This window comes from Trichosurus vulpecula, chromosome 1, assembly GCF_011100635.1.
Source record: "Trichosurus vulpecula isolate mTriVul1 chromosome 1, mTriVul1.pri, whole genome shotgun sequence".
Lineage (NCBI taxonomy): Eukaryota > Metazoa > Chordata > Mammalia > Diprotodontia > Phalangeridae > Trichosurus > Trichosurus vulpecula.
In genome coordinates this window covers 525,812,806-525,877,636 of record NC_050573.1, presented here as the reverse complement: position 1 = coordinate 525,877,636, position 64,831 = coordinate 525,812,806, and the positions used below count along the sequence as shown (strand labels likewise).

Here is a 64,831-nt window from a genome sequence, read left to right as displayed (position 1 = left end):
CTGTGGAAGGGACCAGTACCTAGATGTGAGGGTCAATTACAGGATCTATCAAGCAAGGGGGAAATGCAGAAGCAAACAGCAACGATGTGCCTCAGGCCCCAGGAAAAGTTTGTTCTCAGCTCTAGCTTTTAGACCAATCCGAAGTTCTTCAATTCATCAGCAGCCTATTGTTGCTTAGACTTTATACAGGTCAAGAACCTGCAGAGCTCAGACCTCAATAGAGCAGGAGAGGAGGGAGCAACTGATCAGACTTTGCCCTGCATAAGACCACTTAGAGTATTCAAAGTTGGTAAGTGCCCAGCATGAGACTGCCTTTGGAGACGGAAATAACAAAAAAAAAGACAATAACCCAAGAAAGCTGCAACAGAAACAACTCTGACGTTACCTTCTGAAATGTGCAGAACATGGACCTAACATAAAGTCTAAAGTCAGGAAGTTGAAAAAATGGACAAACAAATGAAAAGAATCCCATAATAAAAAGCTATTATGGTGACAGAGACATTCAAAAAACAAATCCAGAAGAGAATAATTCCCAAAATTTACAAGCAAAGTTTCAAAGGAAAACACAACTTGGACACAAATTTAAATACAACTTCTAGAAGACAGAAAGGAAAAGCTAAAGAAGAAAGTTTAAAATATTTTTATAAATATAAAATTTTTAGAGAATTTTTTTTAATTTTAAAGGCTAAATTGAATGAGGAATAGGAAGCCAGACTACAGAGAATTCAGAACAGAAAAAGATAAAGAAAAAGGAATAAAAGTAGAGTCATTAGTTGTAAATGGTTTTCTCAAAGGATTTAGCCTCAAAGGAGAAGACCCAATCATGTTGTCCTTTATACTTGCTTTATCAATTAAAAAGTCAAGAAGATAACTTTACAAGCAGGTATTTCAGTTTCTAGGAAAGGATATCAGGAGAGATACTTAGATAAGAAGGATCTTCTGGTGTTTCTTAGGCTCCTGCAGCTATTGCCATCATAGTTATTCTTTCAAAGTTACAGAATTGCTTTTCTTTGCTTCCTTCTGAATATTCTTCACTAAGACATCCCCGTATTAGTTTATGATGGGAAACATCTAAATGCCAAATGATGATAGGTGCATGTGGAAAACCCAGTTCAAGAATATACCAGATTTCCCAAATGAGAAGCTTGATGATATTTCATGAATTCATTTCTGTCTTTTAGAATATAAAGATTTATAGATCAAGAGAAGTAACAGACCTCAAGGCCATCTAGTCAAACTACATCATTTTGAAGATGAGGAAAGTACAGTCAGGGTGGTTAAGTGAATTTCCAATGGTCACTCCAGCAATAGGCATCGGAGGTGAGATTGAAGATCAGGTTCTCTAACTCCAGAGACAGGGCTCTCTCCATTGTAGGAAACAAAACATTTTCTTATAGGAAGCTAAAAGTTATGGGCCTATTGATTAGGCTTTAACTGGAAAATCAATGGAGGTTTTCTTTTGTTCTCCACTAGACTCAGTCTTCTAAAATCTGACCAATGTGCATTGTTTTACCTCCTTGAGTTTCCCCTTGCAAATGTTGATAACAACACTGTTCAAATTCTCTTCCGTTACTCATCCTCAGCAATTGAGACAGCACTCTCCAAAATTCCTCCTGGACCAAAATTCTAGGAGAAAAAGGTTACAAGGCAAGACCATTCACGTATTAAGCATTTGATCCAGAACTGGAGGTCCATTACACTTTCCAGGATATTGAACTAATTCTTTCTACATATCTATAGTTTGTTATCTGACACTTTTTAGCCCATGCACCTTCTTGGCAAGAATTTGTTTTTCTGGGTTCTTAAAAGCAGTGACTGCTGTCACTGAATGAGTAGTTTCCAAACTGAATCACTACAGAAGTTGCTTCCCAAAATAATGACTAAGCTAGAAGCAATGCCAGATGATAAGTTGTGGAAAAATTCAGGTGGGACTAGCAGTTGCCTCAGATGGGAGTTTTTATGCCAATGAAGTCACAGGTCTAGTCACTATTCACTAGAGCACTAAGGGAACAGAGCTCAAAAGGAAATTCCCCTTGAATCAATGGCTAAATCTGCCAGACAGAGTTAATAACACCGACAACCACTCAGGCAGAATCGAGTACAAAAGAGTTAATACAACTACCCACTGCACTACAACACTCAAGGACATGTGCACTATGATTTATCTTTGCTAAATCTGAGGACTTACAAAGAATCAGAAAGTCCTAGAGCTGAAGCTGATAGTCCAAGACTGACATGTTATAGATGAGGAAACTGAAGGCTGAAAAGAATGATTGATTTGCCCAATGTCACATAGAAAATAAGCATCAGAGCTAGCATTTGCACTCCAGTCTCCTAAGTCAAGAGCAAATGCTCTTTCCACTGTCCAAAATGAGTAAAGAGCTCATTAAAAATCACTTTGTGTTAAGAAAGAACAGTTCTACAGAAAGGAAGAGGTCCTGGCCCCAGAATTATCAGGTCCTTAAGGAGCTTGTGTGTCCAGGTCCCATATCTGTAAAGTGAGGAAAAACTAGAAAAGCATTAGAGTCAAGGCAAAGACCAAAGATATAAATAGTTCAGTCCACTTGTCAGTATTGAGAAGGGGAAGACCTATAAAGTTAAGGTAAGACTTGGTTTATTCAGAGCCAGATGCCAAAGGAGCACTTCCATATATACTTTATGACTCCCCAAAACATTGTGAAATATTACACGACCCAGTTCAAATTCCTTGAAATCCAAACCAAGAGTCAGTAAGGCCTGAGACAACACACTAGGTGTACCGAAGTTTGGCAAGCCTCGAGTAAACCATCTTCAATATTGCTGCTGAAATATACTCCCCTCCTCTGCCTGGACTCATCCCATTATTACTACAGCTTAACTCTGTTCTGTTCTGACTGAAGATGGCCCAGGATGCAATGGTCACTGGATCCCAATGGCTCTGGAGGAGAATGTGAGGCTGGTGACCTTGCACAGCCCACCCTCAAATAAGGCTTTTGAAATAGATCAGTGTAAAAACAAATGAATCTCCTTCTCAATTCCTAGAAAGAATGAGGAGATATTCAGGATCCTGTTGAAGAGGTTAGATCAAAATGATGGTTGTTGGTGAACCATTGGTTTCTGGGGGTGCTCGAGACCCCAGGGTGCCTACACACTGGGTCCTGCTGAAGGAGTTTGACTCGGGCCTTCTCAGCCAGGGGAGGGGACAGAGTTTGTTGGGGGTTTGCCATGATGGGTTGTCTTGGGAGGTCCCACCCTTTGTGGCACCCGTTTTCACAGGGGGGCCAGATTCAATCTGAGCCTGAGCGCCTTCATGGAGGCAGGATGGAGAATTATATGCACAGAGATTGTGGGGGGAATTGGGGGGTGGTCTGGGGTGGCTAGAGGAGGGCTTTGGGGGGAGTCTTGGGGAGGAGTCTGAGGGGGACAAGTAAGGTCAGACTCCGGCAACCAAGGGAATGGAGTTGGGGGTGGGAAATAGTTGAAGGAATGGATATTGACGGTATCAAGGGTGGGAAGTAGCTGGACAATAGAGGGCAAGCCTGGGTAGAGATTTGGGCCTAGTGATAGTGTGCGGCTTGTGGCCTTGGAGGAAGGCCAGATCTGGTTGGAAGATTCGGGGATGGTTCAGGGGGGCTCCCAGAGACTGTATTCTGGATTGGAGAGGGTTCCCAGAGACTGTGCCCTCATCACTGTGGCCCAAGGGATGGTAAAGGTAAATTTTGTCACTAGGGCATGGCCAAATATAAATAAGAAATTGCAAAAATTAGAGAGATGGAGTGAGAGACCCATAGATGAATTATTGAGAGAGGATCTCAGAAAGTGTACGTGAGGCGGGAGGATGAAAGACAGAAACAGAAAGCTCGGGTCATGGCCAATACTATGAGGGAAGTTATGAGGAAGCAAGAAGGAAGAGGAGATCATAAACAATCCTTAAGGGAGAATCTCAAAGGGCACAGGGCTTCAGGATATAGGAGCGATATGGGTGAATGGGCAGGTAGGACAACCTGTTACTATTGTAATAAAGGACATTTTAAGAGAGTGTCCTGAGTTAAGAAAGGAAGAATAGGTAGCTCCCCTCCTCACTTTTGAGGAAGAAGACTATTGGGGTCCAGACCCAGCTGAGAACCCCTAGTAAACCTAAAGTTTGGGGATCATAAAGAAGACATAATATTCTTGGTAGACAGAGGGACAGAGAGATCTTCCCTTTGTACACTACTCATTGGGGTAAAAATTGGGAGAAAAATCCTAAAGGTTATGAGAGTTAAGGGTGAGGATGGACTGCTATCTATTGGAAGGATCAACAGGTTTTCACTCAATTTTTATATATACCAGAAGTAATAGGATCAACAATTCCTATATGTGGTAATCTGGAAATGCAATTGATGTCATCTGAAATTTATTGTTTCTGTATTTCTAAAATTCTCTTAGATTGTGAAATTTAAGAAGACCATTATGTGATTTTAATCTGAGCTTGATACATGTGAATTGGGTGCCTTTAATGGATGTGATGAAAATTTGATAATTCTAAACTGTCATATTTGGTTTAGAAATGTGACTACTTATACAAAGGCCTTGTTGGATCCTCTTGTAATCTCTGTCAATTCAGGGTACATTGTGAACTGTTAAAATGTGGTTTCATAAACAGTTATCTTTTCTTTTACAATGCTAAGAGTATTGGGCCTTAGAAATTAAAATGTTACCACTAGTGATTAAAATAATTTCTCTTGTAATCTAGATGTTGTTAGGTTAAGAATTGTACTTTCTTAATTAGAAATTGAGGTTGTTAACTGAACCAAGGGCTTTTGGATACTTGATCATGTGTAAAGTTTTCGGGGTGGAGGAAACCACGTTTCTCACAATTTGGAGGCTCGTCCGGGATTCTGAAGACCCCAGGAAGGGTGAGTAAGATAGGGCAGAGGTAAGAGCGCTCCAGCTCACTGTTAGAGCGGTCCCACTGTCTAAGTTGAAAACCCCCTGGAGGCTCTGAGGGACCTGAGACCTTGTTTGAGCAAGAAGAGTGTGCAGATGAACACAAAAGGGAATGGCCAGAGACTGTGCAAGTCAGGTCACCTGAGCAAGGTAGGAACAAACGAGTAGTGCTGCCTTGTCAAGTCTGGGGGTTCTAGGTTGAGAAGTAAGGTTTACCTAGAAAGGGAAATAAGAGCTCTAAGAAAAAGGTACCTGGGGAGGATGGAAGGGATCCTCCTAACATTCCTCCACCCATTAGGAAGAATGTTGGCTAGCTGGGAAGACAATAAGTCGACCCAGGGAAAGTGCACCTAGGTGGGGAGAATGGATTTCTCCTCGTGCTTGGAAAAAAAGCACTCATGGGTCGACCCAGGGAAAGTGATTTGGTTTAATGTTGGAAGTGAGTCAAATTCTAAATTGTTCATGTGAAATGTCTGTCTAACTAATGTTTTGTCTGTTTTTTTTTTGTTGTTGTTGTTGTTCTATGTTCTGGTAAAAATGTTTGACTCTAGGAGACTGAAATGGGCTCCTTTGGTATGAAAATAATTAGATAAGGAATCAGCTGAAGCTGCCAGCTGGGAGGACTGGGGGCTCTAAATTAAGGGTTGGTTAGATTCTAAAAGAAAAAAAAATCTGTATTTTGTATTGAGTCAGTCTATCTAACATCAAGCAAAATGCTTTAAAAACTGTGGAAGTAAAAGGGGTCTGTATGAAAAATTGGATGACCACTTTAAAGAGCTTCAGTGGTCCGCTTAGAATGTGATTAAAAATTGTTGGTCATTTTTAAGTTTTAAGGTAAAGCGAAAGCAGCTGGGAAAAGGGAAGCTGGGTGAGTATGTAATTTATTATTTATTTGAAATATTTGAGGTAATTTGGGTCAAGATTAGGGAAAGAAAGATCAAAATTGGAAATATGGAGAGTAAAAAGTTTCAGTAAAGATTGGGAAAGAAAGGGAGATAGAAAGGGAATTTAGGTGAGGTTTGTAGAATGGCAGCTTGCGACCACCTGGAATTCAGTTCATGTGCTGCTCTTAGCTGCCATGTGCTCTTGGTCACCCCCCCCCCCACTCCACCTTAGAAGACTGGGTGTGTCAATTAGGAGCTGAAGCTAAAGAAACTTGTAACCTGATTGGAAAATAGGGCTGATTAGTTAGTGCTTAGAAAGGTAGGCTCCTTTGCTCTCAAGGGGCTGCCAGGACCCACCTAGGGAGGAGCTCTTAGAAAACTGAAAGGGATTTTTCCCTTTATCAGAGGCAGCAGGCTGAAGGGGAAACTGAGAAAAATATTTTATCTTGGTATAAAGAATGAGTGGGGGAGTTGCAAACTCATGTGCTCTTAAAGACCACTCCCTCTTATCTTTCTTAGAGTCAAAAAGGTGTTTTTTTTTTAAGAGAAGTGCCCACACCCCTTCCCCCTCAAATCCCTAGAATCCTTAGGCATTTTGTTAATTGCCAGTATGCATAAGATGAAGCTTGGAGAAAGCGGGGTGCAAAATTCAGATCTGGATGGTTCTTAAAGCAAATAATGATATGAATAAAGTTTTCTTTTTTTTATAAGTTTGGCCAGGCAAATATTCCTAATACCTAGGCAGAATTAATGTTCATACTCAACCTCCTGTTTATGGGAGAAGAAAAGGGTCTGATTAGAAAGGCAGCCATGGAAGGATGGGAAAGGAGACACCCTCCAGGACCAGGAGTGGTAGCTGTGGATAGAAAATTCCCAAATGAAGATCCAAGCTGGGATAACAATATTAAAGAACATTATAGGAATATGCAGGATCTTAGACACTTGGTAATAGAAGGGAAGCCATGCCAAAATCACAGAATATAAATAAGCCTTTTGAAATAGATCAGTGTAAAAAAAATGAATCTCTTTCTCAATTCCTAGAAAGAATGAGGAGACATTCAGGATCCTGTTGAAGAGGTTAGATCAAAATGATGGTTGTTGGTGAACTACTGGTTTCTGGGGGTGCTCGAGACCCCGGGGTGCCTACACACCGGGTCCTGCTGAAGGAGTTCAACTTGGGCCTTCTCAGCCAGGGGAGGGGATGGAGTTTGTTAGGGGTTCGCCATGATGGGTTGTCTTAGGAGGTCCCACCCTTTGTGGCGCCTGTTTTCACGGGCAGGCCAGATTCAATCTGGACTGAGCTGGACTGAGCCTGAGCACCTTCGTGGAGGCAGGATGGAGAATTATATGCATAGAGATTGTGGGGGGGAATTCGGGGGTGGTCTGGGGTGGCTAGAGGAGGGCTTTGGGGAGAGTCTTGGGGAGGAGTCTGAGGGGGACAAAGTGAGGTCAGACTCCGGCAACCAAGGGAATGGAGTTGGGGGTGGGAAGTAGTTGAAGGAATGGATATTGACGGTATCAAGGGTGGGAAGTAGCTGGACAATAGAGGGCAAGCCTGGGTAGAGATTTGGGCCTAGTGATAGTGTGGGGCTTGTGGCCTTGGAGGAAGGCCAGATCTGGTTGGAAGATTCGGGGATAGTTCAGGGGGGCTCCCAGAGACTGTATTCTGGATTGGAGGGGGTTCCCAGAGACTGTGCCCTCATCACTGTGGCCCAAGGGATGGTAAAGGTAAATTTTGTCACTAGGGCATGGCCAAATATAAATAAGAAATTGCAAAAATTAGAGAGATGGAGTGAGAGACCAATAAACGAATTATTGAGAGAGGATCTCAGAAAGTGTACGTGAGGCGGGAGGATGAAAGACAGAAACAGAAAGCTCGGGTCATGGCCAATACTATGAGGGAAGTTATGAGGAAGCAAGAAGGAAGAGGAGATCATAAACAATCCTTAAGGGAGAATCTCAAAGGGCACAGGGCTTCAGGATATAGGAGCGATATGGGTGAATGGGCAGGTAGGACAACCTGTTACTATTGTAATAAAGGACATTTTAAGAGAGTGTCCTGAGTTAAGAAAGGAAGAATAGGTAGCTCCCCTCCTCACTTTTGAGGAAGAAGACTATTGGGGTCCAGACCCAGCTGAGAACCCCTAGTAAACCTAAAGTTTGGGGATCATAAAGAAGACATAATATTCTTGGTAGACAGAGGGACAGAGAGATCTTCCCTTTGTACACTACCCATTGGGGTAAAAATTGGGAGAAAAATCCTAAAGGTTATGAGAGTTAAGGGTGAGGATGGACTGCTATCTATTGGAAGGATCAACAGGTTTTCACTCAATTTTTATATATACCAGAAGTAATAGGATCAACAATTCCTATATGTGGTAATTTGGAAATGCAATTGATGTCATCTGAAATTTATTGTTTCTGTATTTCTAAAATTCTCTTAGATTGTGAAATTTAAGAAGACCATTATGTGATTTTAATCTGAGCTTGATACATGTGAATTGGGTGCCTTTAATGGATGTGATGAAAATTTGATAATTCTAAACTGTCATATTTGGTTTAGAAATGTGACTATTTGTACAAAGACCTTGTTGGATCCTCTTGTAATCTCTGTCAATTCAGGGTAAATTGTGAACTGTTAAAATGTGGTTTTATAAACAGTTATCTTTTCTTTTACAGTGTTAAGAGTATTGGGCCTTAGAAATTAAAATATTACCACTAGTGATTAAAATAATTTCTCTTGTAATCTAGATGTTGTTAGGTTAAGAATTGTACTTTCTTAATTAGAAATTGAGGTTGTTAACTGAACCAAGGGCTTTTGGATACTCGATCATGTGTAAAGTTTTCGGGATGGAGGAATTCCTATGGACAAAGCTTTTAAAGTCCTGGTAGACTTTGTTATTGTGATAAAGCTAATTTAATTGGGTATGTAATGTATAGAAACTAAGTGTTCTCCCCATTACAACACCTTTTTGACTAAAGAATTTTGTGATATCTGGAAATTCTGTAATAACAAAGAATTGAGTTGTTATAATACTTTGAAGAATATAGGGGTGTTGTTTTCAAGCCTATATTATCTAAAGATATATTTATGTATGTTAATCTAGAGATTTATGGACTAATTGGTGATGGCACTTTGGAAATTTGAATTAATCCCAATGTTTGAAGGTTATTTTGCTTTAAGAAGGAGATACATCTCACTTTAGAGCTATCCAAATAATTTTTCTTCATGAAAGTTTAGTGACAATCCCTGTTTATATCAGGATCACTTTTAAACTGTTTTAAAGAAGGGAAAATACTTTTGAAAAATGTTCTGTAAAATCTTTTTGTATAATTTTTAGAAGGCCTGCTGAATTTCCACCTGTAAGCTAATTGGTTGCAGTTCAAACCTATTGTGAGTTTTTGGAGTTTCTGGGTGAGAACTTTATTAGAATTAATGCTTATATATAGAAGCCTTGGAGGAGGGTAGTTAAAGGCCCATTACAGTAGGGGTCAGAAGCCTCCAAACCTGGCTTCTTAAAGTCAGCAGAACTGATAAGTTTAGATTTGAGATGGGGTTTGGTTTGGTAGTTTTCATTAGTGAAACTTGCCATCTGATGGAAAAGAACCCACTCTCGGGGTGAGATGATATGATGCTTTTTTTATGGCAGATCTCTGTAATCAGAAATAAGCCGGTAGTGACAAAAGGGAAGGTATCTGCCAGAATCTCTTACCATTGTGAAAGAAGTTGGTTTTATGGGGGGGAAATGGAAAATTGGATAAATGCAAATATGTGAAATCTTGTTGTTTTTAATCAAATGACTGGTTATATTGGTACTCTTGTATAGCCAAATGAAAGATATTATGGCTTCTAAAGTATTAGTGGGAATAATTTGGGAAAAGGGAAAAGAAGTTTTATGAGATAATATTGTTTACAAATGTAAGGTTGAATCATTATCCCGTAGACTAAGGCTGGGATTTAAAGTTACATTGTATCTATGTGGGATAGGGTCCTTAGATGTTTTAAAGTGATATGAGAGCAATTAGGTATTAATACAAATAGTGTAATTAATCACTGGAACTAAATCAGAGACATCTTCAGTTTAGGGAAAGGAATTTCAATGTAAGTCTCTTAGGAGAGAAGTTGTAGAATTGTATTGATGGAAAAAGTCAAATGTGGATTTGAATTCATTCCATCGTCTAAAACATAAAGATAAAAGTTATATGGTTCAATTCTTTCAGATCAGGTATAATTAGAGAAGAATAGAAAAATAGAGGAGAAACAGATGCAAATGTGCTAGAGCAGTAACTTATGATCTTAATGGGAAGATTTTATGAACAAGGGAGGAAATGCATGCAAGCTATTTAGAGTTAGCTTTAAGGATGTTTCTTAGGCAATAGTCACTGATCATTGGAACTTGCCACTCAAAGACTTAATGGGACTGTTAACTGACTGTTTTTCTGAGTCTAACTCTAGGTGTGAGTATCAAGGAAGGCTAACCCAAGATGGCAGCAGCCCTGTTGGAAGGCAGGCATGAACTGCAGGTATGATTTCCTGGCAAAGTTGAGGGGGCAACTGTTCAGCATATGCTGAGGTGGGACCCTCTTGATTTAACTGAAACCTGGCAGACTAAGCCTGGCTCAATGCAGCTTGCAGTTTGACATAGCCTCTGCCTGGAGTTGACAGGAAGCTGGGGAAAATATAGTCCCCTTACTCTTAAGTCCTTACTCTCTTGGTGGCAAATTTCTATAATCAGAAGGTTTAGTAAATCTATTAAAATAATTGATTATGGAACATCTTAGACTACTATAGGACTGGGACTAGTGTTAAGTTAGGTTTTTTTCTTGGCAATGGTGTGGAGACAATTAGGTCAAGGGCTTGTGAGAATATTTTGTTATTTGGTTAATATCATGCTTGTCTAAAGCTTTGTTACAATTAGTAATGTTAAAAGAAGAATGGCTTGTGGTTTATTTTGTAAATGCCATCAAAGAAACATGACATGACTAAAAGTTTAGGATGTTATATGTACTGTGTTAAGAATTGGTTACCTAACGTATTTATGTATGTGCTGGAGTCTGCTGTTAATTCCTTAGTGAAATATCATCCTCCTGGTGAGGAAATGTTAAGGTAAAGTATATTAAGTAAAGTCTGTAAAGAATTAACGTAAAGTATGAGGAACTGGGTTCTGATGTAAATTTCTTAAACATGGCAATTGTCCAAAGTTCCAATTTTGAATTTGTAAAAATGATCAGGGTATAAGGATTAGAAAATTGTGCCAAGGTAACTTTTGTAGGAGAATGGAAAGAAAGCTGATTCCTACAAGAAGGCAAGAAGAAGATGCTGGAGATGGCTGGAACAAATACCAAGGACCAGAAGACTTCACTAATGTTGTTCTCTGCCAGACAGCCTTATGGGAAGAGACATTTGGATCTTAAAGGAACAATTGCATTATCGTTTTCTTTTGGGTCTCTGTATCTGTATTTACAAAGGTGACTACCCCCTTTGATTTGTCAATGCGTTGATCAATCCCTCCCATATTTAAAGGGGTGATGATTAAGGAGAAAAATTCAGATGAGAAAGAGAGTAAGGGAATATTAAAAATGTGGAAACAAAAATTTGAATAAAAGAAGAGGGGAAAATTGTAAGAAATGGGAGGAGGAGTTTTGTTTCCACAGAACTAAAGGTGTACTTCCCTCCCCTCCCCCACCCCAGCTTTAGCAGAAACCAGGCCTCAAGGTCAGTCAGGTGAGAGGTCAGAGGCTTGTACACATGTGTATGCTTTTTGAGAAGGCAGTCAGTGGAATTAGGGAGGCCAAACCCACTTGAACCAGTTCAAGCTTATCTAGGGTCTGGTCTTGGTCAAGAATCCAGGCCTACTGATTTGCATAATTTGCATATGTTAAAGAGGGAAAGTAGGGGAACTAAAAGAATATAGTTTAATCCTAAACTAAGACAATGAAAATTTAATTAACTTTACTTTTGCTTCTGTATCCTTATTATCCTACCTGTATAAACTGCATAACCTAAGAAAACCATGTAAAAAATAAGGATTGTAAAGTAACCATAACTCTAGCAGGAGTGGAGGGAATGGTTACCCCTGCTCCTGTAGCTGTATCAGTGTGAGTGTTCCAGTGAGCACTTACACCCGCTCTCTCGAGGAGCGTAATAAAATGCCTTCCTCTGAAAAAAAAAAAAAATTCTTACTTCTAAGTGTATATCATTTCCTTTGAGGAACATCATATGCTACACTCTCTGCTCCCCTTTAATGAAAGCTGCTAAATCTCACAAGGTCCTGTCTGGAGCTACTCCATCATTAAATTCTTTCTTTCTTAATATTTACTATACTTTGGAACCTTTGGATGCTGGTTCTGGTATTGCCAGGAGCTTTCATTGAGATATTTCTTTTCATAACTGTCCTCTGAATTCTTGCAACTTTTATTTTGCCCTCTACTAACTAGAATCTAGTTCAAGAGTGGAGAACTTCTGGCCTCAAGACCACATGTGGCCATCTGTGTCCTCAAAAGTGGTCCTTTGACTAAATCCAAACTTCACAGAACAAGCCCCCTTAATAAAAGGATTTGTTCTGTAAAACTTGGACTCAGTCAAAAGGCCACACCCAAGGACCTAGAAGGCCACATGGACCTCAAGGCCAAAGGTTCCCCACCCCTGGCCTAGTTGAATGAGATGTGGGAAATTTTATCTCCTGATTTCCTGAAATATGATTCCTGCACTCTTTTTTTCTGGTAATGGCTTTCAAATCTTCATTGATTCTTAAATGATTTCTCCTTGTTCTCTTATCCAAGTCACTTTTTTATATGATACCTTATATAATCTTCTATTTTTCAATCTTTTGCTTTTGTTTTAAGGTTTCTTTTTGTCTCATAGAATCATCGTGTTCTGTTTGGTCCATTCAAATTTTCAAGGTGGCACCTGCTTGGGTAAGATTTTGAGTCTTTTATTACCAAGAGTTAATTCTCTTTCTAAGTTTCTCCTTGAAAGCTCTCATTTCTTTTCCAGTTTCTTCCTCTGTAACTCTCTTTTTTTTTTAATGCAATTTATTTATTTAACATATTTGGTTTTCAGCATTGATTTTCACAACAGTTTGAATTACAAATTTTCTCCCCATTTCTGCCCTCCCCCCCCACTCCAAGATGGCGTATATTCTGGTTGCCCTGTTCCCCAGTCAGCCCTCCCCTCTATCACCCCTCTCCCCTCTCATCCCCTTTTCCCTTCCTTTCTTGTAGGGCAAGATAAATTTCTATGCCCCATTGCCTGTGTATCTTATTTTTTAGTTGCATACAAAAAGTTTTTTTGTTTTTGAGCATCTGATTTTAAAACTTTGAGTTCCAAATTCCCTTCCCTCTTCCCTTCCCACCCACCCTCCCTAAGAAGTTGAGCAGTTCAACCTAGGCCACACATGTATTATTATGTATAACCCTTCCACAATATTCATGTTGTGAAAGGCTAACTACATTTTGCTCCTTCCCAACCCATCCCGCTTTATTGAATTTTCTTCCTTGACCCTGTCCCCTTTCCAAAGTGTTTGTTTTGATTACCTCCACCCCCATCTGCCCTCCACTCCATCATCCCCCTGCCTTTTATTTTTTTTTTTATCTTCCTCCCTCTTCTTTCCTGTGGGGTAAGATACCCAACTGAGTATGTATGGTATTCCCCCTCAGGCCAAATCTGATGAGAGCAAGGTTCACTCATTCCCCCTCACCTGCCCACTCCCCTCCTCTCCTAGAACTGCTTCCTCTTGCCACCTTTATGGGAGATAATCCACCCCATTCTATCTCTCCCTATCTCCCTCTCTCAGTAAGTTACTCTCTCATCCCTTAATTTCATTTTATTTCTTTTAGCTATCTTCCCTTCATCCTCAACTCACCCTGTGTCTGCTCTCTTTCTTTTACATATATATATATATATATATATATATATACACATACATACACATACATACACATACACATACATACATGCATACATACACATTCACTTATATATATACATAAACATATATATATGCATATATATATATATGCATATTCCCTTCAACTACCCTAATACTGAGGTCTCATGAATCATACTCATCATTTTTCCATGTAGGAATGTAAACAAAACAGTTCAACTTTAGTAAGTCCCTTGCAATTTCCGTTTCTTGATTACCTTTTCATGCTTCTCTTGATTCTTGTGTTTGAAAGTCAAATTTTCTATTCAGTTCTGGTCTTTTCACTGAGAAAGCTTGAAAGTCCTCCATTTTATTGAAAATCCATATTTTGCCTTGGAACATGATACTCAGTTTTGCTGGGTAGGTGATTCTAGGTTTTAATCCTAGCTCCATTGACCTCCGGAATATCGCATTCCAAGCCCTTCGATCTCTTAATGTAGAAGCTGCCAGGTCTTGGGTTATTCTGATTGGGTTTCCACAATATTCAAATTGTTTCTTTCTGGCTGCTTGCAGTATTTTCTCCTTGATCTGGGAGCTCTGGAATTTGGCAACAATATTCCTAGGAGATTTCTTTTTGGGATCTATTTGAGGAGGCGATCGATGGATTCTTTCAATTTCTATTTTGCCCTGTGGCTCTAGAATATCAGGGCAGTTCTCCTTGATAATTTCCTGAAAGATGGTATCTAGGCTCTTTTTTTGATCATGGCTTTCAGGTAGTCCAATAATTTTTAAATTATCTCTCCTGGATCTATTTTCCAGGTCAGTGGTTTTTCCAAGGAGATATTTCACATTGTCTTCCATTTTTTCATTCCTCTGGTTCTGTTTTATAATATCCTGATTTCTCATCAAGTCACTAGCTTCCACTTGCTCCAATCTAATTTTTAAAGTAGTATTTTCTTCAGTGGTCTTTTGGACCTCCTTTTCCATTTGGCTAATTCTGCCTTTCAAGGAATTCTTCTCCTCATTGGCTTTTTGGAGCTCTTTTGCCATTTGAGTTAGTCTATTTTTTAAGGTGTTGTTTTCTTCAGTGTATTTTTCAATATTTTTTTGGGTCTCCTTTAGCAAGTCATTGACTTGTTTTTCATGGTTTTCTCGCATCCTTCTTATTTCTCTTCCCAATTTTTCCTCTACTTCTCTAACTTGCTTTTCCAAATCCTTTTTGAGTTCTTCTATGGTCTGGGGCCAGTTCATGTTTTTCTTGGAGGCTTTGGTTGTAGGCTCTATGACTTTGCTGTCTTCTTTAGGCTGTATGTTTTGGTCTTCTTTGTCACCAAAGAAAGAATCCAAAGTCTGAGACTGAATCTGGGCGCGTTTTCGCGTCCTGGCCATATTCCCAACCAACTAACTTGACCCTTGAGTTTTTCAGTGGGGTATGACTGCTTGTAGATTACAGAGTTCTATGTTCTACGTTTGGGGGGGAGGTGCCAGCTCTGTCAGAGCCGCACTCCTCCTTCCCCAAGGACCCCCAGTCCAGACTGGGCTCAGATCTTCGGCAGGCTGTGCACCCCTGCTGTGATCCGCCACTTAATTCCCCCCACCAGGTGGGCCTGGAGCCGGAAGTAACAACAGCTGTAGCTGCCCCACCTCCGCTGCCCCCGGGGCTGGAAGCCGAACCGCGAACTCCTTCCACTCCCGCAGCTTTTCCCACTAACCTTCTCCGCAGTCTTTGGTGTTTGTGGGTCGAGGGGTCTGGTAACTGCTCACGTATTCAGGGCGCTAGGGCCCCCTCCGCCCGGCTTCCGGTCTGGATCGTCCACGCCGCTCAGGCTGGGCTCTGCTCCACTCCGTTCCCAGCTCCATGTGGGATAGAGCTCACCCAGAGACCATCCGGGCTGTCCTGGGCTGGAGCCCTGCTTCCCTCTGCTGTTCTGTGGGTTCCGCCGTTCTAGAATTGGTTCAGAGCCATTTTTATAGGTTTTTGGAGGGACTCGGGTACGGAGCTCACTCTAGTCCGTGCTTACCAGCCGCCATCTTGGCTCCGCCCTCCTTCCTCTGTAACTCTCAATTCATTTATACTGCTATTTTAAATTCATTTTTTAGCTCTTGAATTCATTTCTTCTAGGGATTCTAATTGATTTTGTGGGCAAGCTGTGATTTTCTTTGGAGGATTTGTTTATGTATATTTTTGAGTTATTTTCCTCTTCTTTGTTTATGGCTTGGGTATCCTTATTCTCCTAATAATTCTTGTCTTTTTTGTTTGTTTAGTCATTCTTCACTCATTTGTCCTAGGCAACCTGGCATTGCAGACCTAGCTAGGTGACCTTCTGGAGTTGAGCCTTTGATGATAGCCCCTCTACCTTCTTATGTGGGGTATTAATTGCATGGTATATTCACTTGGTGACTTTGGGAACTATGTCCCTGGTGAACAGGTTGTCCCAAGCTCCAAGTTGCTAGTCTGGGGTTGAGCTGAGTACAAGATCATCTCTAGGTGTCCATGTGCTTCAGAGTTTTGGTTGCTGATTTCAAGCTCCCTCTCCAAGTTCTGCCCTAGGCTTCAGGCTGAATTTGTGATCCAATAGGTTACGTTATATTATATCATGGATAATATAATAGGATAGGATAGGACATTAGTGTATTCTTAGACAGGCTACTTCTCCTATCTGAACTTTAGGTTTCTCATCCATCAATTGAGGGAGACATTGATGGAGTTGTAGTAGATAATCCCCCATGTTCTCCCCACATTATATAACCTCTACAGGTGTAAACATTGTATTTCATCATTACCTTCAGCCAGCAGTGGCTTAAAGAAGCACATATGGGCAGTTTTAGCTTCCAATAGGGAACAAAGGATGATAGAATCATAAATCTAGAGCTGTAGAGAGCTTCTGAGTCCATCTTGAGAGTCCCCTCATTCTACAAATGGGGAAACTAAGGCGCAGCAATTTAAGTTCCTTGGCCAAGGTCTCATAGGTAAGTGAGATCAAGACAGAGATCTGAATTTAGGTCCTCTCACTCCAGAGCTCATTATCATTTTCATTTACTAAGTGCCTCCTAAGTCATCAGTGTTGTTGTAATTTTGATGTAACTGCAGAAGCATTCCATAGCATGTGATGTTGACATTTCCCCAGCTCTCTGATTTTCTAGTGTTACCTGATAGCTCTAAGAAAGAAACTTGGATATTAAGGTTATGATCTTAAACTATCCCCTTGTTAAAAAACAGCTTCCTTTTTCTCCAACCTGGTCAATTTTTATATCCATATGGATAATTAGCTCCAATCCTCACTATTCACTTATAAGGGGTTTTGAAAAATTTGGTGAACAAGAAGCATCTGAAGATACATTTCTACTTCCTGGCTAAATTAGTATTATTTAGTTTGCAGGAAGAAACAAAAAGGGAAATTTATGAAGTTCCTCTGTGAATTTTTCTCTACCATTCAGCAGTGGCCACCATGTCATTTTGTGGTAAGCTAACCAACCTACCAAGAAATAAACAAAGACTGATGCATAAAACATATATGTCCGGTGGAGCCTGATTAAAGGATAATCGTTGTAAGCACAAGAAACCTTTGAAAAAGGCAACAAATACTGAAGTTGTGGGAAGTGTGGAGACATGATATCTCCACTTGACTCTCTATCATTTTTAGTGCCCATGCAGGACTTTAGTTTTCTTCAACTTGTGGGGATTATAGCACTAGACTTAATTTATTGACTTGTATTTTTATATAAATAAGCTTCGTTCTTTAACATATCATCACTATATTGACCAGTTTTCTAGTTTCCCATCATAAAATAAATTGATTAAAAGTGATGGATGGGGTAGAACAGGAGTGCTCCTCCGAAGTCCTCCCTCTAAGCCTCTGATCAAGAGGTCAAAGAAACATGTCACACAAAATCCATAGGACCAGGCTGATAGAAGAATACAGTGTTTTGGTCAAGAAGAGCATTAGGAAATAAGTTATAACTTTTTAGACCTAAGGAAATACCTTTTAAATTCTTTAGGATTGAAAAATAAAATAATAGAGAACAAATTGGAAAGGTAAGAATTAATGAACAATTGTTATGATGTCAGATCTTAAAGAGTTTTCCTCGCTTTTAAATCACTTGACAATTAACAAAAGGATATCGTCAGTGTTATTCTTTTGGAAAAAAACAACATAGAGCCTTTGATCAAGGAGTCTATAGGTCTCCCTTGGTACTTTATCTAGCAAACTATGTCAGTTCACTTACATTAAAGACATGCCAGTATTTTCATTTACAAGTACCCTAAATAATAAATATATTTTAATTACATTATGCAAGGAATTGTAGCAACTAGGAGCCAGTCATTGTGAACTGTCCTATGACAGTCACCATGCAGCTGGCCTTAAACCCCTGGAAAATTGTAGGGAGCCAGGGGGAAGCAGGATCTCAACTGCAGAAACAGGAGAGTCAGGAAGAGAACATATAAAGGTCAGGTTCCAGTACTCAAGCTTGAAATGATGTTCATCGCCATGCTCTCCAGTCAGCTTTGGATTTTCTTCCTCTTTTCCTTTTCTGCCTCAATTCTTAATATCCCAACTTTGAGTGTTGCTGTAATTTCTTGACAAATTCTGAAAGAAATATATCGTCTGTAAATCAAGGCCTAGAGTTAAAAGTCCAGTCAATGAAATTATGATCCAGCTGGGAAGTTTTATGAATCCCACACAAATCTGCATCTCTTAAGTTTCAGTGTTTACCTTCATTGTCATATTGTGAGGAAAAAAAAACTTATGGTGTCCACTGATGGTCAGTTAAGTTCAGAAAATAATAATTAACCTTCGGCAATTTCAAATACATAGTGACACAGAGATATCAAGGTCTTTTCGGAAACAGCAGTGATAAAATCACAGTGGAGTAAAAGTTTAATTGAAGTCTAAAGTACAAATCAATTCATACAAATTACATAATTTGTACAAACAAATTCTTCTGTGCATTTTCATTGTCATATAGCAATGACTATCGTCTCATTTTGATTTTTTTATTAATTGTTTTTATTTATTTTATTAAATATTTCCCAATTCAATGTAAAAAATATTTAACTTTTTTTTTTTAATTTTTAGTTCTGAATTCCCTCCTTCCCTTCTACCCTACCCTCTTCCTTAGGAAAGCATACAATTTGATTTTGATTATACATATGAGGTCATGAAAAACATGTTTTGATATTAGCGCCTGGTCGCCCGCCGGCCTCGCGCCCTTCAGAATCTCCCTCCCTCCTTCTCTCCTTTCCCCCTTTCCCCCGCTCCCGGCTGGCCGCGGGGAACTGCAGCCCTGAGTTCGACCGCGGCTGCCTCCGACTCTGCCCAGGCTGTCCCCCGAGACCGAAGCAAGCAGCGCGATGAAGCGCCTACCTTATCTCTGCCGGGATGAAGTGGTCAGGGGCTTCGTACGGGGCTCCAAGCAGCTGGGCATCTCCACAGCTAACCTTCCTGGACAAGTACTAGATAACCTCCCAATTGACTTATCTACTGGGATTTATTATGGTTGGGCCTCTGTTGGAAATGGAGATGTCCATAAGAAGGTTTAAAGCATAGGATGAAATCATACTACAAGAATACTAAAAAATCTGCGGAAACTCACATTATACATACCTTCCAAGAGGACTTCTATGGGGAAATCCTTAGTGTAGTCATTACTGGCTACATCAGACCAGCGAAAAACTTTAGTTCACTTGGTGCCCTTATTTCAGCAATTCAAGATGATATTGAACAAGCTGAGACAACTGGATTTACCAGAACACTTAAAACTCAAAGGAGATAAATTTCTTCCATATGCCAGAAAGCAAAATAATGAATGGCCACTGATCAAAAGCCATTTTGTTTCCTTGTTCATTTTCTCCTTGTATTCCACTACTGTTTATCATTGCTATAGTCTTGCATTTTGTTGGCTTTGGTTAGCTTTGGTTAGAACATCTCCCCAATAGCTGGGAATTAGTTTATACAATAGAATGTGGTTGCCATTTTATGCTTAAATTAACATGACATTAAACCCATCATGCAGCGATACCAAAAAGGTTCATTTAAAAATCAAGATTTTTTTAATATGTTGAACAATACAGAAGCTTTGTGAAACATGCTACAGTAAAAGCAGAGAGCATAACAGGGTCTTAAGTTTTTATGATGAAAATATATGTATATAAGTAAAAATTGACTGGCTTGGCTCTAAGTCATTTGCTGCAGATGAGAATAGAGATCATTCTAGTGGCTACAGATTCTCTGTATTATTACTTCTGATTTCCAACTAGTACTACTAGACCTACATGCCATGGAAAAATAAAATTTGCATTATGTGAAGCTTTAGCAGTCTAATTCCCTGAAAGGAAGAAGTGGTAGGATTTGTGTTTGATATGTGAAGTGTAATTTTTTTTTATTAAAGATGAGATTTTGGGAAACTTCATCTTATTTGGTATTATTTATTTTAAAAAGAAGTTTCTTATTAGGGTCAAAAAACAAAAATAAATTAAAAATATGCTTCAATTTGCATTCAGAATTCATCAGTTCTCTCTCTGGAGGTGGATAGTATTTTGTATTATGGGTCCTTTGGGATTCTCTTGGATCATCAAAGTACTAAGTCTTTCACAGTTGATCATCCCTATAATATTGCTTTTACTGTTTAAAAAGTTCTCCTGGTTCTGTTCACTTCACATTGCATCAATTTATGTAAGTCTTTCCAGGGTTTTCTGAAACCATCTTGCATCACAATCATATACGACACCTTATTCAGCCATTCTTCAATTGTTGGGAATCCCCTCAATTTCCAGTTCTTTGCCACCAAAAGAAAAAGGTACAATAAATATTTTTCATACAAATAGATCCTTTTCCATTCTCATTGATCTCTTTTGGATGCAGAACTAGTAGTGATACTACAGGGGCATTAAAGAAATAAAATAATTTAAATAGAATTGTCATTTTTATTATGTTGCCTTGAGCTACCCATGAACAATTAGTCTTTCTCCAATTGTTTGAATCTGTCTTTATTTGTGCAAAAAAATTTATGTAATTGTATTCATATAATCCTCGAGTTTATCTTAGCAGGTACACTCACATGTACTTTATATTGTCTGCAGTCATTTTAAATGGAATTTCTTTTTCTATCTTTTCCTGTAGGGTTTTGTTGGTAGAATGTAGAAATGTTGATGATTTATGTGGGTTTATGTTGTATTTTGCTGAAGTTGTTCACTGTTTCAAATATTTTTAGGTGGTTCTCTAGGGTTCTCTAAGTATAGCATTATATCACCTACAAAAAATGATTCCTTTGGTTCCTCAAAACTTCAGTTTTTTCCTTGTTTTATTGCTTTAGTTCGCATTTCTACTACAATATTGAGTAATAGTGGTAATATTGGACATTCTTGCTTCATCCCTGATTTTAATGTGAAGGCTTCAAATTTAACCCCAAGACATATAATGCCAGCTCTTGGTTTTACATAGATACTATTTATTATCTTGAGAATGGCTCCATTAATTCCTGTGCTTCCTACTGTTTTGTCATAGGAACAGGTGTTGTATTTTGTCAAAAACTTTTTCTGCATCCATTAAGATAATCATATGATTATTGTTAGTAATATTATTGATATGTTCAATCATGCTAATAGTTTTCCTAATATTAAATCGGTCTTGCATTCATGGTATAAATCCCACCTGGTCATAATGTATGATATTGATGATTTATCACTGTAATCTCTTTGCCAGTATTTTATTTAAAATTTTTGCATTTGTCTTCATTAAGGATATTGCTCAATAACTATCTTTTTCTGTCTTGCTTTCTTGAGTCTCAGATTTGTATCAAAAAAGGAATTTTGTAGGACTCCTTCTTTACATATTTTTCAAATAGTTTATATGGTTTTGGGGTTAATTTTTCCTTAGGTGGTTGATAGAATTCACATGTAGATTAATCTGGTTTGGAGGATTTTTTTCTTACAGAGCTCATTAATGGAGATCCTAACTCTGGAACATAATTAAAAGATAGTCCTTGCAGCCAACAGGTACCTTTAAAAATAAATAAAGGCAGCAAATATTGAAGTGGCAATAGTGGGTCACGATCTCCAGTTGACTCTCCATCAGTTTTACTGCCCATGCAATACCTTGGTTCTCATCAATATATGGAGATAGCAGCACTAACATTAATTCATCACACAATTTATTTTAGCAAGAAGTTTATTAAGTACCTACTATATACCAGATACTGTACTTGGTCCTTGGAATACAAAGAAAAAACTCCTACCTGTGACAATTGTGCTGTATGTACATGGGCAAGTCATGAGTAATGGAACCAAGGGAAAAAACATGAACTTGGATTCATGAACCATAAGCTGGAATCCAGTATCTGCCACCTATGAATTCTGTGATCATGGAAGTTTCGCTTACAACACTGGGCCTTGCATTGCTCCTCAAGAAAATGAGAGAGCTGGACTTAGAGACCTCAAAGGTTCGATCCAGATCTAGATGTATCATGTTTTAGCCTTAACAATCTCATCTGAAAAATGAGAAAAACAACATTTATAGTACCTTCCCCACAGGTTTGTTGTGAGATCCAAAAGAACTAATGAATGCAAAGTACTTCGAAAATTTAAAACTTTTTAAAAAGTTATTAGCTATTATTAGATAAATATTAGCTATTTTTTTCTTAAAATTGGTGTGGGAAAATATTGTTTTTTGGAAAATCTTATTATTAATTTTTTTTGACTGTCCTTTGCAAATGAGGCAGAATAAGGCATAGTTATAGCATTCAATACCCCAAAAAATTGAGGTGAGAAGAAAATGTCCACCACATGTTCTCTAGGCAACCTCAGGGAAACACTCAAGATGGAAGTCTCCAGGGAAGCCCCAGAAATCCCCTAACTACATCCCAGATGCTGATCAAGGTGAGAACAATCCTGCCAAGGCAAATGAGAAGACTCACCTACTGATTAGCAGCTAATTTTCAACTACTTGTGGGAAAAAACCTTTTCCTCTTCTTTCCTAAATCATATAATCATACTGTTTCAGAATCAAAAGGGACCTCAAAATCCATCTTATACAACATATACATAAACAAATATCTTGTCTACAAAATGCCAAGCAAATTCTCATCCAGCCTTTGCTTGAAGGCTTCCAATGAAGGTAACCCATTACTTCGTGAGAAATCACAGTTTCACTTCTGGATTCCTCTAATCCTCAGGAATTTTCTACCTTCATCATCCAGGTAGTAGGAAATGAATTAGATTTATTAAAAGGAGAGCTAAATAAATCAAGATTCATCTGGAAAGCTTTATGAACCTTATTTGTATCTTGATCTCTAAAGTCCCAAAGTTCTTCTTTATGGATGTGTTCTTGAAAAATAAAGTTCACTGTACCCTTGGATGGTCAATTAAGTTCAGAAAATGATAACTAACCTCAGCTACTTTATCTAGCCAAACATATAAAACTTGTGGTAACTTTGGGTGACCATTTAAGTTCGGAAAACAATAATTAACCTTAGCTAGTTTGTCTAGCCAAACCTTTCAAATTTGTGCTAACCTTTGGTGGTCAGTTAAGTTCAGAAAACAGGAATTAAACAATCAATTTTAAGTATGTAATAATCCAAAGATTTTAAATCCTTATCAGAAATGGTGACAAAGCCAGAGCACACTTAAAGTTTAATTTAAAACTAAAGTACAAAATAAACAATCAACCAGTATTTATTAAATGCCCACTGTCTTCTAGGTACTGCAGTAGACACATGAAATACAAAAATCCTGACTCTGACAAGATACTGTACTAGGTGCTTGACATACGAAAATCCTGACAATAGACATGTCTCAAAGATCATGGACAAGACATGAGTCATGGTACCATGAAAAAAGAGATAAATATGGATCCATTAAACCCAGATTTGGATCCTGGCTCTGCAACTTACAACCTACATAACTTTGGGAAAATTATATAACATCTCTGGGCCTCACTTTTCCTCATTAAAAAAGAGAGAGAGAGGATTAGATTCAGAGAGCTCTGTGGTCTTTTCCAACTCTAGCTGTATTATCTTTTAACCTCAACATTCTCATCTGTTAATTGGGAAGAATAACTGTTTTAAGTACCTGCCTGAAAGATTTTCTATCAAGTTCAAAGGAATTAAAGAATTCAGAGTGCTTCACAAATTTTAAATTATGCACAAATATCCAAGGCAAAATATGGATTTTCAATAAAATAGAGGACTTTCAAGCTTTCTCAGTGAAAAGACCAGAACTGAATAGAAAATTTGACTTTCAAACACAAGAATCAAGAGAAGCATGAAAAGGTAATCAAGAAACGGAAATTGCAAGGGACTTACTAAAGTTGAACTGTTTTGTTTACATTCCTACATGGAAAGATGATGTGTATGATTCATGAGACCTTAGTATTAGGGTAGTTGAAGGGAATATGCATATATATGTATGTATATGTTTATGTATATATACAAGTGAATGTGTATGTATATATATATATATATATCTATGTGTATATGTGTATATATATATGTGTGTGTTTATATATGTATATTATATATATGTAAAAGAGAGAGAGCAGACACAGGGTGAGTGGAAGATGAAGGGAAGATATCTAAAAGAAATAAAATGAAATTAAGGGATGAGAGAGCAACATACTGAGAGAGGGAGATAGGGAGAGATAGAATGGGGTGGATTATCTCGCATAAAGGTGGCAAGAGGAAGCAGTTCTGTGGGAGGAGGGGAGAGGGCAGGTGAGGGGGGAATGAGTGAACCTTGCTCTCATCAGATTTAGCCTGAGGGGGAATACCATACATACTCAGTTGGGTATCTTACCCCACAGGAAAGAAGAGGGAGGAAGATAAAAAAAAATAAAAGGGTGGGGATGATGGAGGGGAGGGCAGATGGGGGTGGAGGTAATCAAAACAAACACTTTGGAAAGGGGACAGGGTCAAGGGAGAAAATTCAATAAAGGGGGATGGGTTGGGAAGGAGCAAAACGTAGTTAGCCTTTCACAACATGAGTATTGTGGAAGGGTTATACATAATGATACATGTGTGGCCTACGTTGAATTGCTCGACTTCTTAGGGAGGATGGGTGGGAAGGGAAGAGGGGAGAGAATTTGGAACTCAAAGTTTTAAAATCAGATGTTCAAAAACAAAAAAAGTTTTTGCATGCAACTAAAAAATAAGATACACAGGCAATGGGGCATAGAAATTTATCTTGCCCTACAAGAAAGGAAGGGAAAAGGGGATGAGAGGGGAGGGGGATGATAGAGGGGAGGGCTGACTGTGGAACAGGGCAACCAGAATATAAGCCATCTTGGAGTGGGGGGGGAGGGTAGAAATGGGGAGAAAATTTGTAATTCAAACTATTGTGAAAATCAATGCTGAAAACCAAATATGTTAAATAAATAAATTTAAATTAAAAAATTATGCACAAATGTTAACTTTCACTAAGAGATAACATTAAGAGGTAACATTGAGAGTGGCCACAAATGAGGCAAAAGCAGACATAGCTATATTATTCAAGACACCAGAGTTGAAATAACAAGAAGGTGCTCACTATATGTTCACTAGGTAACCTTCATGAAAACATACTCAGTAGGAAGTCTCCACAGAAGCCACACCATGCAACCAAAACTCAGATACTGACCAGAGTCTGAATACTTCCAAAGAAGGGGAGAGCGCTACTCCTTGAAAAAGCACAATTCCACTTATGGATAATTCTAATCCTTAAGAATTTTCCCCTCCAGAAGGCTAGTGGAGTGGAGCCAAGATGGCAGCTGGAAAGCAGGAACTTGCTTATTCTCTCCCCCAAATCCCTCCAAACACCCATAAAAATGGCTCTGAACAAATTCTAGAGCTGCAGAACCCACAAAATAGCAGAGGGAAGTAGGTCTTCAGCCCAGCACAGCCTAGATGGCCACTAGGAAGGGTCTATCACACGATGGTGGGAGCAGAGCACAGCCCATTGTGGGCCATGCCAGGACAGATGAGACTGAGAGTCAGCCTGGAGCAGGCCTTAGGGCCATGAATCATTGAGCTGTGGCAGTTACCAGACTTCTCAACCCACAAACGCCAAAGACCATGGAGCAAGTTACTGGGAAAACTGCTAGATCAGGTTAGAAAGTAGTCTGGCCTCAGCCCTGGGGGTAGCAGAGGTGGTGCGTGGTGGTAACAGTGGCAGCAGGAAGCTCCTTCGCCTGCTTCCTGAGCTCCAGCATCAGCTGCTTTTTGAGGCCCTGGTTCACACGGTGGAAGGAATCAAGTGGCAAACCAAAGCGGAAATGCAGAACTTGCTTTGCCCTGCTTGTATCTGAGTCACACTCCTGGTTGGCAGGTCTTGGGAGAGAAGGAGTGCTGCTGTGGCAGAGCTTGCAGTAACAGTGGAGTAGAAGAACTGCCCAGAGGTCCTAGAACCAGAGGGTAAACTAGTCATTGAAAGAATCCACCAATCACCCCCTGAAAGAGATCCCAAATTGAAAACACTAAGAAATATTATAGCCAAATTTCACAATTACAAAGTCAAGGAGAAAATACTGCAACAACCCACAAAGAAACAATTGAAACATCATGGAACTATAGTAAGGATCATGCAAGATCTTTCAGCTTCTACATTAAATGACAGGAGAAATTGGAATATGATATTACAAAGGGCAAAGGAGCTGGAACCACAACCAAGGATCAACTACCCAGCAAAATTAAGCATAATTTTTCAGGGAAGGAGATGGACACTCAACGAAATAAGGGAATTCCAGACCTTCCTGATGAAAAGGCCAGAACTCAATGGAAAATTTGATCTTCAAACACAAAACTCAAGAGAGACATAAAAAGGCAAGTGGGGGAAAATCCCCCACAAACCTTATTAAGGAATAAGGGCAAATTATTTACATCTTTATATAGGATTGTATCATCATATGTATGATATATATGTCAATCTTGAGAACAGCACAGCTATTATGACAATAGAAAGGGATAAGCATAGACTGTGGATGTCTGTATAAAATAACTGATATAAGGATAAAAAACATTATTAAGAGATGTAAAGGGAGGGTTATGGGAGAAGAGGTAAGGAGATGGTAGAAAAGGGTAAATTACATCAAATGAAGAGACACAAAAACACATTGTAGTAGAGGGAAAGAAGGCAGGGAGAAGAGCAGTGTTTGAGCTTTACTGTCATTGGAACTGGTTCAAGAAGGGAATAACATGCTCTGGTAAGTATAGAAATCTTATTTGTCCTATAGGCGGTAGGAAGGAAAAGGGGGAAAAAAGGGAAGGGGGGGTCACAAGGGAGGGAAGAAGCAGCAAGTGGAAAACTGTAAGATAAGAGAGGGGAATCAAGAGGGAGGGTAAACTGAGCAAGGCGGGAGTCAAAAGCAAAACTTTCTTGAGGAGTGGAAGGGGAAAGAGAGAAATAAAAGCACAAACAGGGGGAAATAGGATGGAGAAAAAGACACAGATAGAAATCGTAACTGTGAATTTGAATGAAATGAGCTCTCCCATAAAAAGGAGGCAGATAACATAATGGATTAAAAACCATAATCCTACAATATACTGTTTACAAGAAACACATTTGAAACAGGCAAATACACACAGGGTAAAGGTAAAAAGCTGGAGTTAAATATATTGCACTTCACCTAAAGTAAAAAGCAAGTGTAGCAATCCTAATCTCAGACAAAGCAAAAGTAAAGACAGATTTAATTAAAACAGATAAGGAAGGACACTACATCCTGCTAAAAGGCACCATAAATAATGAAGCAATATCATTGTTTAACATATATGCACCAAGTGGTATGGCATGCATATTCTTAGAGGAGAGGTTAAGGGAGTTACAGGAAGAAATAGACAGCAAAAATATAATAATGGGAGACCTCAACCTCCCCTTCTCTGAACTTGATAAATCTAACCTCAAAATAAATAAGAAAGAAGTTAAGGAAGTGAACAGAATTTTAGAAAAGGCAGATATGATAGACCTCTGGAGAAAACTGAATGGGGATAAAAAGGAATATACTTTCTTCTCAGGGTACATGGCACATAATAAAAAATTGACCATGTACTAGGGCATAAAAACCTCACAATCCAGTGCAGAAAGGCAGAAGTAGTCAAAGCATACTTTTCAGATCATGATGCAATAAAAATTCTTTGTAATAAATAACCATGGAAAAATAAGCTAAAAATTAATTGGAAACTAAATTATCTAATTCTAAAGAATGAGTGAGCCAAAACAAATCAGAGAAGCCATTAATAACTCCATTCAAGAGAATGACAATAATGAGACAACATACCAAAACTTATGGGATGCAGCAAAATCAATTCTTAGGGGAAGTTTTATATCTCTAAATACTAACATGAATAAAAGAGAGAAAAAGGAGATCAATGAATTGTGTATACAACTGAAAAAGCTAGAAAAAGAACAAGTTGAAAATCTCCAATTAAGTACTAAATTAGAACTACTGAAAATCAAAGGAGAGATTAATAAAATTGAAACCAAGAAAACTACTGAATTAATAAATAAAGCAAAGAGTTGGTTTTATGAAAAAAAACAATAAAATTGATAAACCTATGGTCAATTTGATTTAAAAAAGAAAGAGGAAAATCAACTTACCAGTATCAAAAATAAAAAAGGTGAATTCATCGCCAATAAAGAAGAAATCAAAACAATAATTAGGAATTATTTTGCCCAATTGTATGCCCATAAATTTCACAACCTTAGGGATATGGATGAATATCTACAAAAACATAAATTGCCCAGGTTAACAGAAGAGGAAGTAAAATTTCTAAATAACCCCATCTAAGAAAAAGAAATTGAGCAAGCCATCAATGAGTTCCCTAGGAAAAAATCTCCAGGGCCAGGTGGTTTTACATGTGAATTTTATCAAACATTTAAAGAACTATTAACTCCTAAACTTTATAGACCATTAGGGAAAATAGGTGAAGAAGGAGTCCTACCAAATTCTTTCTATGACACAAATATGATACTAATATCAGGTAGAGTCAAAACAGAGAAAGAAAATTATGGACCAATTTCCCTAAAGAATATTGATGCAAAATTTTTAAATAAAAAATTAACAAAAAGATTGCAGCAACTTATCATGAGAATAATACACTGTGATCAGGTAGGATTTATTCCAGGAATGCAATACTGGTTCAATATTAGGAAAACAATGAGTATAATTGATCATATCAATAACAAAACTAGCAGAAACCATATGATCATTTCAATAGACGCAAAAAAGGCTTTGACAAAATACAACACGCATTCCTATTAAAAACACTAGAAAGGTGGGCGGACCCAAGATGGCAGCTGGAAAGCAGGGACTAGAGTGAGCTCCCCATTGAGTCCCTCCAAAAGCCTATAAAAAATGACTCTGAACCAATTCTAGAACTGCAGAACCCACAAATTAGCAGAGGGAAGCAGGGCTGTAGCCCAGGACAGCCTGGATGGTCTCTGGGTAAGGTCTATCCTGCACAGAGCTGGGAGGAGAGCAGTGCAGAGCAGAGCCCAGCATAGGTGGCACACACCAACCAGACCAGGAGCCGGGCAGAGCATGCCCTAGTGCCCTGAATCAGTGAACTGCAGCAGTTATCAGACTTCTCAACCCACAAACACCAAAGACAACAGAGAAGGTTAGTGGGAAAAGCTGCAGGAGTGGAAGGAGTTCACGGGGCAGCTACAGAACAACAGCTGCAGTTGCTTCCGGCCCCAGGCCCATGTGGTGGGATGAATTCAGTGGCGGATCAGAGCAGGAGTGAAGAGTCTGCTGAAAATCTAAGTCCAGTCCGGGTTGGGGGTTCTTGGGGAAGGAGGACTGCTGGTGTGTCAGAGCTGGCGCATCCCCCCAAGCTTGGAACATAGTTCTCATACCTCTACAAACAGTCATACCCCGCTGAAAAACCCAAGAGTCAGGTTAGTTGGCTGGGAATATGGCCAGGCAGTGATTCAGTCTCAGACTATGGAATCTCTCTTTGGTGACAACAAAGACCAAAACATACAGCCAGAAGAAGTCAACAAAGTCAAAGAGCTTACAACAAAAGCCACCAAGAAAAACATGAACTGGTCTCAGGCCATGGAAGAGCTCAAAAAGGATTTGGAAAAGCAAGTTAGAAAAGTAGAGGAAAAATTGCAAAGAGAAATGAGAAGGATGCAAGAAAACCATGAAAAACCAGTAAATGACTTGCTAAAGGAGACTCAAAAAATACTGAAAAACATGCTGAAGAAAACAACACCTTAAAAAACAGACTAACTCAAATGACAAAAGAGCTCCAAAAAGCCAATGAGGAGAAGAATGCCTTGAAAGGCAGAATTAGACAAATGGAAAAGGAGGTCCAAAAGACCACTGAAGAAAATACTACCTTAAAAATTAGATTGGAACAAGTGGAAGCTAGTGACTTGATGAGAAATCAAGATATTATAAAACAGAACCAAAGGAATGAAAAAATGGAAGACAATGTGAAATATCTCATTGGAAAAACCACTGACCTGGAAAATAGATCCGGGAGAGATAATTTTAAAATTGTTGGACTACTTGAAAGCCATGATCAAAAAAAGAGCCTAGATATCATCTTTCAAGAAATTATCAGGGAGAATTGCCCTGATATTCTAGAGCCACAGGGCAAAATAGAAATTGAAAGAATCCACAGATCGCCTCCTCAAATAGACACCAAAAAGAAATCTCCTAGGAATATTGTCGCCAAATTCCAGAGCTCCCAAATCAAGGAGAAAATATTGCAAGCAGCCAGAAAGAAATAATTTGAGTATTGTGGAAACACAATCAGAATAATCCAAGATCTAGTAGCTTCTACATTAAGAGATCGAAGGGCTTGGAATATGATATTCCGGAGGTCAATGGAGCTAGGATTAAAACCAAGAATCACCTACCCAACAAAACTGAGTATGATGCTTCAAGGCAAAATATTGACTTTCAATAAAATAGAGGACTTTCAATCTTTCTCAGTGAAAAGACCAGAACTGAATAGAAAATTTGACTTTCAAAGACAAGAATTAAGAGAAGGATGAAAAGGTAAAAAAAAAAAAAAGAAAGAGAAACCATAAGGGACTTACTAAAGTTGAACTGTTTTGTTTACATTCCTACATGGAAAGATGATGCGTATGATCCATGAGACCTCGGTATTAGGGTAGCTGAAGGGAATATACATATATATATATATATATATATATATATATATATATATATATATATGTATATGTATATGTATATATATGTATATATGAGTGTGCATGTATGTATATACATATATATATATATATATATATATAGAGAGAGAGAGAGAGAGAGAGAGAGAGAGAGAGAGAGCAGGCACAAGGTGAGTTGAAGATGAAGGGAAGATATCTAAAAGAAATAAAACCAAACTAAGGGATGAGAGATGAATATATTGAGAGAGGTAGATAGGGAGAGATAGAATGGGGTAAATTATCAGAAATAAAAGTGGCAAGAAAAAGCAGTTCTGTAGGAAGAGAAGGGAAAGCAAGTGAGGAGGAAAAAGTGAATCGTGCTCTCATCAGATTTGACCTGAGGAGGGAATACCATACATACTCAATTGGGTATCTTACCCCACAGGAAGAAAGGAGGAAGAAGAAGCAAAAGGGGGGGAGAATGTTAGAAGGGAGGGCAGATGGGGTAGGAGGTAATCAAAAACAAACACTTTCAAAAGGGGACAGGGTCAAAGGAGAAAATTCAACAAAGGGGGATAGGTTAGGAAGAAGCAAAATATAGTTAGTCTTTCACAACATGAGTATTGTAGAAGGGTTATACATAATGATATGTGTGTGGCCCATGTTGAATTGTTTGACCTCTTAGGGAGGGTGGGTGGGAAGGGAAGAGGGGAGAGAATTTGGAACTCAAAGTTTTAAAAACAGATGTTCAAAAACAAAAAAAAAAGTTTTTGCACACAACTAGAAAATAAGATACACAGGCAATGGGGCATAGAAATTTATCTTGCCCTACAAGAAAGGAAGGGAAAAGGGGATGGGAGGGGAGTGGGGTGACAGAAGGGAGGGCTGACTGGGGAACAGGGCAGCCAGAATATACACCATCTTGGAGTGGGGGGGAGGGTAGAAATGGGGAGAAAATTTGTAACTCAAACTCTTGTGAAAATCAATGCTGAAAACTAAATATAGTAAATAAAACCTTTAAAAAAACACTAGAAAGCACAGGAATAAATGGAGCCTTACTCAAAATTATAAATAGCATCTACCTAAAGCCATCAACAAGCATTATTTGTAATGGGACTAAGCTAGATGCATTCCCAATAAGATCAGGGGTGAAACAAGGATGTCCATTATCACCCCTACTATTCAATTTGGTTTTAGAAACATTAGCTACAGCAATAAGAAAAAGAAATTGAAGGAATTAGAATAGGAAAAGAAGAAACTAAATTATCACTTTTTGAAGATGATATGATGATTTACTTAGAGAATCCTAGAGAACCAAGTAAAAAACTACTTGAAATAACGCAAAGTTGCAGGATAGAAACTAACCCCACACAAATCCTCATCATTCCTATTCATTAGTAACAAAGCCCAACAGCAGGAGATAGAAAGAGAGATTCCATTCAAAATTGCTGTAGACACTATAAAATATTTGGGAGTGTATCTGCCAAGACAAACCCAGGGCCTATATGAACATAATTATGAAACACTTTTCACGCGAATAAAGTCAGATCCAAATAAATGGAAAAATATCAGTTGCTCATGGTTAGGCTGAGCTAATATAATAAAAATGACAATTTTACCTAAATTAATCTATCTATTCAGTGCCATACCAATCAAACTACCAAAAACTTATTTTACAGAGCCTGATAAAATAATAACAAAATTCATCTTGAAGAACAAGAGGCCTAGAATATCTAGGTTATTAATGAAAAGAAATGCTAGGGAAGATGGCCTAGCCATACCAGATATTAAACTGTGCTATAAACCAGCAGTCATCAAAGCTACCTGGTACTGGCTAAGAAACAGAGCAGTGGATCAGTGGAATAGGATAGGTACACAAGACACAGAAGTCAATGACTATAGCAATCTACTCTTCGATAAACCCAAAGAGGCCAGCTTCTGGGTTAAGAATTTACTATTTCACAAAAGTTGCTGGGAAAATTGGAAAATGGTAGAGCAGAAACTCGGCATAGACCAATATCTTACACCACATATGAAAATAAAGTCAGAATGGGTTCATGATTTAGGAATAAAGGCTGATACAAAAAGGATTTTGGGAGAGCAAGGAATAGTTTGCCTATCAGATTTATGAAAAAGAAAAGAATTCATGATACAACAAGAGATAGAAAGCATTACAAAATACAAATAAATAATTTTGATTATGTTAAATTGAAAGGTTTTTGTATAGAAAAAGCCAATGCAACAAAGATTAGGAGGGAAGCAGAAAATTGGGAGAAAATCTTTACAACCAGTATCTCTGATAAAGGCCTCATCTCTAAAATATACAGGGAACTGAGCCAAATTTATGGGAATACAAGTCATTCCCCAATTGAGAAATGGTCAAAGGATATGAACAGGCAGTTTTCAGAGGAAAAAATTAAAGATATCTATAGGCCTATGCAAAAATGCTCAAAATTACTACTGATTAGATAAATGCAAATCAAAATAACTCTTAGGTACCACATCGCTCTTGTCAAATTGGCTAACATGACAAAACAGGAAAATGATAAATGCTGGAGAGGATGTGGGAAAATTGGTACATTGTTACATTGCTGGTGGAGTTGTGAACTGATCCAGCCATTCTGGAGAGCAATTTGGAACTATGCCCAAAGGGCTACAAAAGTGTTCATACCCTTTCACCCAGCAATACCACTTGTAGGGTTGTATCCCAAAGATATCACACAAGTGGGAAAAGGACCCATATGCACAAAAAATATTTATAGTGGCTCTTTTTGTAGTAGGAAAGAATTGCAAATCAAGAGGATGAGCATAAATTGGGGAATGGCTAAACAGGTTGTGGTACATGAAGGTAATGGAATACTATTGTGCTATAAGAAATGGGGATGATACGGACTTCATGACAACCTGGAAAAACCTACACAATATAATGCTGAGTGAGTGGAGCAGAACCAGGAAAACACTATACATGACCACAGATATATGGATTCTGTGATGACTAACACTGATAGACTTTGCTCTTCTCAGCAACACAAGGTGCAAAGACAACTCCAAAAGACTCACGATGGAGAATGATATCTACATCCAGAGAAAGAACAATGGAGTCTGAATGTAGATTGAGGCACACTTTATGCTTGCCCTTTTTTTCCATTTTTTTCTCTTTTGTTTTTGTTTTGTGTTTTTTTTTGTTTCTGTCTCTTCTTTCTCATGATTCATTCCATTGGTCATAATTCTTCTTCACAACCTGACTATTGTGTAAATGAGTACAATGCAAAGTTATACATATAAGATATATCAGATTCCATGTTATCTTGGGTAGGGAGGGGGGAAGGGGGGAAGAAAATCTGGAACTCAAAATTATGTACAATAGAGTGTGGTAAACTAAGAATAAAAAACCTCAAACCGAAAAAAAAGATTACCCATTATTACAAATCTTTAAAAAAAAAACAGAAAAGAAAAGAAAATCATGAAAAACAAATCAATGACTTGCCAAAGGAGACCCAAAAAAATACTGAAGAAAATAACACCATAAAAAACAGACTGAACCAAATGGCAAAAGAGCTCCAAAATGCCAATGAGCAGAAGAATGCCCTGAAAGGCAAAATTAGCCAAATGGAAAAGGAAGTCCAAAAGACCACTAAAGGAAATACCACCTTAAAAATTAGATTTGAGCAAGTGGAAGCTAGTGACTTTATGAGAAATCAAGATATTATAAAACAGAACTAAAGGAATGAAAAAATGGAAGACAATGTGAAATATCTCATTGGAAAAACCACTGACATGGAGAATAAATCCAGAAGAGATAACTTAAAAATTATTGGACTACTTGAAAGCCATAATCAAAAAAAGAACCTAGACATCATCTTTCAAGAAATTATCAAGGAAAACTACCCTGATATTCTAGAGCCAGAGGGTAAAATAGAAATTGAAAGAATCCATGAATTGCCTCCTGATAAAGATCCCAAAAAGAAAACTCCTAGGAATATTGTCACCAAATTCCAGAGCTCCCAGATCAAGGAGAAAATACTGCAAGCAGCCAGAAAGAAACAATTTGAGGATTGTGTTAAAACAACCCGGATAATACAGGATCTAGCAGCTTCCACATTAAGGGACTGAAGGGCTTGGAATACAATATTCCAGAGGTCAATGGAGCTAGGATTAAAACCAAGAATCACCTACCCAGCAAAACTGAGTATCATGCTCCAAGGAAAAATATGGATTTTCAATAAAATAGAGGACTTTCAAGCTTTCTCAGTGAAAAGACCAGAGCTGAATAGAAAATTGGACTTTCAAACACAAGAATTAAGAGAAGCATGAAAAGGTAAAAAAAAAAGAAAGAGAAATCATAAGGGACTTACTAAAGTTGAACTGTTTTGTTTACATTCATACATGGGAAAATGATGTGTATAATTCATAAGACCTCAGTATTAAGGTAGCTGAAGGGAATACATACATATATACATACATATGCACACACACACACACACACACACACACACACACACACATAGACAAAGGGCATAGGATGAATTGAATATGAAGGGATGATATATAAAATAAAAAATAAAATTAAGGAATGAGAGAGGAATATGTTGAGAGAGGGAGAAAGGGAGAGATAGAATGGGGTAAATTATCTCACATTAAAGTGGCAAAAAGCAGTTCTGTTGGGAGAGAAGAGGAGGCAAGTGAGGGAGAATGAGTGAATCTTGCTCTCATCAGATTTGACCTGAGGAGGGAATAACATACACATTCAACTGGGTATCTTACCCCACAGGAAAGGAGGAAGGAGATAAAAAAGGGGGGACAATAGAAGGGAGGGCAGATAGGGGGAGGAGGTAATCAAAAGCAAACACTTTTGAAAAGGGACAGGGTCAAGGGAGAAAACTGGATAAAGGGGGATAGGATAGGAAGGAGCAAAATATAGTTAGTCTTTCACAACATGAGTATTGTGGAAGGGTTTTGCATAATGATAGACATGTGGCCTATGTTGAATTGCTTGCCTTCTTAGAGAAGGTGGGTGAGGAGGGAAGAGGGGAGAGAATTTGGAACTCAAAGTTTTAAAAGCAGATTTTCAAAAAAAAAAGTTTTTGCATGCAACTAGGAAATAAGATATACAGGCAGTGGGGCATAAAAATCTATCTTGCTCCACAAGAAAGTAAGGGAAAAGGGGATGGGGCTACTGGGGTGACAGAAGGGAGGGTTGATTAGGGAAAGGGGCAATCAGAATATGCACCATCATGGAGTGAGGGGAGGGTAGAAATGGGGAGAAAATTTGTAATTCAAACTCTTGTGGAAACTAGTGCTGAAAAATAAAAATATTAAATAAATAAATAATGTTTTAAAACAAAAAAAAATCCCATATGCCCTAGTCTAAGTTATTCCTGTAAATGTCTTGATAGTTAGACTCCCAATTAATTTCTTTCATTTTAGAGATATTTTGAATGATTTCTTTTTCTCTTATTTTCTCTTGGTATTTGTTATTTTGGTATAGAAATGCTGTACATTTTACTGGTTTTGTTTTGTAATCTATTACTTTAATGAAGACAATATCTTAATTTGTTTCCTAACTAATTTCTTGTGTTGTGCTTGACATCTGCAAATGGGTATAGTTTCACCTTCTCTTTGCCAATATTTCACCTTTCATTTCTTTCATTTTTTTCTTATGGCTACTGATAGAATTTTTAAAACTATTTTAAATTTTAAAACTAAGTAAACAATAAGCATTTTTGCTTTAGTCATCTTTTTTTTATTTTTTCAACTTTCACTTTTATAAGATTGTGAGTTCCAAATTGTTTTCTCCCTCACTCCCTCAACTAATCCCTCCCTAAAACAGCAAGTAATCTGATATAAGTTTACGTGTACAATCATATTAAACACATTTCCACATTACTCAAGTTCTGAAAGAAGAATCAGAACAAAAGGGAAAAAACCACAAGAAAGAAAATTTTTTTTAAAAGTTGAAATTAGTGTGCCTCAATCTGCGTCCAAACTCCATAGTTCTTTCTCTGGATGTGGATGCTATTTTCCATCGTGAGTCTTTTGGAATTGTCTTTATATATAATTTGTCATTGTATTGCTGAGAAGAGCCAAGTCTATCAAAGCTGATCTTCACACAATGCTGCTCTTACTGTGTACTATGTTCTCTTGGTTCTGCTCACTTCACTCAGCATCAGTTCATGTAAGTCTTTCTAGGTTTTTCTGAAATCCACTTGCTCATCATTTCTTGTAGCACAACAGTATTGCATTACACTCATATACCACAACTTGTTCAGCCATTCCCCAACTGATGGGCATCCCCTCAATTTCCAATGCTTTGCCACGACAAAAAGAGCTGCTATAAATATGTTCGTAGATGTAGGTCCTCTTCCCTTCCTTATAATCTCTTTGGGATACAGACCTAGTAGTGATATTGCTGGTTCAAAGGGTATTCACAGTTTTATAGCCCTATGAGCATAGTTCCAAATTGCTCTCCAAGATGATTGTACCAGTTCACAAGTCCACCAATAATGCATTAGTGTCCCAATTTTCTCACATCTTCTCCAACATTTATCATTTTCCTTTTCTGTCATATTAGCCAATTAGCTGTGCGGTGATACTTTGGAGTTGTTTTAATTTGTATTTCTCTTTTTAGTCATCTATCTTTAGAAAAGTTTTCATATTTCTCCATTGCAAATAATATTAGCTTTTGGGTTCATATGTATACAAATTGTAATATTTAAAACGGCCCCTTGATACATATCTTCTTTAGACTCTTTTTGGTTTTGATGTAAATGAATGTTACCTGTTTTCAGGGACTTTTTCTTTATCTATTGGTACAATTCTGAAGCTGTAGAGGGTTTTTAAATAAGATTAATTTGGTTAGTTGTTTTCTTAGTATTACTATCTCCAGCACCATTCCATCTTTTGCCTTCCCTTTCTCCCATGAAGTGGAATTTCCATCTGTAAATGACTGCTTCACATATTCTCCCATATTAAGATGCTTTACTTGATTGATTGAGACACAAAGAGAGATATTACACCGTGCTTCTTGTGTATTGTTGGCACCACTGTCCTATCACAAACATGGTGTGTATTTTTAGTTATATTTCCAGCAGTAGTGCATTTATATTTAACAATGATAATTTTTAAAACCTATTAATATGACACTAAGTTAAAAATAGTAGGAGAATTAAATTAAGAATAAGACACTGTTTTCTCTTGAGAAGCTTATGATGTCATTATGGAAATAAGATATTTACGAGTAAAAGGAATAAAAGACAATATAGGTAAAATTAAAAGAAGACCATAAGAGTATTATATGGGACCACAATGAACAAAGTAGAACTTGAGGTAAACCTGGGAGAATGGCAGCATTTGGATAAGTAAAGAAATGGTGAATAATTATGCCTAATTAGAAGAACAGTGCAAACATGTTCAAAGTAGAAACCAGAAAGGGATTTTGAGAAACTGTGTATATGGTCACCTTTTTTAAAAAATTCAATTCTTGCTGGAAATGCAGAATATTTTATGATCTTAATAATAGCAACTCATGTTTATTTAGAAATTGAAGGCTTTAAAATGTTTTCCTCATAACAACCTTAAGAGTTAGAGTATAACAGGAATTATTTCCATCTTATCAAATAAAAAAGCGAGAAAACTGTGGTTAAATAGCTCACCAATAGTCATAAAACACCTGGTCCATATATCTGAAAACTCATTTAATTCACTTTTACACTGCATTAGAATTTGCATTGGATGGGGTGACTAGGAGATGCAGTGGATAGGGAACAGCCTTGGAGTAAGGAAGACCGTAATTCAAATCCAGCCTCAGACATTTAACTAGCTGTGTGATGCTGAGCAAGTCATTTAACCCTAATTACTTCCAAAAAGATGAAACAAACAATTTTACTTTGGAAAATATATTTAGAGTTATTTTTTATAACAGATACGTATATGAAATGCCAGGAGTTTGTATTTGACTAGGTGGACATTGAAAAAAATAATGGAGATTTAACTAGTAGAGCGTTATTATGAAAGTAGCACAATAAGAAGATTCATCTGGTATGGGTACAGAAGATGGACTTATGTGGAGAGATATTTAAGGCAGGGAGACCAGTTAAACATCTATTGAAGTAGCATAATATTGAATGTGGGCTATACTAGAGTGGTCAAGGAGAATGTCAATGAATGAACAAGTACAAGAAACATTACAAAAGAAGAATTGAGGTGAGGTGATTTCTAACTGGTTTGGGAGGTGGTGGAAAACAGAGAATCAAATATCTTACAATATTCAAGATGGATAAATATCTCATCTTTCTACCAGCTCCATATTATATCTTATCATAAACCTTTTCTGCAAACCATTAAGAATTCATATTAATATGCAAAGGATTTAGAATTCATTGAAGGAAGAATTAAAATGTCATAATTCTATGGAATTTTGCCTTCTACAAAAGGTCCATTTCAGGACATACATACTTGAAAAGGGGTTGGCTCCCCATTCGTCCCAAATATTTTCCTATTTTGGATGTGTCTGAATCTCAAGGCATCTCTGGGTGAAATGGAAGATAACCAGATAAGTAAGGAATGTTGTTTTTTCTGCTTGCAAATTTAAGTATGAATGTTTTTCTTTTATAGTTTTTGTCAGCATAATTGAAGCTTATTTGTTATTAGACATGTAGTTAGCATACTTATTTGAGGAGGCAAGGAGCCAAGAGTCTACCATTTTCAGAGAGAATAATAAAAGAGAGGAATGCTGATGCTCTTGGAGAAAACCCTTAATAGAGCAAAAGATTGTGACTTGTGAGGAGTCTCCAAGAATGAATTTGATCCATGTAGGTCCAAGGATTTGATCAGATTTTAGACTCAAATACTTGTGGAAGGAAATGAAAGTGAAAAAAATTAACAAGATTGTCAGTCCACTTAAGTTTATCAATGATCCAAATGGACTTCTCCATGGTCATTCTGATCAGTTAGCTAGCAACAATAATTAAGATAATAAAAACCAAAACATTGACAATTGAATTAAATGATATTAATATAACTTTAAGGTATACTGCACATCAAACAATCAGTTTCCAGAAATATCTTTATTGGTTTGTAGAAATATAGTTTTCAATTCTAGAGTATTATAAATCAGAAAAATGTCTCACACAATATTGTTACATTCACTATAATCATAATAATTATCAATGACCACTGTTGACAAAAGTAATGAGCAGCCACTCGATTCATGGTTTTCTCTATGTTCTTCCATTTAATAGTAATAACCTAGTAATATCAAGTAGTACTTAGATGTTGGGGTTTATTTCTCTTTTTTGGAGGGGGCAAGGCAGGGCAGTTGGGGTTAAGTGACTTGCCCAAGGTCACACAGCTAATAAGTGTGTCAAGTATCTGAGGACCGATTCGAACTCAGGTCCTCCTGACTCCAAGGCTATTGCTCTACTCACTGGGCCACCTAGCTGCCCCTTAGGGTTTCTTTCTTTTGGAACATGATTAGGATTAAATAGATCAATGTATGTGACACCACACCACTGAACATTTTTGCAATAGTCCTCAGACATGGAGATCTATAAAAAAAAAAAAACTCTGCAACACATAAGTACTCATCCACTGCAGTTAATAAGGAGAATTAAATTGCTTCTAAGATAAGATGCAATGTCTATGGCTATAGTAGAGAAATCTAGGTGAGAGTTCTCATTGATGGAAAGTAGAGTTAGATGGAGGACTTTTAGTGTTGGTTTGCCTTCTTGGTCCTTCTTATATCTTCAGGACAACAGGTATGATTGCTGTAAGTAGTGACTTATTGCTTAGCTTCAGGGGAATCTGCAACAATTAAGAACATTTAGAGCTCAATAAATAATCAACCCAAAATAATGGAAACAGAAGTGATTATAAACATTTATGATATATTAAGGAAACCAAGACTATACAAATATCAACTAGCTTTGTCATTTTCCCTATTTATTTTTCATGTTTATATATTAGAATGTAGTAGGTAAAGATCTATTTTTCTAAACTTCTAAAATACTGAATTTTATGAGTTTAACTTAGCCTGGATTTTTTTTGATAAATTGGTTTATGGAAATGTATGATACATACAATTGCATATGTTAAAGCACAGAATTATCATCATAAATGTTTTATAATTAGAAAGTATTTTAAATAACTGATTTTTGAAAATTTAACAAACTGTTATCCAGTATACTGGCATAATTTTCCCAAAAAAAAAATGTCTTGCAAGAAGCTTTGAGGCAGGGTGGACATCAGTCCTGAAGGAGAGTTCTAAGACTCTATTGAGGAAAATCCACAGATTTCAATGTGTTCATGAACTTTTGAGGGGATGCGAAATGAAAGAGGATCTGATGGGCAATTTCCTAACATGACAGAGATCACTTCTCCTGGGCATAGGAAAGATCACTAGTAGCCCCACTTATGTTAGGGTGAGCAACATGGAGGTAAACTAGTACTTGTCCTGGAGAGTGGAGCAAAATTAGCTCCATCTAACTGAAGTGATGAGATAGTAATGCAGCCAGGCAAGAGAGGAGTGGTACTGAGAAGTCTGGTGATGCTATGAAAGTATAGGATTAGCTGTCTCATCTTCAATCAGTAAACTTTTAGTAAGTGCCTACTATGTACCAGGCACTATGCTAAGTGCTAGGGATAAAAAAGAGGCAAAAGATAATTTTTGTCCTCAAGAAGCTTACAATCTAAAGAAACAGCAACACTTCTGATCTGGCATTGTGTTGAAACTGTCATACACCAACATTGGGAGGGGCCCAAGGTAAAATCAATATATGCCAACTCAATACTTTATATATATCAGTTCATGTTAAGGTTCTATATCAATCTTTCAATGTTCAATTCATTAAGAACATTTTCTATACTTTCTCATCCTAATTGGGACTTTTTTAAAAAAGGTAAAGGGGAACAAAAATAAATGACAGTGCAAGAAGATACCATATATTCCTTAAAGATTTTTAGAAAAGATAAATGTGGAATGACCACAAAGATCTTCTTTCTTCTTGAGTGATTTCAGTGGAAATATTATACAATTCTAGTGCCAGAGAAGGAACAAAACTCATTCTTTACTGACTTTAGTGAGATAATACACTCTTGCTGGCTGCTTATTTAAATTATTGCTAGACTAAACATGGTCTAATCAGATTCTCCCTACTTTAGCATATGACCATTAATCTTAATTTTGTTCAATAACCTGTCCCTATAGAGGCAACAGACTACCCTAATCTCCTTGTGCCCCTGGGATTAACAATAGAACAACTTTTTATAAAGCTTGTTCCTGTCTGTGGAATTTGCCAAGTCTGAAGTAATTTCTTAATTAAGTGAGTAATGGCAAATGCCTAGTTCCTGTCCAGCACTTGCAAGAGTTACTCACAAACCAATTGGAGATGAAGAAGAAATCTCTAAAAAAAGCACATCTGTGCTCTTCCCCTAAAGAAAAAAACTCTGGATACCTTTGGAGCTATAGGACTCCCTTGTTGATTGTTTGATTTTATCACAGACACACACAGCTTTTTAAACATACTTTGTATGAAACATTTTTAACTTTACAGGGATTGGGTTGGGGATTAGGGATGGAATCTGTAATTTCATTGGCAGAGGGAATTCCTTACTGGGAACTCCAATTTTGGCTATAGCACAAAAAAGGTAGTCCTAGCTCCAAGGCTCACTCTTTATCCATTACAATATGATGTCTCTAACTCATTAATTAAGTTGAATTAAACATAATTTGATTCTGATATTTTTTAATTCACAAAATATTTTAATCCATTAAAAAGGATTTACTGTCTCCTGGGGAACTGGCACTATCCTGGGTAATTGGTTGGGATATGAAAAAAGCAGAAAATATGCTTGCTGCTCCTGAGAACCTAATGATCTGGGTAGGAAAAGAGTCAGAAGAAACAAAGAATGCAAAATAGCGTACAATCAAATGTGTGACTGGTACAGACCATAAGAACTATTAGAGTTGAGAGCAGAGAGATCAACGTAAGCTGAAGGAGACAAGGATGATTTCACAGAGAGAAACTTTGACCCCAAATCATGAGCTAGATATGAATAAATGCAAGGGCTGAAAGGGAAATATTCCAGGTAAGAAAGAAGCATAAACAAAAAGGAGAATGTTGTAACAAACAAAAATGTTCATTCAAACGATAAGAGCAGAGAGTTCCTAAAAGAATAAGTTTAGTAGAAGCTATATTACAGAGGATCTAGAATGACAAATATGCATAGCAGAACAAGACACATTCTTTCAATCACTATGTGTATATATGTATATGTAAATATATACATATATATATATATATATATCCTTTTGTACCCTAAGTCTGTCACATACCTCCAACTCACCATGTGTTAAAGAAAGTTTTATAGCTGTCCTCAAAAAAGTATTATAGTAGCATCTGGAGAAGGCAGATTTGATCTGTGATCTCGGTTCATATATATTTTTCCCCGTGTTGCATTCAGTTTTACGGGTTAGGTTTTTCTTGATTATAATCTTCTCACTTACCTTTATTTTTTTGATAATATTGTCAATAGCTTCTCCCTTCCTGCTTCTCAGATCAGTTACCTAGTCTGCCTAATTGAATAACAATAATTTTGTCCTTGAGTGTTCAGCAGGAGTAAGTTAAGAGTCAGTTCTAACCTGTTTGCCAGAGTCCGTTATTTAATTTCCCTTATTGTTTTGTTAATGGTCTAGAATTAAGAAAGTTTTAAAAATGTAGATTAAATTTAAGTTGTTTACAAACTTTTTTCCCCTGAGAGCAGCATTGTTAAATATTTACCTTCATACCCCTGTGTTGCTCTTTGAACATTGCTCAAACTCAGCAATACTCTAGTAGAAGGTTCAGAGAATGAAATCATCACCAGGTTGGACACCTAATAACTGCAGAATAACAACAACAATTTGCATTCATATTGCTCTTTAAGGTTTGAAAAATCCTTTATATTTATTTTCTTATTTGACCTTCACAACACACTTAGTGGGAAGCAAATGGTACTTCAGTGACATCTGGCTCAGCTAACGAGCATTTTTTAAGCATCCATTAGGTACTGGGCAGTATATTAAGTGTTGATGATACAAAGGAAGGGAAAAAAGCCCCTGCAATCAAGGAGCTCATATTTTCATGGAAGAACCAAGATGAAGTCAACTAGGTACATGTAAGAACTATACAGTGTAAAAGGAAGTAATCTTAAAGGGAAGGCATTATCAGAAAAGGGAACCAGGAAAGGTCTCTTGCCACTGAAAGAAAAAAGTAAGGTCAAAAGTTGATGGTAAAAAGCAATGGTTAATATTTGTCATTATATAATGGCACAGTCTCAAATCAGTTGGAAAATTTCAAAGCACTCACATGATGCTGTGTCTAATGTTACTGAACTCCCTTTTTCCATAGGTGAAGAAAGGGTTCAGGTATCTTGTACAAAGAGAATATGGCAGAAATATAGTATTCCCTGAAAAGTTACAAGCTTCTTGCTCTGTTTTGGAGTAGGTATATTATTGGGCTCCACAAATTTCCCTGATGATGGATAAGGAGAAAGAATATAAAGACTGGAATGGGAGCTTATGCATGGTGAATTCTAGATGTGATAATGGAATGACTTAAATCAAAAAGTAAAGAATAAAAAACATTGTAGTGGCCATGTTGTTATATGGCTGTATCAAGAAATTAGGTCAGAAAAGAGTTAGGGGTCAGAGCGGAGGAATTGAAATGATAACTTCAGGAATATTATTTGATCCACTAAATAACAGAGGGTCACTATAGCTGCCTGAGCAAAGGAATTACATGGTGAAAGTAATGTTTAAGGCAAGATGTACCAGTATTCTTTGATGGATGGATTTGATAGAGGACAAAGTGGAGACCAAGAAAACACTTAATCAACTGTTGTATTAGACCTCATATGAGATAATGAAGTCTATTATATGGGGAAATGGCTGTGGAAATGTAAAGGAAGGAACACATCTGAAAAGCCATGCAGAGAAAGACTGAGAAGGAACTGTTAACTAAATTAAGGTGACTAGCAAAAGAGGGAGGGAGCTCAAAACAACTCCATTTTTGCAAACTATGGATTGAATAGGAAGAATACCAGGAACAAAAATGACAGAAACAAGAAAAGATCAACAGGCTACCTTCCACTTGCTGTCATTGAAGATACTGTAGAAATGACACATTTCTGATGACTTCTTTATCCTTGAGTTTGTCTGGGCAAGTAGACTTCCAAGTATTTTATATTGTCTGGAGTTATTTTAAATTTAATTTCTATTTCCATTTGTTCCTGTTGGGTTTTATTGTTAGAATGTAGAAATACTGATGATTTATGTGGGTTTATGTTGTATCTTGCAATTTTCCTAAAGTTATTGTTTCAAATAGTTTTTAATTGATTATCTAGGGTTCTATAAGTATACCATTACATCATCTGGAAAGAATGATAGCTTTGTTTCCTCAAAACTTATTTCTATTCTTTCAATTTTGATTCTCCATTAACTGCTTTAACTCGCATTGCTAGTATAATATTGAATAATAGTGGTGATAGTTGACATCCTTGCTTCATCCCTGATTTTACCAGGAAGGCTTCAAAGTTACCCCCATTACATATAATGCCTGCTCTTGGTTTTAGAAAAATACTATTTATCTTAAGAAAGACTCCACTGTTTCCTATGCTTTCTATCGTTTTTCACAGGAATGGGTGTTGTATTTTGTCAAAAAGTTTTTCTGTATCCATTGAGATAATAATATGATTTGTCACTATTATTATTGATATGGGCAATCATGCTGATAGTTTCCTAATATTGAATCAGCTCTGCACTGATGGCATAAATCCCACCTGGTCATAGGGTATGGTTTTTGTGATTTATCACTGTAATCTCCTTGCCAGTATTTTATTTAAAATTTTGGAATTGATATTCATTAAAGAAATTGCTCAATATCTCTCTTTATTTTACTTTCCCAGGTCTCATGTTGTGTCATAAAAGGAATTTGGTAAGACGCCTTCTTTACCTATTTTTCAAATAGTTTATATGGTATTGGGGTTAATTTTTCCTTAGATGATTGATAGAATTTGCTTGTAAATCCATCTGGTTTGGGGGATTTTTTTCTTAGTGAGCTATTAATGGAGATTCAAACTGTGAAGCGAAATTAAAGGAAAGTCCTTCAAGTCATCAGAAACCTTTAAAAAATAAATAGAGGCAGCAAATATTGAGGTGGCAGCAGGAGGTCATGATATCTCCAGTTGAGTCTCCATCAGTTTTATTGCCCATGCAGGACTTTGGTTCTCATCAGCTTATGGAGATGGCAGCACTAACATTAACTCATCAAACAATTTATTTTATCAATAACAACAGTTTATTAAGTACTTACCAAATACCAGCCTTGGTCCTTGGAATACAAAGACAAAACTCTTGCCTCTGACAATTATGCTGTATGTGCATGGCCAAGTCATGAGTGATGGAACCAAGGGGAAAAGAGGTGAACTTGGATTCATGAACCATAAGTTTGAATCCAGCATCTGCCACCTATGTCTTCTGCGACCATTGAAGTTTCATTTCCATCATTGGGCCTTGTATTTCTTATCAACAAAATGAGAGAGCTGGACTTAGAGAGGTCAAAGGTTCCTTCCAGTTCTAGATGTATGTTTCAACAATCTGGCTAGCAGCTGTTGTGGGGGTGAAAGACCAACACAAGCCCAACAACAAGCACACTACCAGCATGCTGCAAAAGCCCAGGTTCTTTTGGTCTGCTTTACTAAGGAAAGCAATGTTAACAGGTTAAGAAGCTTACTTTAATTCAGCATACAAATACCATTCACTTAGTTCAGGGAAAAAAGCCAGCACGCTGAACTTCAGAACAAATACAAACAGATTACAAACATCGACAGACAGACCAAATACAATTCATAGCTACCAACATCTAGGTTCAGCCTGGGAGCTCATAACAACGGCTGGCCCAGAGTCACATGAGCCACCATGGCTGTGGGCAAGAGCTCCGAAAAAGAAAAAGCCAACCCCTGGTTTTATATCTTTTTCAGGGTCAAGGGTGAGTCACACATGCAACTCACCCACATGACCTAAAATCATCACAAAGAGGTGACTTAAACCCATGTGGTCTAAAAGCCTCTGATGTCCCAAACATGTCACTCAAACTCATGTGTAAACTAGGCCTTCTCCTGAGGCAAGGAGGTCACCAAGGACTCTCAATCTAATCAAGGAAACAAAAGCCAAACTCTTCAAGGGCACATGGTTGGACTGAGTGCTAAGAGCCCATTTTGTTTACCAATACAGTGTATGATCTTTCAGTCTTAACATTCTCATGTAAGAAATGGAAAAAAAAATTTGTAGTACCATCCCTACAGGTTTGTTGTGAAACCCAAAAGAACTAATGTATGCAAAGTACTTTGAAAACTTTAAAACTTTGAAAATTATTATTAGCTATTATTTAATAAATGTTAGCTTTTTTCTCAGAGTTGTTGTGGGGAAATATTTCATTACATTTTTCAGAAAATCTTATTATTAATTTTTTTGTTTTTTTACTGCCCTTTGCAAATGAGGCAAAATAAGACATGGTTATAGCATTTAACATCCCAAAATATTGAGGTGAGAGAAAAGCATCCACCATATGTTCTCTAGGCATCATCAATGAAACATTCATGGTGGAAGTCTCCAGGGAAGCCTCACAATGCAACCAAATCCCAGATGCTGATGAAGGTGAGGGCAATCCTCCCAAGGCGAATGAGAAGCCTCAGCTACTGATTGGCTGCTAACTTCCAGCTACCTGTGGGGAAAATTCTTTTCCTCTTCTTTCCTAAATCATACCATACCATTTCAAAGTTGAAAAGGACCTCAAAGGCCATCTTATACAGCATAAACATGAACAAATATCTTGTCTGCAAAATACAAAACAGCCTTTGAACATTGAAAATGTTCAAAACAGCACTACTTTCTGAAAAAAAAATCAATTTCATTTCTGGATTATTCTACTCCTCAGGAATTTTCCACTTTCATTATGCAGGCAGCAGGAAATGAACTAGATTTATTTAAAAATGGCTAATTTAAACCAAGATTCAGCTGGGAAGCTTTATGAACCTTATTCGAATCCATTTCACTGAAATCTCAAAGTGATTCTTTATGGATATGTTGTTGAAAAAATGAAAATCATTGTACCCTTTGATAGTCAATTAAGTTCATAAAACAATAATTAACTTTAGCTAGTTTATCTAGCTGAACCTATAAAACTTATGATAACCTTTGGTGGTCAGTTAAGTTCAGAAAACAATAATTAAACATCCAATTTTAAATAGATAATAATCCAAAGATATTGAATCCTTATCAGAAAAGATGACAAAGCCAGAGCAGAGTTAAAGTTCAATTGAAAACTAAAGTACAAAACAAACAATCAACCAGTATTTTATTAAATACCCACTGTCTTCTAAGTACTGCACTAGACACTTTGAAATACAAAAATCCTAACTGTGACAAGACACTGTATTAGGTGCTTGAAATACAAAAATCCTTACTAGACGTGTCTCTATGATCATGGGCAGGTCATGAGTCATGGTACCATGAAAAAAGAGATAAACATGGATACATTAAACCCAAGTTTGAATGCTGGCTCTGCAACTTACAACCTGTATAACTTTGGGAAAATTATGTAACATCTCTGTGCCTCACTTTTCCTTATTAAAAAAAAAGAGAGAATTGGATCCAGGGAGCTCTGAGGTGCTGCCCTGCTCTAGTTGTATATCTTTCGACATTAGCATTCTCATCTATGAAACGGGAGGAATAACTATTTTTAGTACCTGCCAGAAAGGTTGTTGTCAAACTCAAAATGACTAAACATTCAAAGTGCTTTGTAAACTTTAATTTATACATAAATATTAACTCTCATTAAGACTACCCTCCACAAAGGAGGCAAAAGCATACATGGCTATTTGATTAAAGGTACCAGAGTTGGAACGAGAAGAAAGTGCTTGCCATATGTTCACTTGGCATCCTTCATGGAAATATGCCTAGTGGGAAGTCTCCACAGAAGTCACACAATGCAACCAAACCCCAGATACTGATCAGAGTCAGAGCCATCTTTCCAAGGCAGTTGAGTAGCCTCAGTGACCAATTAACTACTAACTTCCAAGTACTGATAAGAAAAAAAAACTCTTCATCTTCTTCCTTAAATCACATAATCATATGATTTCAGAGCCAAAAGGGACCTCAAAGACCATTTTACTACAGCACATACATGAACAAACATGTTTTCTGTAGCATATCAAGCCTTTGTCTGAATATCTCCAAAGATGGGGAATCCACTACACCTTGAAAAAGCACAATTCCACTTTCGGATAACTCTAATCCTTAAGAATTCTCCCCTCCCATCAAACCAACATCTTTCTCTCTGTAATTTTCATGGTTGGTCCTAGTTTTCTCTGTTGCCACAAAGGTCAAATCTAATCCCTCTTCAATATGACAACCCTTTGAACTTTTGAAGGCAGCTAGAACACCTGCACCTATCTCTGCCTTAAGGAAAACATCCTCACTTCCTTCAAAAGATCTTTATGTGGCATGGCTTAAAACCCCTACCAGTATTGGTCATCCTTGCATCCTGATTGCCTGTTGTTCAAATAACATTATTTCATTCTCCCTTCCTTTCAATTGGAATGTCATTTTCAATGTTCAATAACTGAGCTCTGAGGAGCTCTTTTTATTATTTCCTTCATTATAGTGTTAAGTTTTTTTCTCCTGTAATGGTATCTGGGAGACCCATGCGCTTAGGTTGTCTCTACACATCCAGACTTCAAGATTTACAGGTTTTGCTCATCTACTGAGCATATTTTCTTTTAATGTTATTTTTCTTTTGCTTTTCATCTTCTAGGATTGGCTTAATTTCTGGTAATTTGAACTCCCACTCTATTCTTTTATTTTATGTTTCTTTGGTGAGGCATTGTAGATTCAAGTTTTTCTGACCTGCTCATGAATTTTGCTGATCAGGACAGAAATTCTGCTCTCCAAATTCTCATTTCTCTTTTAAGAATTTCTCATTCTCTTTTCAGGAACAATACATTGTGGTTGCAGGTTCTCCTCAAACTCCACAGGGTCCTCTGACTCTTCAAGCATTGGATCATTTTTTTCCATCATTTTGTAGTATTCATTTGTAGATGCCTTAAGTCATTTTTACTAGATTTAGAAGCCATACTTCCTTCTGTTGACATTTTCTGGTAATTTATCTGTTTATGTATATAGTTTTTGAGATTTCTTCTTCCTGAAATCTTTGTACTTTCAGGTTTATTCTGCCTTACTTTCCTTATCACTTAATTCCTGACTCTCTCCCCTCTGATTGTGGTTTCCTCGAGAGCTAGATCTCAAAGCTCCTCAGTCTCCTCCCACACTAGGAAATTCATAGTTGACCATCCTAGGTCTCTGTCCTGAGTGACTTTAGAGTGGTCATAACTGGTTGCAAGAGCATCCCTTTCTCTTTATCTAAGGCTTGGTGGAAAGCCCCACAACCCCACATACACACAGTTTCCTGTCCTGGTGAACTCTCCCATTCCCTCTGTCTTCAGTTCTATGCCTTGGCACCATTTATTCAGCCTTGAGAGATCTTGAGGATCAGATAAAATGTCTGCCTTACCATCTTGTTACTCATATGGCCTCAAAATAATTGTTTTTTTTTATTTTGTCTATCTGTTCTTTCTCTTTTTTGATGAAAGCATCTGGAAATAAAATACACAGGTAATAATCATAATTGTACATATGAACAGGATGTACTCACCCATAAAATGGAAGTAGATAGCAGAATGGATTAGAAACTTGAATCCAACAGTATGTTGTTTATGAGAGAGAGAATTGAAACAGAAAGATACACACAGAGAGTTAAAATAAAGGACTAGAGCAGAATCTATTGTGTTTCACTGGAGTTAAAAAAAAAATCATGATCTCAGACAAAGAAAAAGACAAAATAGACCTAATTAAGGGAGATAATCAGGAAAACCACATTACACTAAAAGGTGTCATAGACAATGAAGTAGCATCAACAATTTTGCAACCAATTCTCTGATGAAGGTCTCATTTCTCAAATACATAAGGAACTGAGTCAAATTTATTTTTTAAAAGAGCCATTCTCCCTATTGATAAATGGTCAAAAGATATAAACAGGCAGTTTTCAGATGAAATAAAAGCTATCAAAAGTTATGTGAAAAATTCTCTAAGTCACTGTTGATTAGAGAAATTTCATTAAAAATGCTCTGAGGTACCACTTGTTTCAACAATTCGACTAGCAGCTACTGTGGCTGTGTAAAACCAACAACAACCGGCTCACAGAATGCTGCCAGTCCAGGTTCTTTTTATCTGCTTTACTAAGGAAAGCAACATTAAGGGGTTAACAATCTTACTTTAATCCAGCATACAAATATCATTCACTCAGATCAGGGGGAAAAGCCAGCACCCTGAACTTCAGAGCAGATACAAATTACACACATCAACAGACAGACCTTGTCTGATTCAAATCTCAATGCATAGTTACCAGAGTTCAACAAAGTCCACAATCTGGGTTTACAAGCTGGAGGGCTCTTAACTACAGCTTCCCAGAGTCTCCATATCAGGGCACCACCAAGAGTGAGAGCCCTAAGGAAATAGCTCTGTCATCCCTTTTTATGCACTCTTTAGCCATCATCAAACGTCATCTGAGTGACCAGAACTTAAGCTCTTACTATTTGCCCTGGTCTGAGCACCTCCCTTCATTGGCCCCACCTGGAGCCCCACCTTAGTTACCAATTCACACCCACATAGGCTTAGCACCTAATAGATAGGGGTTTGGGCTTAGGGCTTAGCACCTAGTAAGACTCAATCAAAGACAGTGAGTTAATCAAAGGAAACAAAGGCCAAACTCTTCAAGGGAACTTGGCTGAATAAGTGCTAAGAGCCCATCTTAATCCCCAATATACCACCTCACACCTATCAGAAATGACAGATACTGGAAGGGAGAAGGGAAAATAGACACGCTAATGTACTGTTGGAATTGTGAATTGTTCTAACCGTTCTTTAGAATTATTTGGAACTATGCCCAAAGGGCTATAAAACTATGTCTACTTTTTGACCCAGCAATACCATTACTAGGTCTGTATACCAAAATGATTTTTTTTGAAAAGGCTACAGATGTGGCCAAGATGACTGCTAGAAAGCAGGGACTTCCTTAAGCTCTACCCCAGGTCCCCCCAAACACCTATAAAAATGGCTCTGAACAAATTCTAGAGCTGCAGAACCTATGAAATAGCAAAGGGAAGCAGGGCTCCAGCCCAAGAAAACCTGGATGGTCCCTGGGAAGGATCTATCGCAGGGAGCTGGGAGTGGAGCAGAGCAGAGCCTAATCTGGCCTGCATGAGGACCAAACAGACTGGGAGCCTGGTGGAACAGGCATAGTGCCCTGAATCAGTGAGCTGTGACAATTACCAGACTTCTCAACCCACAAACACCAAAGACAACAGAGAAGGTTGGAAGGATAAACTGCTGGGACAGAGTGAAAGGAGTTTGCCTCGGCCACCGCCCCAGGGAAGGGGAGGTGATATGGCTCTGAGGCTGCTTCCAGAGCTGCAGCTGCAGTTGTCTCTGGCCCCAGGCCCACCTGGTGGGAGGAATTAAGCAGCAGATTACAGCAGGAGTGCGAAGCCTGCTTTGCCCTGCCTGGATCTGGGTTGCAATCCTGGTTGGTGGTTCTTGGGGGAGAAGGAGCACTGGTGTGGCAGAGATTGCTGTATAGAAGTACCTCTGAAAATAGCAGAGGAGCCCCTCAAGATTGGGACAACATACTCTCTACTCTACAAGCAGTCATATCCTGACAAAAAGCTGAAGGGTCAAGTAGTTGGCTGGGAACATGAACAGGCAGCTAAAACTGTCTCAGATTCAGACTCAGACTTTAGAATCTTTTTTTGGTGACAAAGAAGACCAAAACATACAGCCAGAAGAAGTCAACAAAGTCAAAGAGCCTACATCAAAAGCCCCAAAGAAAAATATGAATTGGTCTCAGGCCATGGTAGAGCCCAAAAAGGATTTGGAAAACCAAGTTAGAGAAGTAGAGGAAAAATTAGGAAGAGAAATGATAGTGATGTGAGAAAACCATGAAAAGCAAGTCAATGACTTGCCAAAGGGAGACCCAGAAAAATACTGAAGAAAATAACACCTTAAAAAATAGACTAACTCAAATGGCAAAAGAGGAAGAGGGGAGAGAATTTGGAACTCAAAGTTTTAGAATAAGATGTTCAAAAGAAAAAGTTGTTTTGCATGCAATGGAGAAAGAAGATATATAGGCAATGGGGCATAGAAATCTATCTTGCCCTACAAGAAAGCCAGGGGAAAGGGGATGGGGGAGAGGGAGTGGGGTGACAGAAGGGAAAGCTGACTGGGGAACAGGGCAATCAGAATACATATCATCTTGGAGTGGGGGGAGGGCAGAAATGGGGAGAAAATTTGTAATTCAAAATCTTGTGGAAATCAATACTGAAAACTAAAAATATTAAATAAATAATAATAATAAAAGAAAAAAAAAGGATACAGATGTATATGATAAAATTATTGATAGCAGCTCATTTTGTGGTGCCAAAGAATTGGAAATTGAGGATAAACCCATCAATTGAATTGGAGAATGGCTGAGCAAATTATGGCATATGATCATGATGGACTAGTATTGTGCTACAAGAAATGATGAGGGAAGTGGTTTCAGAAAAACATAGGAAGAACTATGTGAACTGATACAAAGTTAAGTGAACAGAAGGGATACATAGCAACAGCAATACGGTAATGATGACCAACTGTGAAAGATTTATCTACTCTGATCAATAGTGATCCAAAGCAGTGCCAAAAGACTTATGATGGAAACTGCTGTCAAAATTAACTGAGTGAAAATTGAAGTACAATTTTTCTCACTTTATTTTTCTTGGTTTTTTGCAATATGACTAATACTGACACATGTTTTGCATGATTTCACATGTATAATTGATATCATATTGCTTGCCTTCTCAATGGGTAGGGAGGAGCAGGAGGGAATGAGAGAATTTGGAACTCAAAAAAATTAAAGAGGAAAAATCAAAATGAACAGAAGTAAATGAGATGGAATCTAAGTAAACTATATTTACAAAATTCCTCTGAATTGCCAGTCTAATGTCCTAGTCAAAAAAAGAAATGAGGGATTTACTCTGGCATAACCTGCTCTCAATGAAGCAACAGTGGCTCTTAGTGATTACTGCTCCCTTTTCTATATATTTTTTAATAATGCGCTCTAGAATTTCAGCAGAAATTAAAGTCAAGCTCACTCTCCCATAATTTTCAGACTCTATTGCCTTTCTTCTATGAAAATCATGACATACTTTCTGTAATCCTGAGTTACCTTTCCCAGCCTCCACAGTCATTTCACTATCACTGACCATAGCTTAATAATCACTTCTGGATGTTGTTTTAGTAGTCTGTCGTGCAGTTCAAGACTTGTAACTTGACTTCACCAAAAGCAGGTTGGTATTTTCTTACATCTTGGATATTCACTCTCAATTTAACAATTTTATTTCTCCTTTTCATCCAAAGATCATCTTTACTAGCAGCTGAAATAGTAACAAAAATAAGAGTCAAGTAGCTCTATAGTCTATTTTCTGTCATCACGATCCCCTCCATTCCCAAAAGCAATCAGACCCTGTCTTTGAGCTTTCTCTTCTCTCAAAATGTGTTAAATGATCTTTTTCATGGTTCTTCACTTTCTTTACTAGCCTCAGCTCATTCTAAGCTTATATTCCTAGTACTATCCTTAATTAAACAAATGCTTTTATATTCATCCTTTTAATTGCCCATATTTCTACTTTCTGCATGTCTTTTTCTTTTTTTGATAATTTAGTTTTTTATCTTATTCATCTCAGGATATGCCCAAGTTACCAAGGTGCAATGAGAAAATTGCTGGGTTTAGAGTCAGATGACCTGAGTTCAAATTCTGGCTCCATTATATACTACCTATATGACCCTGAGCAAGTCACTTGAACTTCAATTTTTTGCACTACAAAATAAAAGGCATGATTTCCAAATATCCCTTCCATCTTTAAATCTATAATTCTATGATCCCACTACAGTAAGTCTTCTCTTGCAATAAAGTTTTTTTTTTAATTTCAGTCAAATCAAGACACATTGACCATGTCTGACTTCATATTCAACACTCCACACCCACTGTCCCCACCACCTCTCTAAATAAAAGAAAGAAGAGGCCTTGTTTCATATATACTCCAGGGTCAATCTTGCTCATTATTATTACATATATTGGATTTTATTATTCTTTCCATCATTTTAGTTATATATTACTTTCCTGGTTCTTCTTACTTCACTATGCATTAGTTTGTATTTTAAGAAACAAACTGAAAAAGACATTAAAAAAGACAAAAGATAGTCCCCATCTATGGCCTCCAAATGGCTCAAATGGCTTTACAAAAGTCTTTTGTGAGGTCTTGAAGCCAATGGAACTCTACAGCTTAGACTATTTATACTCTTGGGCCATCCCTTCACCAATCATTGCTGCAGGGACTCATCAGGCTATTAATTAAACTCCTATATTCTCTCAAGCTCCTTGGTTATAAAAGCCAGACTTATCAGTCTTATCAGTTGTTACCCAATAACATTAATGACGATCATTGGCTACTCCATAATACTATAGACATGACCTTAATGTGTAGTAAATATCAGATAGCAAGTTTTCTGAAATGCCTTTATTGATTTACATCAGCATAATTACCTAATTCCAGAATATAAAAGATAAGTAGCCTCCCCAAAATGACATGACTTTGTTAAAGTTAATCTCAGTTACAAGCTAACATTGTCAATAAAAGGTCAGCAGTCACTCAATTCATGTTACTTTACATGCCCATTCACTGAATCACTCCAGAGACCAATCACTCCAGAGACCCAAAATACCAAAAATATGTTATTAAAACTTGATTATTACTAAAGATTACATGATTTTTCTCAGGCACTGAGATCTCTAAACACCCAACAGAAATCCCTCATTGTTCATCCTCTGCACTAAGGAAATTCTCTCTTTTCTGTTTTTGGCCCAAAAAAAATAAAATTGAGTTGCTTCTGGAATTGAGTCTAGTTTCAGTATATTTGGAGACCAATACAGAAATCTGGAACTGATGAGTAGTAAGGGCTGAGGAATGGAACGTACTATAAGAACTGACTTATTGTCTTAGCTCTTGAAACTTGTGGGACAATAGATCTTGTTAGTGCCAGAAAGAAGTTATTGCTCCACTCAAAGGTAATCTGCAACTATAAGGAAAGAGTATTTAAAACAGAGGTTCTTAATCTTAACAATATGAACTTTTCAAATACTTTATAAATATTTCAATATAGCTGTTTTCCTTTATAATCCTATGGAGTGTTTTTTTTGTTTTTATAATTTATAAACCTATTTAAAAGGGGTCCATAGACTTCACTAGACTGCCAAAGGGGTTCATAACACAAAAAGCTTAAGAATGCCTGATCTGGAGTATGATAAACAATAAACAGCCAACAATAGGAAGGCACATTACAGATAGAAATGTTTATGACCTCTTAAGGGAAGGTAAGATTTTGGAACTATGCATTTTATTATTCACATCCACTTTAAGTTGAGATATAAAAGAAAATCAATTTTTAATTACTTTGGTAAAATAATAGATGTCATTATTTTATATGTGTACACACATATTAAAGCACATACGTTGAATTATTGTTTAAAGATTGTTTTCATGATAAATTGTTTGAAATCTATGGGTTTTTTTTAAATTGCCCAATGTCCCCTTGATAAGTCTCCTTACAGAACAGAAACCCAAAGGGAGCCCAGCTGCCTAAAATTCTGACAAGTTGTTGAAACAAAATTTGACCTCTGAATTTTCATTGTCACTCCTTCTATGAGGAAAGCTAATCTGTGCTCTATATGAGAGGTACTATCAACAAGGTCACCTGTACATACACTTACAATATCCATGCAAAAGAAGAACCATGACAAATTCCACTGGGCCCAGGACTCCTAGCCTTTGTACCTACTTTCACCTGCCCAATCACTCTTGAATATGTACATCCATTGCACCCATTACCTCTCCTCACTCTCTCCTTAATAGAAATCCTTACCTGTAACATATTCTTTCAGAAACCAGCACCTCTTTTCCTATACGTCCTTGTTCACAGCATCCAATCCATCCTCGAAACCGTATTCAACAAGCTTTATGTTTAGTTCTTGGTGTTCTAAAACGATCCAAAATGCTTAAGGCAGCAGGGTATAGTAGCACTGTATACACACACACACACACACACACACACACACACACACACATATGTATGTATATATGTATAGAGCACTGTATTTGGAGTTATATTGCCTAGGTTCAAATATCTCCTCTTTCACTTACTACCTGTGTGATGTTGGATAAATTATTTTACCTCTCTAGGCCTCACTTTCCTCATCTTCAAAATAAGAGTGTTGGACCACATAGCATCTGAGTTCCCTTCCAGATTTAACTCTATTAAACCAGTGATCCAATAATAATTAATTCACAAATCAACCAGCAGAGTCCTCACAAAATTACTTACTTTGACTCTCCTTTTCAATCACTCCTGCCTGAGGATAATGAAAAGAAATGTTTCCTTAAAAAATGAGTGGGGGGAGGGGGGAAAGCCAAGATGGCAGAGTAAAAGCAGGGACTTTCTTGAGCTCTCTCTCAAATCCCTCAAAACACCTGTAAAAAATGACTCTAAACAAATTCTAGAGCTACAGAACCCACAAAATGAGAGAACAAAACAAGTCTCCAGCCCAAGATGGCCTGGATGGTAACTGGGAAGAGTCTAGAGTGGAGCTTAGCCCAGCATGGGCCAAGCTGGCACAGATCAGGCCAGACCTAGCAGAGGAAGCCTCAGGGCACTGAATCACTGGCAGCTGTGGCAGTTTCCAGACTTCTCAATCCACAAACACCAAAGACAATTTAGCACATCAGTGGGAAAGCTTTGTTGGATCTGGGTGAGAGAAGGGTATGGTCAAGCCTCAGCCCCAGGGCAGTGGAGGTGGCTGCAGTAGCAGTGGCTACAGCAGCTGCTTCCAGAGCTCCAGGCCCATAGATAGTAGGGGTAGCAAGCATCTGATCAGAGGGGAGTGCAGGGATCTCTTTGCTGGCAATGAGGCAGGATTCTCTTGCTTTGTCCTGCTTCAATCTCGATTACAGTGCAGGTGGTGGTCCTGGAGTGGGGAGGAGTGCTGACGTGGCATAGCTTGTGGTGGCAGTAGAGAGGTAGTTCTCCTGGCAGTTACAAGGCAGAAAACAGTGCTTGAGGTTACTCACAGACCACATCACAGGCCAGGAGAGGAGTAAACACCCCTCCTTGGATCATACCACCTTAAAAGAACTGAAAATTTACCGATGCCTACAAGTAGCTCAAAAAACTGCAGCACAAAAACCCTGAAGCTTGGGATAGAGCACTCTCCACTCTGGAAACAGTCATGCCCTGACAAAGAACTCAAAAGTCAAGTAATTGGCTGGAAAGATGAGCAAACAGTGTAAAAAAAAACTCAGACTACAGAATTTTACTTTGGTGACAAAGAAGATCAAAACGCGCAATCAGAAGAAGACAACAAACTCTAAACTCCTGCATCAAAAGCCTCCAAGAAAAATGTGAATTGGTCGCAGGCCATGGAAGAGCTCAAAAAGGATTTTGAAAATCAAGGAAGAGAAGTAGAGGAAAAACTAGGAAAAGAAATGAGAGGAATGCAAGAAAATCATGAAAAACAAGTCAACAGCTTGCTTAAGGAGACCCAAAAATAGAGAAGAAAATAACAACTTAAAGAATAAACTAACCCAAATGGCAAAAGAGGTCCAAAAAGCCAGTGAGAAGAAGAATGCCTTAAAAAACAGAATTGGCCAAATGGAAAAGGAGGTCTAAAAGATCACCGAAGAAAATACTGCCTTAAAAATTAGAGCAAATTAAGAAATTATAAAACAGAACCAAAAGAATGAAAAAATGGATGATGATGTGAAGTATCTCATTGGAAAAACCACTGACCTGGAAAATAGATCCAGGAGAGATAATTTAAAAATTATTGGACTACCTGAAATCCATGATCAAAAAAAGAGCCTAGACCTCAACTTTCAAGAAATTATCAAGGAAAACTTCCCTGATGTTCTAGAGCCAGAGGGCAAAATAGAAATTGAAAGAATCCACCAATCACCTCTTGAAAAAAGATCCCAAAAGGAAAACTCCTAGAAATTCCAGAGTTCCCAGGTCAAGGAGAAAATATTTCAAGCAGCCAGAAAGAAACGATTTGAGTATTGTGGAAACACAATCAGGATAACACCAGATCTAGCAGCTTCTACATTAAGGGACTGAAGGGCTTGGAATATGATATTCTAGAGGTCAAAGGAGCTAGGATTAAAATCAATAATCACATTCCCAGCAAAACTGAGTATAATACTTCAGGGGAAAAATGGATATTCAATGAAAGGGAGGTCTTTCAAGCATTCTTGATGAAAAGACCATAGCTGAATAGAAAATTGGACTTTCAAATGCAAGAATCAAGAGAAGCATGAAAAAGTAAACAGGAAAGAGAAATCATAAGGAACTTATGAAAGTTGAACTGTTTACATTCCTACATGGAAAGATGATATTCGTAACTCTTAAGACCTTTCTCAGTATTAGAGTAGTTGAAGGGAATATACATATATAGACAGAGAGCACAAGGTGAGTTGAATATGAAGGAATGATCTCTAAAAAAAATCAAATTAAGGGGTGAGAGAGGAATATATTGGGAAAAGGAGAAAGGGAGAGATAGAATAGGGCAAATTATCTCACATAAAAAGGGCAAGAAAAAGCTGTTATAATGGCAGGGAAGAGGGGAGAGGTGAAAGGGGATGAGTGAATCTTGCTCTCATCAGATTTGACTTAAGGAGGGAATAACATACACACTGAATTGGGTATCTTACCCTACAGGAAAGTTGGTGAGAAGGGGTTAAGAGTGGGCAATGATAAAAGGGAGGGCAGATTGGGGAAGGCAGCAGTCAAAAGCAAACACTTTTGAAAAAGGACAGGATCAAGGTAGAAAACTGAATAAAGGGGGACCGGATAGGATGGAGGGAAATACAGTTAGTCTTTCACAACATGACTATTATGGAAGTGTTTTGCATAATGATACATGTCTCCTCCCACAGATTTGGCTTAAGGAGGGAATAACATACACACTCAATTGAGTTATTTTGCCCTCAGGAAAGTAAGGGGAAGGGAATAAGAGGTGGTGGATGACAGAAAGGAAGACAAATTGGGGGAGAGGGTAGTCAGAAGCAAACACTTTTGAAAAGGGACAGGGTCAAAGGAGAAAACTGAATAAATGGAGATGGGATAGGATGGAGGGAAATACACTTAGTCTTTCAAAACGTGGCTATTATGGAAGTCTTTTGCTTAACGATACATGTATAACCTATATTGAATTGTTTGCTTTCTCAAGGAGGGTGAGTGGGGAGGGAAGAATGGAGAGAATTTGGAACTCAATGTTCTAAAAACAAATGTTAAAAATTGTTTTTACATGCAACTAGGAAGTAAGATATACTGGCAAGAGGATATTGAAATCTATCTTGCCCTACAAGAAAGTAAGGGGAAATGAGATAAGGGGGAGCAGGTGGGGGAGTGAGGTGAGAGAAGGGAGGGCAGACTGGGGAAGGAGCCAATCAGAATACATGCAATCTTGGGGTCGGGGAGGGGAGAGATGGAGAGAAAATTGGTAACTCAAAATCTTGTGGAAATGAGTGAGTGCTGAAAGCTAAAAATAAATTAATTAATCTTTTAAAAAATTCTTCAAAGAAAGGAACAGCACCTGCTATTTTCCTCTCAACACTATAGTATCCAGAGCTCTCAGTTATATTTGTATAACCTTTTAAAACAATTTCATTTGTCCTAGAAGCTGCTGTATAGATGAAATTTTTAAAATCACCCTACCCAATCAAAATCAACCTAGAAAATCTCATTGATCATTAGAGACATTTAGTTTCAGTTCTCAAACTGTGTATTGCTGTCGCAAGGAATAAATGCTTGTTATAGAGATGAGATATAAAAGGCCTCATCAGGCATAGAGTCAAAAAATGTAGCTTTTCCTGGAGGTAGAGGAATGGAGTAATATGCTAAATTCAGTATTCTGTATAGGTTTAAATTTTTTTAATCTTTTTTAATTCTGAACTAAACCACTAAAAAATGCATTTCTACACACATACCATAACACAAAGTGAAGATTTTTCTATAAAACCAAAGTCTCTATTTTGTACCACTTGCTTTGTCTTTTTAAGTATATAATATATTCTATATGTTGTTTTCAAAATTGTCTGCTTATCTGTGCTTCTTTCTAAATGTCCTGTTGCTAAACTCTTCTGTGCATTCAGAAAAATTAACAATGACCCTCTGGGTTTTTTTGAGATTACTATCACTAACCCTTAAATCACAAGTTAAATAAATTTGATTGCAATTGTATTTGCCTTGCTCTTTTTGGTTTAAGCTCATTTTGGTTGTGAGTAAACTATCTTCTTCTATTCTTGCAACAGTCATAAAAGTGGTGCTTTTTTGTGGTGCTGTCCAGGGTGCTATACAAAGTCTACCAAATAGGATGTCTTTCCTTTGATAAAGTTCTCAATAATAATCTCCTGTTTCATACACACACACACACACACACACACACACACACACACACACGCATCTATGTATATGTTTATACCTTTGCTAAAGCATGAAATTCTTCTATTAACTTATTTCTCTATCTTGCAACTGAATTATATAGTTACAGTTTTGCTCTCTAATTTCTGCTTTTGACTCCTAAATATAATTCCAATGATCAACTTCAGTCCAGGGGATCTTAAACTAAGGTCCATGCATTTTTTTTCATTTTTGATGATTGTATTTCAATATAATTAAGTTTTCAATATTTATTTTGATAACTATTTCAATATAATTAGTTTCCTGTCAAATCCTACATATTTTATTTTTTGCATTTAAAAATGTTATTCTGAGAAGTGGTCCATAAAGGCTTCACCAGACTCCTACAAGACCTCCAGGGCATCAAAAACAATGAAGAACCTCTGCCTTAGCCTATCAATCCAACCTATATCATTTGATTCTAAAGTTATAGAGAATCTGGTCTTAAACTAGAAACCTCTGCAATAACTCCATTACTTGGCTTCTAATAAGGCTGCTTAAATAACTGAAAAGTAGCTGTTGCCAATGCATGAATAAGAGAATACATACATATGTGTGAATGTATGTATGTGTATGTACATATAATGTCTATATATACATGCATACATACAACCTCTATTACTATTCTGCCAGAGTTTTGCTCCTTTTCAGTCCTTTGAACCCATGTTTATGATGGATACTCATGAGATTGCTTCATATTGAAGCCTACACAAGGGATACCAGTCTTCTCTACTTACCTTTCTATACCTCCCTCCATGATTTTTATCTTCCCTTAATATTTTCACTTCCCCCATTAGAATGTAAGCTCCTCGAAGGCAGAAACCATCATGCTTGCTTAGCATAGTAATTGTTTGGCTTATAGTAGGCACCTGATAAACGCTTTATAATTCCTTCATTCATGTTGACTTAAGCAAGGGATTCATTGGGTATCAGATATATAGATAAGTTAAGGCTCAATTATAGGAACTTTTTAAGGGTAAAAAAGAAGTGTTAAATGGATGTGGTGTCTCACAGGAACCCTATATAGGTTTGAAAGCAAGGAAATATGAATAGAGATTAGTATTTCAGTGAGTCTCATATTCCTACCATCCTCATCTGTTGTGAGACAGAACCAAAAATTTACTAAAATACAGATCATGTTTATTTATATCTCTTCTAACACTGCCTATTTTCCACATAAATGAAATTTTAAATCATGTGGTATCCTTTGATTTTTGTAAATTGATTACTACCTAGAGTCTAGTATTTTTATAGATGGTTTCAAGTTAGTTATATAGCCAAGGATGTTACTGGTATCAATCTGTTAACCCCTCTGTCAATAACTGGTAATAATAATAATTATCATTATTATTATAAAGTATTTAAATTATTGTATTAATATTAAATAAGCATTTACTAGATGCATGATAAATATTTGTTAACTTTATTGTCTACATCACATAGGAACTTTCTCAAAATTAAGAATAAAATAATGTTGATTTTTTTAAAAAAGCCTAAGTATTTGTGACAAGCTTCCTCACCTGGTATCTCTTTATAACTTTTATAGAATTCCTGCAGTACTTGGCTGATGGCAACTTTTATGTTCAGAAGGTCAAATCTCCCCCCAAGGCAGTTTCAGGGACCAGGACTAAAGGAAAGATAAATATGGGAGTTGATGTCCTCCTTTTTTCCTTACTGAACCTAGTTTCGGAGGAGAAAGAGAAAAGAAGTTAATGAGAAAGAAGATTCAAGACAGGTATTGGAAGAAACACTGTTTTGGGGGTCAGAAGATACAGGTTCAAATCCTAGGCCAGCAATTTGTTAATTGCATGACTTTGGTTAAGTCACTGTCCATCTCTGGGCTTGTTTTCTCCCCCAAGGCAGTATGTAAGGTGGTTGGACTAGAGGATCTCCTAGGACCGCTCTATTTCCAAATACTACGCATGTTTGGGATCACCACATAGAAGCCTCAGTCACTGGTATATACTGAACCCTTTGGTGGGATGACCTTTGATCAAGCAATAAATAAGTATTGGATACTTATAGGAGATACAGATAAACCATAAGACATGGCCCCTACCCTTGAGGAGATTTGTTCCTTTTGTGCCTCCCTTCATGAAGTAGATGTGTTCTTGGTTTTACATACATTAATTTTGGCAAACTAATTGATACTCCAAAGACAAATAAGGACAACCAGCTATTTAAAGGAAGTCCATGCCAAATCCTTCATCAAGTAAAGAATCTTTATGTGATGTGTATAACTTCTCCTTTAATGAGCTATTTTGTGAGTCCGGAACTTTTTATATTGGGATTTCTGAAAGCGAGACAAATTTATATTCCGCAAACTCAGTTTATGGTCCTCCTTCCGTTATACTACAGGAATCTCATTATTTGTAGCAAAATGTGACAAAAGAAATATCTTAAGACTGAATTCATACTATATATATCTGGTCATGCAAGTTTTGTGGAAAAACAACAGCTTACTTATAAAAGAAATCAAAAACCTAACCTTGACTTTGACTGTGACTTTGTCTTCCTAGGAGGGGATGAATTAGGGCCATTCAGGAATAAGTGTGTCAGCTTGTCTGAAGTGGTGACTTCACAGAATCAGTGTCTCCTTACTGATTACCCCAGAGACTGAAAAGTTCTTTAAAAGCGTCTCCTGGTACAAGAGGTCAAGAGCAGATCATACGGGACCATATGTAACATATGCATTAGGTATACCTGTATCCTTGCTAGATCTTTCTTTAAATATATTTTTAAAGTTTTTTGTTATCATGAGCTTTACAAACACCAGAATGAATATTTCTATATAGAAAGGACAGAAAAGGCAGATCAAAAATCTCACTACATAAAAATTGCTTTTTTGTATAAAATATATGCTCAATTCAGCACATTAGTTCTAAAACTATCTCCTTGTCTGTGTTGCCCTCTGAACTTCCCTCCAATCTCTTTTGTGCATTTTAACTACTTCAAAGATGTTATTTTCTTGCTTCCTTTTTTGGCATTACTGTCATTATCTCTTCTTTTTTCTCTCAATTATCCTCTTCAAGCACTTACAATTTCTGAATCTCTCTTTGTGTAGTCCTAGGCTGTATGAAGGGGCTTATTCATGTTTCTATTTGAATTTGCTGATCATTTTTCAATTTGGTGTCTTTTCATAGTTCATTGCTAAAGTATACCCAGGAGATCTGGGCTCTGACATGTGCTAGAGCCAGCTCTAACCAACTTGTCATAACCATTGTAAATTTTCAGTGTGATCATTTACAACTCAGAAACCTTCAATCTGCAAATCAGGGCTGGGTTTATTGTTTCATTGCCTGCATAAAATAAAGACAGTGTTAAGGTTGCTGTTCTTCAGTCATTTCAGTTGTGTCCCACTCTCACATTTAGCATTTTCTTGACAAAGATA

The 64,831-nt window shown here is 37.4% G+C and overlaps 1 pseudogene; it reads left to right on the top strand.

Moving 5' to 3' along the window:
• The first annotated feature begins 19,013 nt into the window (after positions 1–19,013).
• LOC118843725 lies at positions 19,014–19,479 on the top strand (annotated as a pseudogene).
• Positions 19,480–64,831: the final 45,352 nt, after the last annotated feature.